This window comes from Sinocyclocheilus grahami, unplaced genomic scaffold (genome assembly GCF_001515645.1).
Source record: "Sinocyclocheilus grahami isolate Dianchi unplaced genomic scaffold, SAMN03320097.WGS_v1.1 scaffold741.1, whole genome shotgun sequence".
In the NCBI taxonomy this organism is placed as follows: domain Eukaryota; kingdom Metazoa; phylum Chordata; class Actinopteri; order Cypriniformes; family Cyprinidae; genus Sinocyclocheilus; species Sinocyclocheilus grahami.
In genome coordinates this window covers 471,384-541,504 of record NW_015505920.1, presented here as the reverse complement: position 1 = coordinate 541,504, position 70,121 = coordinate 471,384, and the positions used below count along the sequence as shown (strand labels likewise).

Genomic DNA, 70,121 nt, shown 5'->3' with positions numbered 1-70,121 from the left:
TACAGGTATTCAAGGGCAGGCTTTAAGATGGTTTAGATCCTACCTGTCCGATCGCTACCACCTTGTTCATTTAAATGGGGAGTCATCTCAATTATCACCAGTAAAATATGGAGTGCCACAAGGATCTGTCCTAGGTCCTCTGCTATTTTCGATATACATGTTGCCACTTGGTAATATTATTAGGAAATACGGGATTAGTTTCCACTGTTATGCTGATGATACTCAACTATATATCTCAACAAGACCAGATGAAACTTCTAAATGATCTAAGCTAACAGAGTGTGTTAAAAATTTAAAAGATTGGATGACCAATAATTTTCTCTTATTAAATTCGGATAAGACAGAGATATTACTTATTGGACCAAAAGTCAGTACACAGAATCTCTTGGATTACAATTTGCAACTAGATGGATGTACTGTTATTTCCTCTACAGTCAAAAATCTGGGTGTTATATTAGATAGCAACTTGTCTTTTGAAAATCATATTTCCCATGTTACAAAAACAGCATTCTTCCATCTTAGAAACATTGCCAAGTTATGAAATATGTTACCTGATTCTGATGCAGAAAAGCTAGTTCATGCATTCATGACCTCTAGACTGGACTATTGTAATGCACTGCTAGGTGGTTGTCCTGCATCTTCAATAAACTAGCTACAGGTAGTCCAAAATGCGGCGGCTAGAGTCCTTACCAGGTCAAGAAAATATGATCATATTACCCCAATTTTACAGTCTCTGCACTGGCTACCTATTAAGTTCCGTATCAGTTACAAAATATTATTACTTGCCTATAAGTCCCTTAATGGGTTAGATCCTACGTACCTAACTAGTCTTCTACCACGCTACAATCCATCACGCTCCCTAAGGTCGCAAAACTCTGGACCTTTGGTAGTGCCTAGGATAGCAAAGTCCACTAAAGGAGGTAGAGCTTTGTCGCATTTGGCTCCCAAACTCTGGAATAGCCCTCCTGATAACGTTCGGGTTCAGACACACTCACTCCATTTAAATCTAGATTAAAGACACATCTCTTTGGCCAAGCACTCAAATAATGCATCTCATAATCTTGTACTGCAGTTATATCTGATCAAATGCACATTATTATTCTTTAGTTTGGGTTAAACAAATAAATTTTGCTTGGTTGGAACAGCAGCTACACTAATTATGTCTCTATTTGTTTCTCTGTTTTTGCCACGGACTAGGATTTACACAAGCTTCAGTCTGGATCCAGAACACCCGAGAAGAGATGATGCCAACCCCTCAGAGGACCTCAGATGATGCCAACCCTGAAATAACGTACAGAACTTCCACATTTTGCTATAAGTTTGATTGCATCATATAATAATTGCTGTTAATAGGTGTTCATCGTCTGTTTGATTACGTCTTTAATTGATTTTTCTGTACATTTCTGCCATATGTACATTAACTGACATTCACCACTGATAAGCTACCACTAAATATTGTAGAAACTTAATTTGCTGTAAAGTTGCTTTGTAATGATTTGTATCGTGAAAAGCGCTATACAAATAAACTTGAATTTTATTGAATGGAATTGAATTACTCTGATCCAAACTGTTTGGTGGAGACGCGGAGAGCGTGCGAGCCGAAGCATTGCCAGTCGCGACTAACCGATTCATGATTTATTAGAGATTTAATTTTCGAATTGCAAATTCGGAAATAATGATTATGCTACTAGATACCCTGAAGCCTTTCCTCTTAAAAAGATTAAGACCAGGCAAATTGTAAATGCGCTTGTGCAGTTCTTTTCACGGGTAGGGATACCTACAGAAATCCTTACATATCAAGGCACAAATTTCCCTTCCAGACAGATCAGAGAAGTCTATTGACTGTTAGGCATACGGGCCATTAAGACCACTCCGTACCACCCCCAGACTGATGGCATGGTTGAACGGTTCAATCAAACCTGAATTTGTATCTGAAACAGGCTCAGACTGGGATCAGTGGTTGCCATACCTTCTCTTTGCCTGTCGAGAGGTTCCTCAAGCCTCAACAGGTTACTCTCCATTCGAAATGCTCTATGGTCGCCAGGTGCGTGGACCGCTGGACATTCTGAAAGAGGCCTGGGGGGTGGGGAGACAAACCAAGAGAACAGGCGAATGTTGTTTCATACGTCTTGAGAATGAGAGAAAAAAAATGGACTCTATGGCAGAACTGGTCCACACCAATATGGCCAAGTCCCAGCGACAACAGAAGTCATGGTATGACCAGTCGTCCAGGAAAAGAACTTTGACCCCTGGCCAAAAAGTGTTACTTCTACTTCCGACGTCAGACAGTGGACTGCTCGCCAAGTGGCAGGGCCCTTATGAGATACTGAGGAAGGTGGGTCCTGTCAATTATGAGCTATACCTACCTGAACGACGGAAAAATAATCAAGTTTTTCACATCAACTTGCTGAAACCCTGGCAGGATAGATCAGGAGATAGGGCCACTGTCAGACCAGCTGTTTGCACAGAAAATCGACAAGGAGGAAGAATCCAACGAGCAATACTTCCCGACAGCTATGAATTCTCCTGTCTTTCCTGAGTTGAGTCATCTGACATCAGAGCAGCAGGAAAACCTTCAATCACGGGTCCCAGAGGGCCTTTTCAGCGACAGACCAGGTAGAACAGAGGTAATGCAGCATGACATCCACCTTCTATCACCTGGTCTAGTTCGACAGACCTGCTGTAGGGTTCCTGCAAGGCTCATCCCAGAGTTAAAGAATGAAGTAAAGGTAATGCTGGAAATGGGGGTGATCGAGCCATCGAGGAGCGAGTGGTGCAGTCCAGTTGTCTTAGTGCAGAAAAAAGATGGCACATTAAGATTGTGTAGATTTCTCCAAGCTGAACGCTATTTCTGCCTTTGACCCTTACCCCATGCCAAGGGTTGACGAACTCGTAGAGCGTTTGGGAAAAGCCAAATATCTGAGCACACTGGACTTATGTAAGGGGTATTGGCAGATTCCTTTGACTGACACTTCCAAGGAGCTGACTGCTTTTAGGGTCCCAAGTGGGCTCTATCATATTACAGTAATGCCGTTTGGTCTTCATGGGGCCGCAACCACTTTTCAGAGGACCATGGACTGTGTACTGAGAGGTACTGAGGACTTTGCAGCGGCCTACATTGATGATGTGGCTGTTTACAGCTCGTCATGGGAAGACCATCTGGAGCACCTGTCAGCTGTATTCTCGAGAATTCATGAAGCTGGTCTTGTGGTTAACGCCACTAAATGTAATTTAGCAAAGCCTGAGGCTTATTTGGGGAATGTGCTGGGGTGTGGGGTAATTAAACCTCAAGTGGACAAAGTGGAGGCTGTGCAAAAAGCGAGTGAGGTCCTTTTTAGGTCTGGTAGACTGGTACAGATGTTTTATTCCCAATTTTTCCACCCGAACTGCAGTACTCACAGACCTCACTCAAAAGTGCAGCCCCCAAAAGTTTGTGTGGTCACCTGAGTGTGAGGCGGCCTTTCAAGATCTCAAGGACTGTTTGTGTCAGGGGCCAGTGTTGCAAAGCCCCAATTTTGACTTTTCTTTCACAGTGCAAATGGATGCATCAGGAGTAGGTCTAGGAGCTGTCCTGTTGCAAGGGGACAGCGAAATTGAAGGACGGTGCAGTATATTAGTCGTAAATTGTTCCGCCATGAGGTTAGGTATTCTACTGTGGAGAAAGAGGCACTGGCTATCAAGTGGGCGTTAGATACTTTGAAGTATTATCACATTGGTAAAGACTTTACTTTAGAGACTGATCATCATGCCTTACAATGACTCCACAGGATGAAAGACAGTAATGCCCGCAGGTTTGTTGATTGCAGATAGGTGCTTATATCAGTGGTCATCGCATCGTGTTATGTCTAAGTTGTAGTTATGTGCTATTTATTATTTCAAGTCTGTATTTCCTAAGCCTCAATGAAAGTAAAACTGACTTTATTTTGTTTGGCTCAAATGACCACTGTGTACATGATTTTGAATCTGAACTTTTTACTCCATATAGAACTACATGTGCAAGAAACTTAGGTGTTTGGTTCGATAATAATCTTAAATTTGATAAGCAGACAAGATCAACAAGTGTGTTTGCTTTGTCTATGTAGATTTTGCTGCCTGTAGCAATGTGTTTTCTTTTGTCGTTTATATGTCAAAGTGGGCACTGAGTTAAGTGTCTATTTTTTTTGTTTAGTTTCGTAATTTTGTTTGTATTTTTTTTTACACTTACTGTGAATATGTACACCCCTACTTCTCCACTGGCATTTAATAAAAGTCCTCTTTGGATGATATCTGAGTTCTGAGCCTATCTACCAACAAAATCATTCTAATTGTATACTGACTGCTAATAAGGTGAATGGGTTTTATTTCAATGAAGAAGAGGCTTCACTGCACTGAACAAACTGCTTTCGTGAGAAAATAGCTTATCATTTAATTTACAGCCATTTGGATAATCTTCAACATGTTTGCTATTAAATATTCTTTTTGGATTTATCTATTTTTAGAGTTTTAGAGAGTAAATGCTAGCAAAAACAAATAAGCAAAGCAAACAGTATTTCTTACAATACTGACAATATAACCAACTCTTCTATAAACTTTTCACTCCATGGCAAGCTTTAGTCTGGAAAGTTTAAAGTCGGCATGAAATGGAAAGTTGCCCTATCTATTTTTAAAATGCATATTATTAATCTTATTTTGAACGGTTTCATTTTTAATTAAAGTGTCATAACTAAATCTTCCAGTGAAACAACAGACTTAATTTGCCGGACTTCAACAGTCATTTAGTCCACTTAAACCCTGCCTCCTTTTCACAATCAGCTGCAGTTTTATATTCAGATCTTCCTCAGACCCCACCCTACACTTTTTTTTCTTCAGTAATCTTTTTCACTCAGATATACATCACAATATGGAAGAAACGATCTGTCGCTACTTCTGTTACTTTGCAACTTTGAGTTCAGTTTAGATATTTCAGCATCTTTTCCAAGTCAGTTTTCAAACACACTCCATAAACATACGTCCCTGCTTTCCACCACCAAGAGGACTGCAAACCAGCGCATAAAACATCTCCTTTTAGAATTTAAATCTGAATGATTAAAAATAAATAAAATGTTTATATGCCATGCAAGCACCAGTATGGTAAACGCAATCAGCACCCATTCAGGCATTTAAAACATGGATGCTAGTATAATCATTTAATCTGAATCATCCTCTTCATAGACTTTGAAACTCTTAAGGACTCCTGCTATATAGTCAACATAACACACAAAGCATTCATAGGAAATGAGCCGGGTCCAAACTCAGGGCTGATATGATCAGTGGGCAAAGGAAAACCACTTCCTCTGACTGTGCTCCAATCACTGTGGCCGCTCTTTATGGCTGGGAAATCATGGAATAATATCAGGGCTGGATCCTCTGAGCCACTTGATTGCAAACCCATTAGGAAGTGTGCCAGTATGAGGGTCTGGCATTACCTAAACTCAGCATTAAACAATGAAACGTCCAGATCCACCTGCAACACATTTAACCCATTATGCATTAATGCTGATTTTGTCGCCAAAGATCTGATGTCAGTTTACGAACATCGTTTAGCATATAGCATGCAGTATCATTTTTAGTTATTGCCCCACAGTAACATTGCAGCACTAGATGCACTACTAACATGCACACAGAAACTAGTCATCCAAACCTAATTTCATCCCTTAATCCTCTCTCTCTCTCTCTATCATTCGGTAGGGTTTTCATTTTCAGTCTAAACGTCCCAGAAAAGCTTTAATCCTCCACCTCTCAGTTGATTGAAAAGCAGCGGAGGCACACTGACGTTAAGAGTTTGTTGACAAGCAGTTGCTCTGGGTCACACTTAAAACTCTGGTCATAGGAGGTGGAGCAAGTTCCTTCATGCAACAAAAATACGAATGTAAACAAACAAATCTCAAGAAATTAGTGAAATTGGATTACATTGGGATTTAAAGTACTGAACCACTGAAAAAGTATTAAGATGTTATGATATATGTATAACAAGAAACAAACATAAACAAATAAAATTCTTACATTTTGGGGCCAGTAATTTTTTTTATTTCATTTTTTAGTTATTACTTTTATTTAACAAGCACGCATTAATTTGATCAAAAGTGATAGTAAAACATTTTGCTACATAAGATATCTATTTCAAATAAATGCTGTTCTTTTAAACTTTCTATTCACCAAAGAATCCTGAAGAAAAAAGCCATCAGTTTCCACAAAAAATATTAAGAATCATGTAACAATAAAAACTGTAGTGGCTTCTTAAAATTCAGCTTTGCCATCACAGGAATAAATAACATTTGAAAATACATTCAAATAGAAAAAGAAATATTTTAAATTATAACAATATTTCACAATATTACTGTTTTTACAGGATTACAAAATCGTAACTTATGTCCATGTTTTCTAACAATGTAAGGTTATTACAACAACACTCCTTGTACTTGACATTCATTTATACAATTTAGAGTCACATAAGTTATACGTTATATAAAAAAAAATACTTCATAACAGGCAAATGAGAGAAATGAGTTACAGACTGCACTCATTCCCAGTCCCCCTACATATCACCTTTTAGTTTTTCCTGGCTGAGAGGACACAGGTTTGAATATGGAAGCAGAACTTGGATTGCGTGGAGTTTTGTGGAGGTGTGGTGACCAGCGGGCAGTGTGGAGTAGAGGTGGGGTGGAAGTGGGCAGCTTTGAGCCAGAAGCCACTGAAGGAAACAGTGGGCTACTTGTTTAACATAAGAGTAGCCAGTTGAAATGCTCTGGCCTTTCAAAGCAACTCCTTCTTTCTGTTTCTGCTTTCTCTCGACAGCGGTTGAAAAACTGATCTTTTTCTCTATCCATTCATCTTGCCATCTATCTCTCCAAGACTCTGCACAACCCCAGCACACCTTCCTTCCCCCCGTGTCACTTGTTTCTCACTTCTTTCCTGTCCTTTCAATGGCTTACATCGACTAGTGAAGGTTACCTATGCCTACAGGGCAGTATGCGTAATGTGTCTGTGTGTGTGAGACAGAGAAAAAGCATGTGTGTGTGTGTCACTCCATTTGCAGCTACATAAATAGCCATTTCCCGCCAGAGCAAACCCACTTTCCCAACACCCACCTTATACACGAATCCCAGCAGGCGCGCATACACACACACACAAAATTAGAATGACTGCAGCAGACAAAAAAGTTATTATAATACATTATCACAAATTCCCCCAGTCTCTCTAAGGTGATCACTGAAGTACATGAACGACAGCCCTCTCAATCCATATATACACACTGTAAAATCAAATGTAATTTTTGTATATTGCAAAAATATTGATGAAAAATGTCATGCAAGATCTAATCTAGCTGCAGAACACTCAGTCTGGCTAATTAGAAGTGATATGTCTTTTACGGTGTATTTATTCTTAATTATTAAAATAGTTGTCTTTTAAATTATACACCACAATATATGAATAATGATGCTAAGAACTGTCAAATTAAACATATCCCATTGTTTGTACTTAGTTATTTATCAGTTAGCAAGCTTAGCCTACTTTAGCATAGTGCTATTTTGATTACCTAGAACAGGAAATCACAGTAACACCACATATTTTATCAGAAATTGAGGAAGGGGAACAGGATCCTGTGGGGGACAGGATTTTACACAACACTGACTCACCATCAATCACATGCAGAGCAAAGAAATGAATGACAGCATGAGGAAAGAGGGCAATGATATCTCACACTACTAGGTAGACATTGTACATCAGGTCGACAAAATCACTAATAATTGTGATATGGATTGTTTGTGCTTGATTATAAACATTTCAGTTTGATTGCAACTTACTTTTTGACTGTTTCTATATGGGTCATCATGCGGACTATAAAAGGACCTTACACTCCAATTCAAAGGTTTGGGGTCAGTACATCTCTTAAGCTGAATTTTCAACAGTCATTGCTCCAGTCTTCAGTGTAACATGATCCTTCAGAAATCATTCTAATTTCAGGCTGCAAAGCAACAAATTGATTATCTTAAAGGCGGGTGATTCTTTACTATACCCACTGTATGTATGTATGTGTGTATATATGTATATATATGTATATATACACACACACACACACACACACACACACACACACATACACATACATACAGGTGCATCTCAATAAATTAGAATGTCGTGGAAAAGTTCATTTATTTCAGTAATTCAACTCAAATTGTGAAACTCGTGTATTAAATAAATTCAATGCACACAGACTGAAGTAGTTTAAGTCTTTGGTTCTTTTAATTGTGATGATTTTGGCTCACATTTAACAAAAACCCACCAATTCACTATCTCAACAAATTAGAATATGGTGACATGCCAATCAGCTAATCAACTCAAAACACCTGCAAAGGTTTCCTGAGCCTTCAAAATGGTCTCTCAGTTTGGTTCACTAGGCTACACAATCATGGGGAAGACTGCTGATCTGACAGTTGTCCAGAAGACAATCATTGACACCCTTCACAAGGAGGGTGCATGTTCTTTGTCATCTTGTTGAAAAATGTTTCCAAAAATTATGGCATTCTGTTTGTGCCAAAATAATTTATTTCATCTTACTGACCCCAAACTTTTGAACGGTATATATTTTCTTAATGCACAATCTTGGTCCTGTTATGGACAATTTGTGAGTGCTTGTTAATCAAAAGCAAAATGTTTTTATTTTGCAATCATTCATCAAAACGTGCTCCACCACTGAAACAAATGTATTTTTTCATCACAAAATCTTACGTCATGTTTTCAACCACTGGGTTCAGTCGGGAACATAATGGCACCTTTTCACAATCCAAGCAACCCCCGATGCATATAATCAAGTCATGTCCTATATATTTGAGTTGCGAAAGACATTATGTTCAATGGGTATATCTTCAACCAAGATACAGAGTGAATGTGTTTGTGCAGTTTGGATTGCACGTGTTGTCCAAACATAAATGAAAGCACCGAGTGCTTTGTTTTCCAATATTACACATTGTCTCGCAATATCTCTCTCTCACACACACAGTCAGAAACACGCATGCTAACACACACCTGGCTGTTTGTGGAGAGCTGGCCTGCACAAAAGCCAGATAGAGGTTGATTGAACACAGCAGATGTGAAATTACCCATACCCCATTTGGGCCAATTTCCTTGTCTTTTACTGGCTGTTACTGGCTATCTGAAGAGAGTCAACATCCATTCAGTCTCTCTTTTGCGCACATTCGAATACACAGTCTACACTCTCCCTCTGGTCTCTCTTGTCTGACATTGTGAAAAAAAAAAAGCCCAGTCTACCTGATCATTAATGCACAGTCTCTTCGAAGAGAAAATAGGGTCCTATTAACTATAGAATAGGGAGAATAAAAGAAAATAAGATTGACAGGGTGCTTTTCATACAAGCCTGAGAGAGATGGACAAAAGGAGGAGGGGGGAGGGAGAGACAAAGAGAGCAGGACAGACAGAAAGACTGAAGGAAAGATGGATAGACAGTGTGACTGTGCCGATAATGACAGACACACACCGCATGTTGTAGACAGATAAATGACGGCTTGAGTTTCTTCTTTCCCTTGACATCTTAAAAGAATAGTCAGCTCAAATTGTTATGCCATTATTGACTCACCCTCATGCTGTTATTTATTCTGTAGAGCACAAAATGAGGAATTTCATGCTTCATAGTTCATTGAATCTACAAAAAGGACAAAACAGACTAACATTTAAATCATTACTCAGTGAAAATCTGTCAATCTGTTAAAAGCCAGGGAGTGAAACTTACAATATTATTTACTTAAAAATATTATTTTTGGGGGGGGGGGGGGGGGGTAGTTTGGGGGGACATTTCAATAATTAAACACTGCATCATCAGTGTTGGTGTATTAGATACTTGCACTTCACATTACATGAAAATCAAGCTCAAATTGAGTTTTTGGCCAGCGAAAAACTGCGTTTTGTCTGTCAGTAGAAGACGGCATCTGAGGCAGCATGTGCATCGCATAATACGCTTTCATCAACTTTTACAGGTTATATAACGTTTATTGTAGCTATAGGGGTGCTTAGTTTTTCTTGTTGTTTAATACACTTGGCCAAAATCTCATGATATAAACGATGAAGCACTATATGCACAGCACAGGATATTTAAAACATACAAAAGTATATTGGCTACAACTAGACGGCAAATAGTTTACTACTCCACTCTTCAAACACACAAAAAAATATTAGCCTTTACAGACATAGTGTTTGCAAAATAAAACGCTGTACTCATTCAAACATCAGTTATTTATTTACCCTTGCATTGCGAACAAGCGGAGATCTGTCTCCTCCAGGCTGTGCGTGGCGCGTCAATCTGAATGGAGGCGGGCTGAAGTTACGAGGTTTCAATTTATTTAAGTTCAATTCTCTTCAAAATAAAGGTTCTAAAACGATGCCATGGAAGAACCATTTTGGGTTCCCCAAAGAACCTTTCAGTTAATTTTTATTACAAGAATATTTTTTTTCCTCAGTGTGAAAAATTTTAATAATCTGATAAACCTTTTTCTACTATAATGAATCTTTCGGGCAATGGAAAGGTTCTATGGACATGAAATATTCTTCACGGAATCATAGGTGCCAATTTAGAACCTTCATTTTTAAGAGTGATGATCCAGTTGCAACGGTTCTTGAATTATCAGCTCATTAGAGGAGAAGAAAATTAGTGAATACAAACCTAAACTTCAGTTTGGCTTCAAAAGACTTAGCACATGAGTCTTAAACTACTTTATGTTGTTCTTTTAGGATCTTCAAAGATTACTATGGTCTGAAAAAGACATGTTAACATTCTTCAAAATTCCCTTTTTGAGCTCCATGAAATAAAAGCAGAATAAGGGTTTGGAAAAACATGAAAGTAAGTGACAATTTTCATTTTTGGGTGAGCTATTCCTTTAATCACTCATACAGTCTCTCACTGTCTTTTATATAGTAAACTATTTACAGGTTCAGCATGTTGTTAGTGTGGTCAGGCGTTTATATATAGACTGAAAAAAACTGAGTTTACAAGCTGGACACAAAAGGAAAGCACGTGTTTCTGAATTGGTCAGCTTTTGTATTTGAGCATGAGTATTTAAAAACCATGTTTAGCTACAACAGAATGAGGAAAGGAATTTTGGAAATATAGATTTACTTAACGAGACATGTCCGTATTTACGTTCAAAGCTGTTTTATAATCCTTTTGAAGTGACCATAACTATCTGTTGGGTAAGAGCTTTCATAACATTTGGTTTCGATTACAGAGTCTTTGTTGGACTAAGAGGAATGTCTCTCAGTCTCTATGTGTGCGGAGTCATTTTAAACTGACAGCAGGAGGAATATTTGGGTTTGCCTTCTTGGCGGAGTCTATTCATCCATCTCCATTCCTTCATCTCTTTTGCACCTGGGTCTCTATAAACACACACACACACACACACACACACACACACACAGAGGAAGAGGAAGCACTAGAGAGCGACTTACACAAACAGATTTAAACACACCTATGAACCCTGCTGACATGATTAATCCTGTCTGATAAAGCCAGTCCAGAGACAACACACCGACAACATCTGTGCCATGTGCACTTATGTACATGCTGTAGTGTTGCCTATATTTCTGACCCATAGCTGTTGCTAGACTCTATTTAGGGTCTTTCAATGTAACCCTCCATAAAATCTGTAGTTAAGCTATGTGATCTCTCCTCATGTTTGCTGAAAACGGTGTCTGCATTAAACTGTCTGACACGGCTCACTGAAATACTTGATTCTCATTGGTCAGAAGCAGCATTCAGTGGTCAAATATTATTGTACACTAAACTGTATATTGGACCGTTGCCACATCAACAATCCGTAGGCCTACACAGAGCTAGCTATATCACATCTCTTTCTTCTCACATAATAATGTCCATTTATTTGTTTAAGTGGGAACAGACAGATATTACAGACAGTAATGTCATGCACAGGTGATGTACTCACAGAAAGCAAAAAATATAGGCATGATCAGAAAATCAACATGCTACATAAAGGAAGACTGTGTTAGCAGAGAACTGAATTAAAGTTATGTCTGTACATCTGTGATTCAGCACTTCCTGTCTGTCTGACAGAATTTTAGCTTTGACTTTGAATGTCCTTGCTAAAGTCTGTGTAAATGAGCAGCATGTGTATGTGTGTGATTTGTTCTGCGGGCATTGTGTATGTGTGTTTAAATGTGTGCTCTGGGCGTTGCTGAGTCACTGATCTATGCAAAACCACACTGACACAACACTACCCTTTATGTCAACCCCTGGCCTATGGCTCTGGCTCTCTTTCGCTTTGATTACATTTAACATTACAATAACACATGCATATTTGTTCAAAGTTAATCCGCCATCTAATTTGCAGATACTTATTTACTAATTGCCCAGAGAGCCAGTTCCACTGATTCCGCTGATTGCACATTTGATTACATATATAGGCCTACAATACATATATAATAAATATATATATATTCTTGCCTTGATGCACACATGGAAAAACAAAGAACTGTTTTTTCATATAATATACACATCAGCATAATGTAGTTGTGCTCTAATTGTTCATAACATTACTAATGGTTGTCACCACGAGGTCTTAACTTAAAGGCTCTTTGTATTTAAAAGAAGAAGAAAAAAAAAACCCTGAGCACCTGACCTGACCTCCAGTTAGTTTTGAACCCATGTGCAGACTGAAAGAACACAATGGCTAAGGTAGATGAACTGTGAACATAAAAGACTAATTAATTTTATAATGACAAGCGTCACTTACTTCCTTCTCAACTTACAGGTTTGGCTAACAGCACAGGAACTAAAACCTAGAACAAACCAAAGAGTGTTTAAACAAGGCAAATCGAATGTGCAAATGAGAACTAATTAACTAGTGAAATCTGACAACAATTAACACGACCGGAAAGCAAGACTGCTTGGCGCCATCTAGTGGTTGACGCTAAATACTATCAAAAATCAATCAGAATCTCCACATTTTGAAATATATCTACGACTGTAGTCTTTCCTCACACACAGGTTCATAACAGTAAGTATCCACTTGAGTAGCAACTACAAGGACGAAAATACATCAAATACAGTGCATAATTGTTTTATTATACATTTCAGAAAAATCATATATTCTAGATGTGATATACAGGTAATGCAGTAATGTAAAAAGGTCAGACATATGGCAAGACATTCGTTATACATATTTTCTTATGTTTTGTGAGAAACATACTTAAGTGCTATAAACAAACCTGTAAGCAGTCTGTAAATGAAGGCTCGCAGATTTTTTTGAAACGTGTTCATGTTTCTCCTCATTTGAAAGTCACTTAGGATAAAAGCATCTGTTAAATGAATAAATGTAAATGTTCAAGCAATCTGAAAGCGACAGTCTGAGCAGACTAGAGCTCAATTAGGGCCATTAAGAGCTTCAGATAAATTTAGAGACATATTGCACATTAATGTCAACAATAACTAATAATCTGAGCAGCACAGTCCTGATCCCAGAGATGGACACCAGAATAATCAATGAGATTATTAAAAATAAAAAATACCATCAAAGCACACACACACACGCACACCCCTTTCTCAGACAAAAGCAAATAAAACTCTTACACGACAGAAACTACTAAGTAAACAATTTAAAACTATATTTTGAGTACAGACAGATATTATATGGAACAGAGATTCCCAACTGTCTTTTGACACTCACAACCAAGCACAAAATCATCTACTGCCCCCAACATCCATGAACAACAAGATGGATAATCAGCATGATCAGGATGGATCATTTCATATTTAAATGATGCTAAGTAGTTTGTAACTAACAGCAATCGATGGCCTCTTGCAGTACCTCCATGACCTACAAGTAGAAAACCACTGGTACACAAGTACTCACTGTAGACAGAAAACCTGACACAGTAAGTGTTTAAGAGTTTAAATGGTGTGTCAGTCATCTAAGTCTAGGTCAGGGAAACGGCTGCTCATGTCCTCAAGAAAGTCAAACTCTTTCACCTGGAACTCAACATCCTTCCACTGCTTGGGAGTGGATTTGCCTCCAGGAGTCTTCAAGGAAAAGCTTTTTATTTTTAAGCAGGGGAGTATTACCACATTCCTGAACCTAATCTCCATTCCCCAGTCCTGAGAAAGAGAGAAACGGAGGGATGAAGAAATGTAGGTCAGTATTCATAAGGACGTCTTCCTGTGTTTAGTTGGATACATTTATTATACAAATTGCGATCTATTCTTCTTCTTCTTCTTCTTTTTTTTTTTGAAGTGTAAACTAACACAATCTGTACCTTTCCACATTTGTTGCAGCTGATAACCCGTCCAGGCTCCCAATCTTCAAAGTTCCTCTCCAGAGAGACCTGCCCACCTGTTCTATAATGCCTCCTATAAAGTATAATTGTTTTTGATCATGGTAGGGACCATTGACTTCATTCATTTTCTGTCCCATAAGCTATCAATCAAACCCTTTTTGCAAGCATATTTTGATTTGATACATTATTAAGACATTAAGTATGTTTATTACAAATGGTTTTATCATAATTTTACAATTATGCACTCGAGTAATAAAATGTGCTTCTAAGAATATAACAAATGCCACTACCATTGAAAAGTTTGGGGGAATTAAGATGTTATTTATTTTTTTTATTTTATTTAATTTAATTTAATTTTTTATTTTTTTGAAAGAAATTATATTTTTAATACTTTTATTTAGCAAGGATGCGTTAAATTGATCCAAAGTGACAGTAAAGATTTTTATAATGTTACAAAAGTTTTCTATTTCAAATAAATGCTGTTCTTTTGAACTTTCAATTCAACAGTGAATCCTGAAAATAATGAATGTATCACAGTTTCCACGAAAATATTAAGCAGCACAACGGTTTTCAACATTGATAATAATCAGCATATTAGAATGTAGGGATGTAACGATTCACCGCGAGCCGGTTGAAAATCGATACAAATATGTGACGTTTCAAAACGATTCGTTGAGATGTTAAACGAATCCCGATACATTTGGGGGTTGGAGTTTATATGAAAGTATCTCTGAGGGGAACTGACTGTCTTTAGAAAAGTTTAGATAGTATTTTCTTTTCATGTAGTCTCTGTATAATTCATATTAAATCAGCGTTCATAAGCGCTGCTCTGCTTTGTTTACAGCGGTAACCAAGGAAACGCTGTATCGCTGCTGTTCCATCAGCGCCTCCTGCTGTCAGAGATTGAATCTGCGTCTCATTCAGAGCTTCTGCTCTATGTTTCAAGCAGATGTTTTATGTAGTATAGTTTCAAAAAACTTAAATCAGAGCATTCTGTTTTTGTTTTAAAATTATGCAATCGAATTTATATTTAAAAAACTGCTCATGCTGCATGTATTCAGCATCTTTGTTTGGATTGTGATTCAAATGCAGTGGTTGCCTCTAATTCTGAATGGAAAGAGCGCAGGTAGCCTTTGTTTACATTAAGAGATTTTTGGTCTTATTTGATTAGATTTAGGGTTTTTGTTTTAAAATTTCAATTTAGTTTTGTTATTAGACATATTTCTGTTTCACAAAGAAATGTGCAGCATTTTGTCCAAGCAATAATAAAAGGACACCATTTCATTTATAATTTGTCTTAAATCTAATTTTGACAATCATGAGAAAATCAAATCGTGAAATCAGTATCGTGAATCGAATCGAATCGTGAGTTAAGTGAATCGTTACATCCCTATTAGAATGATTTCTGAAGGATCATGTGACACGGAAGACTGAAGTAATGCTGCTAAAAATCTAACTTTGCCATCACGGGACTAAGTTAAATTTTAAAATAGAATCAAAGACAAGCTGTAATTTTAAATTATAATATTTCACAATATTATTGCTTTTACTGTATATTTGATATAATAAATACAGCCTTGGTGAGCATAAGAGACCTCTTTCAAAAACTTTAAAACGACTTAATGACCCCAAAATGTTGAATGGTAGTGTACTGTATTTCATTAAACACTCTCCTCAGTTGCACATTTTTCAGAATTATTTAACGTCTATTTGGTCTGTGATGCTGACTGTGATGTATTCAGGAATAACTCACACAAACTCAGGGTTGATGTTGACATGGTGTGTATTTTCTATTTTTCTTAAATCTTCTCCACTGCAGACAGGCAAGAAGCATTCTCTGCATTGAAACTGAGCCTGACCAGGACTATAGCGTTGCTTCCTCTCATCCTTTTTCCTCTCGGCCTGGATTCGAATCAGAACAGCGATTTGTTGGAGCTCGGATATCTGACATGAACAAAGAACCAGAAATAAGACCTTATGGTAAAATGTGAAGTTTTTCTATTATTTGACATGAATGTGAAAATGAATTGCAAACCTTGTGTCTAAACTCTCTGGGACTCATTTGCTGCACTTGGTCAATAGCTTTTGCAGTCAGACTTTCTAGATACTCATTGATAAGTTCCCTGCGTAGTTCACGCCCACCTTCTTCAGCCACCACTGAATAGATGCTGTTCATAGCTCGAGCCCGCCCACTGGCCTGCTGCTGAGCAATCTCATTGGTCAACAGCCCGTAACGTACAACTAAGTTGCATTCTGGAATATCAAGTCCTTCCTCAGCTACACTGGTGGAGATGAGGAGGTTGAGGATTCCATCTCTAAATTGTTGTATGGTTTCCTTCTGTCCATTCTAAGAACAAACACAAAAAAAGCAGACAGAAATAGGAAGTAGAGGAAGTTATAACTAAATTCAGAATTAGTCTGTTTTTAGTTTGTAAATACTGTATATTAGATGTTTGTCTTCAAGTAAACATGACTAACAAATGCTTTTTAGGGAAACCATTTGAGACGTTTTCTTGTGTGAAAGTACCTGGGTCATGTGATTTGCACCTGTACCCGCTCCAGTGAGAATGCCAGCTTTGATGCTGACCCTCAGCAGCTCAGAGTTGGAGTTCACCCAGTCATAAAGACAATGGGTGCCCCTGCGGGTCTTTGAGAAGAGGATACCACGAGAGTTTTTGTCACTAAACTCATCCAGCAATGTGCGTTGCAAACGGGCCAGTTTGGGGTTTTCGTAGCGGGCATTCGATGCCAGCAGTTTAAGCTCCATGCGGTTCTCTGAGCAGAAACAGAAGAGCAGGATTATTTGTCATCATTTGAGTGATTGGTTCAGATTTTATAAGCTGATTGCTAATAACAAAGATTTTGCTGTCAACATAGACCACCAATAAAGGGATAGTAATCTGAAAATGCACAAATATAACTGAGATTTAGAAGCAGAAAGCAAATTTATCAATGAATAATGACTTTAATTTCAGCCTGTTTTCCTCAAAAAGTTATCGTATGACTTCACAAGACTTGGAATATAGCGCACAAATCAAGTGGACTACATTTATGGTGTTTTTTGCACCGATTCTGGCCAATAATTATTTTCATATTATGGTAGATAACCAATGAATTCTATTAAAATTCTATACTATTTAGCCGAAATAAATGAAAAATGAAACAAAAAACTAAAATCAATGTTTTCAACATTTTAAATCCTACATGTGAATATAGACATCACAAAATTATAAATTACAGCATAAAAATTTTAATTAATTTTGAAATTAAATAAAGATTGCATTTAACAGTGTTAATAAATTATTACTATTTCTTAAATAATAACTTTGAGTGTTGGATGACAGAAAGGTAATCTAAATGTAATAGTAGGGTACGCGAGCAGGCACAAGTAAATATATTTATTAATGGTCACACTTTATTTTAATGTCTAAATATCGCTATTAATAAACCATTAACTACGACTTTTGACTCAAACTACTAATTTGCTGCTTATGAATAGTTAGTAAGGTAGTTAAGTTTAGGTGCTGGGTAGGATTAGGGATGTAGAATATGGCCATTCAGAATAAGACATTAATCTGTGCTTTATAAGTACTAATAAACAGCCAATATGTTAATAATAGACATGATAATAAGCAACTAGTTAATAGTGAGAATTGGTCCCTATATTAAAGTGTTTAAATATATAATATCAGCAGATATATCTAATACTGACTGATGAAATACAAAAAAAAAATGTAACATTGGCCCATAACCACTGTGGCCCACAACCACTGTGGCGCCAATATATTTTTGTCCTTTTTGAATATGTTAATAATAGACATGATAATAAGCAACTAGTTAATAGTGAGAATTGGTCCCTATATCCCTATATCAGCAGATATATCTAATACTGACTGATGAAATACAAAAAAAAATGTAACATTGGCCCATAACCACTGTGGCCCATAACCACTGTGGTGCCAATATATTTTTGTCCTTTTTCAAACTTAAAGGTTTTCAGCCGCAGCTTCAGCATCTATTTTATAGTGTAGGGGGCGGGTGCTTCAGATTCTTGAGAGCATTTGATTGGACAGAGTTTGATGAGACGTCAAAAAAAATCGTTGCGTCGTTTTGGCGGAAGTGACGAACTGCAAGCTTTGAATGCTTATATCTTCTAAATGCGAATTTTGTCACTGTTTTGGAGCACACTGCCTTATAGATAACCTTAAGACTAACATATTGATACTAACACCCAAAAAACTTTAATTTTGATTTCATGGGGACTTTAACAGCCCCTCAGCTTCCACTGTATGGAAAAATAGCATGCAAAATGTCTCCATCGGTGTTATTATTTGTGTGTGTGAATGAAAGTCATACAAGTTTGTAACAACATTGAGGTCAGTTTTGGGGGGTTATTGATTTCATGGGGACTTTAACAGCCCCTCAGCTTCCACTGTATGGAAAAATAGCATGCAAAATGTCTCCATCTGTGTTATTATTTGTGTGTGTGAATGAAAGTCATACAAGTTTGTAACAACATTGAGGTCAGTTTTGGGGGGTTAAATTTGAGTTGAATTACTGAAATAAATGAACTTTTCCACGACATTCTCATTTATTGAGATGCACTTGTACATTCAGATCATTACAGATTAACCAATGTAGTGCAATTATAAATAAACTGATCCAGTGTCAATCGGAAGATACAATAAGAAACAGGTTTAATAAGAATTGGGGAAACCAGCGAGAATGTTTTAGATCTTTTCTTAACTTTTATAACCTTCTCATAAGCATTTAAGGTGAAATGTTGGTAGTTTCACCAATAATCTCTGTTAAAGGGTGAGTTCACCCAAAAATGAACATTTTGTCATCATTTACTCACCCTCAAGTTGTTCCAAACCTGCGAGTTTCTCTCTTCTGTTGAACACAAAGGATGATATTTTGAAGAATGTTGACAACCACACAGTTGCTGGTAGCCATCAACTTACATAGTAGGGGAAAATACTATGGAATTCAATGGCTGCCAGCAAATGTTTGGTTACCAACACTCTTCAGAATATCTTCTTTTGTGTTCAACAGAACAAAGAAACTCACAGGTTTGGAACAACTTGACTGAGTAAATAGATGACAATTTTCATTTTTGGGTGAACTCTCCCTTTAACAACTGGTGGTCTAATCAGAAGTCTCATTATTTATAATCAATCTTCAAACGAATATTCCATGTTAAAAATGTCAAAGCTACTACTTTGCTTACAGTTTTAAATGGAAAGACTATAAAGGACTATAAACTAAGATCAAATAACTATATCTGAACAGATCAGTATTGTGTCAGTATGTTCACTCACCTGTGCTGCTATTACTGTAATGTTGAGGGGTCTATGAGCTACTTTGAGAGGCTGAACCTCCTCTGGTCTTTAAAACCGTCCCTTTTTAAGCCTGCTGAGCAGAAAACGAAACCAAAAACAGAGAAAGGGCCCGACAAGAGGAGATGAATGACATACAACAAAATAGGGGCCGAATTCAACGACAGCAGGCATCTGTGGACTGTTAGTAGAAGAAATAAAAGAAATTTTAATGAGTTGTTTCTGTCAATTGTTATCAGAGGCTTGTTTTTCTGTGATTGCCGCTTGGCACAGCAGTGATGTGTACTGAAACAGAATTTGATTCGTAAATGTAGCGAGCAGAAGCTGGAATGAGGGCAGAAGAAAGTAATAGAGAGATACCTAAATGGGGCCCCATTTGCCAGTCAGTGATGTTGGGAAATCAAAACTGAACGATTGGCCTGTCATCTGCCTGTTAGTCATGCTCTGATCAAAACACACACATTATGGAAACAGACAATATTCAATTAAATAAATAAATAAATACATTGTTAAATGTATTAAATACGTTGTCTATATCTTACTGACCTTAAATAAATTACCCTATTTATTTAATTAAAGATTAGAATTGTCAAAATAATAATAATGTATTAATTAGGGGTAGGCAGGCTATAAGGAGGGCTTTGTTGTCCCAATAAGGCAGCATCTATTTAAATAATTAATAAATAAAATCATTGTTATTAAAATCAATGTCATTACTGCATCCTGTTAATGTACAACAATACTGAGGTGCAAATAGTATCTGCCATTATTTATAAGCATAAATAGCATCTAATTAGCTACTATTTACACTTATTGCAAAGATCAGCTACTTTTACTGAACATAAATAGAATGGCTATTTTCTCTTAGAGTAAATAGCACATATCTAAAATGCTGCTGTTGTCACTTAGTGTAAATAGCATCTGGCAGGGGTGTCCAAAGTCCGGAAGAATTTCAGACGGCCCGCTGCTTGTCTATTGAAATGTAGGCTATTATATGTGGCCCGCCAATCATAATTTACAAATCATGCAGTTTCACAATGTCAACACAAGGTGACAGCACTAAATTTTAGGCCAGATGTATCAGTAAAATGTGAGTGATAACAATTTGATAACTCATATGCGCGGTCATTTCTTTAGCGCACCGGAAGCGGAAGAGCGCTACTCATGTGAAGCACGCTGCACGGATCATTATTAGCTCTGCCTAAAGACAGCGCAGCGCGAGCACTAAAACCTACCTAATTAATACATTATTATTAAACACTCGATAAGCAATTGATTTTCAATTTTCCGATGTGATATGTGATGAGAAAAGGAAGAAAAGCGAACCCAGTCGATCGTATCATCACTACTCCCCAGTGCCTTACTCTCCAACCTGCGCCACTGCAGACACCAAATACCACTGTCCAACGAGATGAAATGAACATGACACGAGTGTTTATTCTCAACCTTTTTCTCGCAATTCAATGACTTTTTTCTCGTCATTTAATGAGTTTATTCTCAACATTTTATTTAGACTGTTTTTCTCGAAATGTAACAAGTTTTTTTTTAAAACATAATTGTATAGGATTTTTTTCTCGAAAATTTAACGACTTTAATCTCGAGATGGTTTTAGTTTTTTATTATTGCTTGGCCCTAATCCTCTTTCGTAGACAATATTTGGCCGAGATACAACTATATGAAAATCTTTCATAAACATTTTTTTTTTTCACGAATCGGATAACTTTTCGAATCAGCCAAAAAAAAAATATTTGTGAAAGCTTACTTTAAGTACTTCTATACCACAGCAGAACTACTAGCTTTAATAAAGTTAGTAATAAAACAAGAACAATTACACAAATTACAAGCATAGATACAGACAACAAAACACAGTTACAAATTAAGTCAGTAACAGTAGCATTCAGGTGCAGAAATGTAATAATTAAGTGTAAAATAACACAATAGTGCTCACTGCATAAGTTAAATACAGATTAATCTTTGTTAGAGCTGTGGTGTTATTTGATTAGCAGACAGAAACAGGTATTTATTGGCTGCTGTCTCTTTAAGACCAAAAGCACGGACCTAATACTGACACACATCCGTTTTTTTTCCTCAGCTGTTTACGTTCACTTAAGACATAACCGACTGTGTTTACTAGAATGCTTGCCAAAACGGGTATTTTAACATAACTTTGTGTGTATGTGAAAGAGGAATCAATTCGCTTCTCACGCGGTGTCTCTCTCTCTGCGTTTGCACGCTTCGGGTGTGTGCAGCAGCGACTGAGCGCTCAGAAAACAGCGCGCGAGTTAAAATTGCTTGAATGTGTAAACTGGCAAGACAAAACACGTGCAAATGATCAACTTTAACTCTATGATGGTTAAACCTAACAGTTAATCCGCGAATCTCATTAGTGCCGAACCGCGCAACCTGATCTGTACGGATCACGGATCATCTACAATCCGTTGCACCCCTAATGATAATACATTTTAGATATATTTAAGGTAGGACATTTACAAAATATCTTGGAACCTGATCTTTACTTAATATCCTAATGATTTTTGGCATAAAAGAAAAATGTGTACCCCTACAATGTATTTTTGGCTATTGCTACAAATATACCCATGCTACTTATGATTTGTGGTCCTGGGTCACATATTACAAAAGTTTTTCTGTCAATTTAACATATTCTTGCTGAATAAAAGTATTAATTTCTTAAATATATGAGTGTCACAGCAAAGGGTCTGAATACTTAGGACCATGTGATATTTCAGTTTTTCTTTTTTAATAAATTTGCAAAAATGTCAACAATTCTGTGTTTTTCTGTCAATATGGGGTGCTGTGTGTACATTGAGGAAAAAAAATAACTTAAATGATTTTAGCATGATCTTACTGAGCCCAAACCTTTGAAAATCATCGGTAAGATGCAGTTCTTCTATGATCTAATACAGACACACAGATGGTCTAAGATTTCAGAATAAATATGCATAAATTCTCCTCTGACCTTTTCTCCTTGGCACTAGGTTTCCAACCAGTCTCTCCTCAAGAAAAAAGGAAGGGAGAGAGTGTGTGAGAATGGAAGAATTCTGTACTGTATGTATCATAGGCACTATTAAGACATGAGTGCACACTTACTGATGCCTGGTATACTCTCCACAGGAATCTGCCGCACACCCTCTTTAAAGCAGGTGAGACCAGGATACACTTTCCTGATCTGATTCTGTTTCCTCTCAATCAGTTTCTTGATGATCTACAGCAGACAACAACAAACCCATAGTCATATTACAAAGACTGGCTGCCTTTTTCTAAAAATTGTTGACAAATTGACAAAATGTAATGTGTGCAGCCAATTTTGGATATTTTGAAATATATTAAAAACAAAACAAACAAAAACAACCTATCATTTACACCAATACACAACGTAATACCACTGGATAAACCAACACAATGTAATTCCTCTTCAGCAGCAGGGTAAATCTGTGCACTCTCACCTCTTTCTGCCTCTTTATGATGTGTGAGAGTTCGGTGTAGGGTATTCTGGGATTGAGCTCGCACTCCATCAGCGTGGCTCCCTCATAGTCTTTGATGTAACCAAGGTATCGGCTCTTCGGCACTTTGATGTCTTTGGAGAAGCCCTACCGACAGAACGAGGGTTCAACAGGTGAAGCTGTGCAGTGGAAAAACAGAAAATGTAAAACGTCTGAACGAGAGTGGATGGAACTGTACCTGTTTTTTGAAGTAGCCGATGGCATATTCGTCAGCATAAGTGAGGAAGTACAGAATGCCGTGCTTGATGTGGTACTCCTTAAGATGATTCATCAGGTGTGTGCCATAGCCCTAAACATGGACGCACACACACACAAAATTCATTCATCAAAACATAAATTCAAACACGCCATGCCACAAAACAAAAGAGCTATTCATCTACATATTAATATGACAATTTCTGTGATTAATGTGGATGGATGGTTTAAATAAATTAATGCAGAATAATGTTTTTTTTTTTAGTCCATGTAAAATAAAATGAGCAAACCTACAGCAGTGCATTCTGGGATTGGCTTAAGAGTGAAGCATGCCTACCATGCTGCCTTATTTTTTTTTGGTAAATTTATATTGTGAGATACTTAGTTTATTAGGAAGCAGTTTTTAATTGCTCACTGCAGTTTAGAATAGTGGTTGGCAACTTTTTTGACCTGATGGCCCCCATGTTGCCCAAAACCTCCCCTAAACAATATTTTAAGAGCATTGATATACTGAATTAATTACCCATGATTAATTTTAATCACAATTCACTATGCAATTAATTCAGTTATAAAAACTATGTTCTTCAATAAAAACAAGACTTCCCTCTTGGAAGTTTGCTAAGACCCCCTGGTTGAGAACCACTGAGTGCATCTCCGTACCTTGACCTGCTCGTTTGAGGTGACCGCACAGAAGACATCGGCTCTTCGGCACTTTGATGTCTTTGGAGAAGCCCTACCGACAGAACGAGGGTTCAACAGGTGAAGCTGTGCAGTGGAAAAACAGAAAATGTAAAACGTCTGAACGAGAGTGGATGGAACTGTACCTGTTTTTTGAAGTAGCCGATGGCATATTCGTCAGCATAAGTGAGGAAGTACAGAATGCCGTGCTTGATGTGGTACTCCTTAAGATGATTCATCAGGTGTGTGCCATAGCCCTAAACATGGACGCACACACACACAAAATTCATTCATCAAAACATAAATTCAAACACGCCATGCCACAAAACAAAAGAGCTATTCATCTACATATTAATATGACAATTTCTGTGATTAATGTGGATGGATGGTTTAAATAAATTAATGCAGAATAATGTTTTTTTTTTTTAGTCCATGTAAAATAAAATGAGCAAACCTACAGCAGTGCATTCTGGGATTGGCTTAAGAGTGAAGCATGCCTACCATGCTGCCTTATTTTTTTTTTGGTAAATTTATATTGTGAGATACTTAGTTTATTAGGAAGCAGTTTTTAATTGCTCACTGCAGTTTAGAATAGTGGTTGGCAACTTTTTTGACCTGATGGCCCCCATGTTGCCCAAAACCTCCCCTAAACAATATTTTAAGAGCATTGATATACTGAATTAATTACCCATGATTAATTTTAATCACAATTCACTATGCAATTAATTCAGTTATAAAAACTATGTTCTTCAATAAAAACAAGACTTCCCTCTTGGAAGTTTGCTAAGACCCCCTGGTTGAGAACCACTGAGTGCATCTCCGTACCTTGACCTGCTCGTTTGAGGTGACCGCACAGAAGACGATCTCTGTGAATCCCTGAGTGGGGAACATCCTGAAGCAGATCCCTCCAATCACACGGCCATCTTTAATCAGAGACAAAGTCTTGTGCTTCCTGAGGTCACACAGAGGACACCGGGTCAAAAGAGGCTGAGGGGAGGCTAGCGAGACATAAAACCTGACAGGCAAAGGTTGAGGAGAGTAGCAGGCTCTCTGGAAAAAGGAAGGGGTCCCCTGTAGACTTACGGGTCAAACACAAGACGTGTGATGTACTCTCTGGGCATGCGGGGAAGTTGATGGGAGAAAACATTTTGCAGGCCCACGAGCCACATTAGAATCTTCTTATTGGACTTCTGAGAGAGAGAGTTACCAATCACATGGAACTCAATGATGCCTCTCCTCTCCTCCAAACGAGCCGTCTCGTCACGAGCTGCGTTTGCAGACAACAGACTAGTCTGGGAAACCAGCAAACAAATGACAAATCATTCATTTCACTCTTCAAAAGTATAATCACAAAACACAGGATGTTCTAGAAAAACCTCATGCTATATTCAAGGAATGGTTGACCCAAAAATGAAAATTTGCTCACCCTCAGGCCATTCAAGATGTTGAAGAGTTTGTTTCTTCATCGGGACACATTTGTAGAAATTTAGCAATTGATCCTCTGTAGTGAATGGGTGCCGTCAGAATGAAGGATCCATTGGTGAGCAAGTGATGTAATTCTTAATTTCTCCAAATGTGTTTCAATGAAGAAACAAACTCTTCTACATATTTGATAGCCTGAGTAAATTTTCATCAAATCTTCATTTTGGGGTGAACTATACTTTTAAAGCTATCATAAGGGTGTGATGAACTCTGACCTCTGGCCCCAGCATGGCAGCAGGGTCTGTAATGGTCTTCATGACTTCATTGACCAGTTCCATGGGGATGTCGCCCATAACTCGGATCCGCTTGGCATCCTCAAGTGTCAGTGCCTCGGGATGCTTTCGCTTCTCTCCTGAGAGACAATTTATCACACAATGATTTCCATGATCTTTGACAACATCATTCTTAAAGGGGTCAGGAACTGCATTTTTTATTATTATTTTATAATGTTCTCTGAGGTTCACTTACCAACCCTCAATGGACACCTTGGCAATTGAATCGCCATTGGCTAGTATATTTTTTTGTTTACTCGCTAGACTGAAATACTATTATTACTAGTAATTACTATTATGAAATACTACTATATATATATATATATACACACACATACATACATACATATAAAATTATGCCATTTTACAAACATATATAATGTTTGTAAAATGGTACAGCTTTTTAAATATCTGAAAGTACACTCTTAATATCAGTCGGTCAAGCAGTCAAGCATTATAGTATGATAATCAAGTATTATTTAATAATAGAAGTTTAGTAATTAGAATTAAAACTGGGTAACCATGAACTTAGGACTGGTGCTGGTGCTTTTTTTGGTCATTCAGTGTTCCTGTAAAAAAAAAAACGAACAATAATACTGATAAGATATTATTATTATTATTATACGAATTCTACTAATAAGAACAATATAAAAACACACTAAGGATTAATGAGCTACTGGATTCATGAATATTAATCAGGTTGTGTGCGTTCGCTTGAACTGATTTGCTGAAATCAAAACAGGGACAATAATAGGTGAGCACCAGCCAATGAGATTGTCGTTTGCGCATTAGTTCCGCCTACTACAGGAAAACCTGGCAGTTCTTAAAAGCTGAAGAATTCCAAAGGAACGACAAAGTATATCGTTTACATGTAGTGCATCAATTCTGCATGTTATGTAAGGCTCTCGCTCTTTGCGCATGTGAGAGAAAACGACGGCGAGTCGTGCGCCTTCACACTAGAGTTAACGTTACGCCAAATACACAAACACAGGTACGCTGCACATCCAAAGACTCGCAAGTAAACGCCCACTGCTGTGATTGGCTAACAGTTTCACATATTAAAATACCAGATGGACGCTGCTGTGACATACTCTGAAAACAACATGGGTAATTTGGGTTAAAAACGTATAAATACTCAGTATATATCAAACGGTCTGGAACAGACAATGCAATAGTGGTAAAAGCTCGTTTACTCTCACTTCTGTGTTGCGACATTACTGTTGGATCCGCTCTAGTCAGACTCAGCGCTGCATCATCGTTTACTTTCAGTCTTTCTGAAAAGCCTGCATCATACCGTCTTGTTTAAAAATGAATCAGTAGCAAAGTAAAGCAAACAAACAATCAGTGATTCAATGACGCAATCTGGAGCTCTTTGCTAATTTTACCCAGTGTGTTTACACCGGACACGACGCGGCACAACGCGACTATAGACAGCAGAACCCATTATAATCAGTGATTCTGTCTACACTGGATGCAGCACAGATTGACACAACAAATCCCAGACAGTAAACTGATGTCCCGCTCTATTTCTGACAGTCAAGCATTCACGCCGCTTCTGACCTGAAAGAGAAATTGATTCGCGACATGATACAACAGCGCTCGCATCCGATCTAGATATGTTAGGATCACAATGATGACAATTCAAAGAAAAATGTTCACATCTTACACTACACAGTGTCTTGTAATGTCATCTGTATGGTTCTGATGATGGAGTAATCCTGTGTTTGCGTCACTCTAGTATTTCCTCTCCTTCTACTACAGACGCGTATCAGTGGGCGGAGCTAAAGAGGCAGTGCTGTAGAAGCAGGCGTTGATCTTCTCCTGCGGAGGCGGTGCTTAGCGACACTATTACGTCATAAAGTGGCACATTCCAAAACGAGTCATTTTCTGAGCTTGGTTTCAATAAAAGCTGTTTTTAAACTAACGGGAAAGTTTTGAGTTTTGAAACTTACAGTATGTTTTTATAGTACATTGACCTGTTATGTGTCAAAAGATCAAGGGAACTTTGATTTCTCAGTTCATGACCCCTTTAAGTCTGATGCATATATGATTGTGTACTTCAATTACATGCTAAAGTACAGAGTTCACAGTGCACAATAAATAATTCTTCAACTAGATCTTCTTACCGGTTACTGGTTCAGAGGAAGCGACGTCCAAACCTGTAACACCCAGAGCAGAACCACTGCAGCCTTTACTGAGAGGAGAGCCAGACACCGAGACTGGACTCAGCACTAAGACAGAAAGAATAAAAAGTAGCATCACTTTTCGTTTTAAAACAGACCATTCCAAAGACACTAAGCTGGGACACGAATCTTGTCAGGATTACCGAATGTTTACAGTATCAAATGTGTATACCCACTTGTCAGGTGATGGATGCCACACTTTAAGATCATGTAAAATGATAAAAATGTGATTTACTGTAGCCTTTATTGACATAGAATTCATTATGGTAGCAGTCTACTTTAGGTTTTCTTTGTTATTTGCAACTCTTGATGTTTTTAGTAATGAATATAGCTCAATTTTTCCCCTTTAAAAAGCATAGGTTGTTGAATTTTTTATTTTGAAACCATTATAAGGATAATGTAGCCAAACATTTATGAATAAAAATGTCATGCTTGTCTTTTTTTTTTTTTTACATAGATTTGAATAAGTTGTCGTTACATTACAAAATTAATCTAAATGCTCATCCCTAATAACCAGCTCATCACATACCTGTTTGATGCCCCAGCTGTGTCCCCTCTGAGGCTGGCATGGTGAAGTCTGCCTCCCAAATGGGGGAGTTCTCTCCATAGATTTCTTCTTCCAACATGGAAAGAAACCTAGTACACACACACACACACACACACACACATGCTCAATTACACTATGTGAGAGTGATGGTGCTGGAGTGTGTATTATAAGACGGTATTGTGTCTTACTTGGGGAAGTGTGTGAGGATCAGAGTGCGTTTCTCTGGTGGGAGTTTGTCTTTCTCCACTCTGAACTTCTCCAGTAACTGTCTGCGGGTGACAGTGAAGATAGACTTCAGCAGACTGCGGCCGAACACCTGACAGGTCTCATACCGGGGCAAGCTGTCATTACTCTGAGGAACATGACAGTAACACAGCCACCTGAAACACACACACACACACACACACACAAACTAATTCACAAAACTGTTGATGTATTTATTCAAACACATCAAAATTACACTAATGAATCTATATACATTATAAGAAGAATCAGATGAAATGTTAGTGGAGAAAAATTATTGTAAGTAAAATAAAATAAAAACATATGATGTTATTTCTTTTATTACAAAATTCTCAATAAATGTCATTTTGACATTTGATGTATCATGCCTCATATTTCAAAAGAGTGAAATCAATCATCTTTTTTTCATCTATTTTTTTTCTGTTCATTTTGCCATTAATTGTAATAATCCAGTGAGATTTTTGTTTGCACAAGGAGTCTGATAACAGCCAGTGCTGCACACTGAGATCTGATCTCACCATCATCCAGTCTGTCTGGAATGACATGAAGACACAGAAAAAAAACTCAGACAGACTAAATCCAGAAGAACTGTGGCAACATCTCCAAGATGCTTCAAGAAACCTTCCTGCAAAGCCACAGTACTGTTAAAAGTTTTAGGCACTTGTGTAAAAATGTTGTAAAATGAGGATGCGGTTAAAAATAATGTCATAAATAGATTTTCTTTATCAATTAACTTCTATTAACTAAATTAAATCAACCATTTTTGTCACCATCCTTTGCGTTTAAAACAGCTTTTGTCAGAGGTCCATTTGCACATAGTTTTTCAGGTAGTTTTGCAAGTAGGTTTCTTGAAGCATCTTAGAGACATTGCCACAGTTCTTCTGGATTTAGTCTATCTGAGTTTTTTCTGTTTCTTTATGCAAGACAGACTGGATGATGGTGAGATCAGATCTCTGTGTGGAGCACTGGCTGTTATCGGACTCCTTGTGCAAACAAAAATCTCACCGGATTATTACAATTAATGGCAAAATGAATGTTTGGAAATGTAAACTGATATTTCCTACTGACACACTACAGAAAAAGATAGAAATAACTGACTTAAAAAAAATTTTGAGCTGGTAAAAATACTAGTGTTCTAATAATTTTGGCCACCACTGTAACACACAAACCTAGTATAATCGACTTTGTAGGCGGCCGCATCCTCTTTCTGCGCCCTCTGACGGAACTGTGATGGGGTCTCCAGCTTCCAGTAGTTCAGACAGAGCAGAAACATCTTACTGAGCTCATACATGGTCTGCCTCTCCTTAGAAGCCAAATGACTGAACTTATACTGGACAAAGTTCAGCACCCCCTGAGAGAGAGAGACAGACAGAGAGAGCATCTTGAGTGCAGAACAACTCACACAACAATAATGACCTAAATTAGAAGACAAATGTCCCACTCTTCTTCTCACCCATAAAGGCATTTTACATGGATTGTGACTGGCAGAAAACGTTTTGCCACCTTTCTTATACACAACACACACGTACTTGTTCTATGTTGGGTTTTTCAAAGGGAGGGCTACCGAGAGAGCCTTCCACCACTGGCTTCCCCATCTGCAGAATACACTTCCTCAGCAACTAAGAAAAGAAACAAACAGTCAAACACACAGGCAAAAATGTGAAATATTCAGCTGACAGATAAACAAAAACATCTTAGAGGCTTTTTAACATATTAGTAATTCATCTTGGGTGTGTTTGTACTTTTAAAAAAATGAATGAAGCAGATCACATCTGCCTGTTTACCTTGAAAAGATAAAAGTAGACTTGCTTGGTGTCCGTGTCTTCTTCTTTATGGACAGACATGAAGAGATTCTCCACGTCCACCACCATCCCCAACAACCGGTTAATCTCCTCCTCAGACACGTTTTCCAGGTGAGACACATGCTCCGCTATACAAAAACACACAAGATAATGTAAACAACAATAATGATGCATTATATGAAGCAAAATACACAGTTAACATATAGTAACCTGTATATCCACAAATGTTGTATTTACGCTGCTTATTTCTGGTTTGCAAAACATATTTTATAAATTGTCCATTTAGGGTGATAATTGCTACACTTGACTTTACTATTTTTGTGCTTTTGCATATTTATTAATTAGACCATGTCCATTGTTCACACTTCGCTGTGTTTAAAGTATTTTTAAATACTTTGCTTAAATCACAGTTTGTAATGTGTAAGTTCACCTCATAGCTGGATGGCTTGGTTCATGGTTTATAACTCTGAAACGAAAACTTTTCAAACCCCTATGGGAAAATATTCATCCAGAAGCAAGGCAACTGGAAAAAGTGGCTGGCCACTGTTGCACAATATCATGCTGGACCAGCTTATTTGGATGATGCCAAGTAGAGTCATGGGTCTGATATGGTGTGATGTAATAAAACCGACAAAGAGGCATTCATCTTACCCAAAGAGTGTCCACAGCTTCGGCAGGCCTCCGTCAGACTGGCTGCCTGCTGCTGGAGCTCCATACGAGCAGCTGTCGGAGGATTGGGGTTTTTCCATCCATTACATTTGCAAGTATCATTCGCCTGTAATATAAGAGAACACATCTGGGATTTAAAGAACTGTCAACGAGGACTGTAAACATCAGGGTCATCAGGTAAATACTGACAAAACATTTTGATTTATAATAATGCAGTGGTGATAACACGGCAATACAATGAGATATATTGAAAATGTCGCATGTATGGTGCATGTTTTAAAAACATACATAATAAATGCATTTAATTAACCACCATATGCTAATTTCACACTATATAAAAGCTGGTATAAAACATATTAAGCTACCCATTTTAAAAGCATTTTTTAGAAATGCGATTCAATTTTCATTCTTTAGTCCATATAGAAGTTTTCAGTCTTGTGTTTTTATTTTCCAACCTTAAATCACCTTTAAGGTTAAGGTTAGATTTGTATTGGTACTAGGACACATGCGTGACTAGTTTGCAGGCTGTTACTGAAGCAGTGACACATGACAGGCCCGGGCACTCGCTCTATTGTTATGAGCCGAGCTCTCGGTTACCTTGCAGGAGGAAAACACTCCGAGTTTCTCCAGTTTTTTAGCCCGCGGAAACGAGCGGACTTGGGCTTTCTTCTGGCTGGACCACTGCTGCTGACTCAGGCCTGGTCGGGCCGGGTCGCTGCTCCCGGATCCGGGGTGCGGGGTGGATCCTGCCGGGCCGCTGGACTGAGCTTGCTGAAGCCGGGGCTGCACGGAGGTCTGTGCCACCGGGTCCGCCATATCAGCAGCCTTCAATTCCTATCCTAGGATCGCCGCGCTCACTTCCATCCTGTGCCGCTTCAATAAAGTTTTGTGATGGTTTTCGATACGCGTTCTGACCACTGCACTGCGCCTGCGCACTATAGGAGGTTGCTGGGAAATGGAGTACTAGTGCTACAGAATTAAACGTTACAATACTTTCCACTGGGGGGCATGAAACACTTGAGCTACTTATTATTGCAATATATCACTTGAAAAGAGCAAATTAAGCATATTTATTCAAATTATATGTATCTAAACTTATTTATAGTTAGTAGCACAATGCATTTTGGTATTTTGCTAAAATGTCAGTCAGCTAACACATTAGCTGGACTGATTTTTTTTTTAAATAAATGTTTAAAAAAAAACCATAAGGCATTTTGCTACTAAATATAAATAGGTTTCTACACATTGATGATTAGGGATGGAAATCTTAAGAAACAATTCCGTTTCAGTTATTCTGCATTTACTAACCCCTTTCTATATGCAACAGAAAACACCTTTTTATGCTCGCTCTCGTTTTAATATTTTTAAATCTCTGAATCTTAAAAATTGGCCTCACATGGTGTATATATTTAACGAAATATAAACAAAATGTATTTAGATAAAATATCACTAACAACAAAACTAATTTGCATTTAGAACTACCAGTCAGAACTACATGGTCGAGCCTTAAAGGTGCACTCAGCAATGTTTCTCCTTGTTAAAAAGTTTTACTCCTAAATAAATGCATAGTAATTTTGAAACAGTAGTATAAAATCAAGAACACATCATAATAATAGTCCAATCAAATCTGTTACCTTATAAAAGCTGTTTTATTGAACATGGAGAGGGTCCCCTCAGGGGGGCTGCCATGTTAAGATCACATGACTAGCCAAATACTATTTGCCTAATCTGAGTAACCACCCTGTTATTGGACACTTTCACTCATGGATGAACTTAATCATGATTGACGATGAACAGTGATTTTATACAATAGCATCAGTAACTCAACATGACTGCCAGCACAACATAAACATAATAGTACTGAATACACCATTACTTACTATGCTCCCTCCACAGCAGCAAAAGATGCACATTCGAGAATCATTAACGAAAACGAGCGTCTTTTAAATCCATTTAGTAACTGTGAATAATTAAAAACCAGTTCTCCATTCCCAACCATATTTAGAACAGGAATAAAAAAAATTTATACAAAAAAACTCCAAATCACCACCTACTTTTAGAAATAACACCACAACAAACAGAATGTATACCTTCCCCTCCTTTATTGGTAAAATTACAAGTTTATTAGGTTTGTGTTTTTCCATTTATTTGTTTTTGTCCATTGCCTCCCTCATTCCTCAGACCTTGCTTGAGACATCTGGGTCACCGTTCACATTTGTTGTGCTAGGTTACAATTGATGCTGAAAATGTGGGTCAAAAGAGACATCCTGCGACATTAAACAGAAGGGAACAATATTGACAGAAAATGACATGTTGTCAGAGGACAAAGAAATACCCAGTGCACTCTAAGAGACCATAAGTAAAAAAACAAGTAAATTCTTACAAAGGTGCTGAATTGAAATGGTTAATGATTGGGGTCATATTCACAGGAAAAAAACAAAAAACAAGAGTACAAAAACAGCAACATTATCTTTTTTCCCCCTCGTATATATTTGTGATATTGGTCAGAGGTGGCTGATTTTGCCTCGTGTCATTTATATGTATTTTTTCCAAGTCTGATTTCAAAAACATTTCATTAATGCAAAGGGAAAAAAACTAAACCAAATTGGAGTTATACCACCTGTTAATGCATTTTCGATATACAAGTAAATATATGCAAACGATTAGAAAAGAAGTCTAGCCTATCAAATCATATACTGGTTTCATTTGTGCTGGAGTAGTGGACGTCTGAGAGACTAATAAAATAGAAATAATACAGGATCTACAGAACAGCCTGACATAGATGGAAAATAGCCTGTTTTCTCAATCTCCGATCTTTCCTCTCTCCGACAAAGGAGACATGTGATCAAGGAGAGCAGGAGAAAGATGAGGTGTAACTCAATACTGGCAGTATGCATCCACCAAAAGGGAGAGCGAGTCTGAATAGTGGCGTCGCCACTAAATTTTTCATTCAAACGAGCAAATGAGGATAAGGAAATACAAAGGAGAGACAACTTGTTTTTCCACCAGCAGCAGTCTGGAATTTCTTTTGACTTAAGCGTGATTGGTTAGATCTGATCACATGTTTGTCTCTTTTTGCTTTGTCAAACTCTACACAAGACAAATTGAATAACTTTGAAAACCATAGATGGCAGAGACATGTCGTAGCTTGTGTTTGTATATGAATGTGCATGTACTGTTTTTGGGAGGAATAACTGGTTGAAACATTAACGTGTTGATTTACAAGGGTATCAATGGCCAGTTTCCAGTTCTGAAGCTGTATGGTACAGTCTAACTGGCCATAGTTTAGAGCTGGGTCATAAGTGAATGGATCTCACACTATGGATTCATACTGTGTTTGTGTGTCTGTATCAGTCCTTGGGTGCATCTGCCAGCTGATTGGTCCGATGGTTAGTTGCCGCCTCCACAGCAGTGGCCGCTTCTGCCCTGAGGTGCTGTCTCCTGTAAGTCGACCCCTCCTCTGGCCCGTCCGCCACTCCCTGCTCCACCCTGCGGTTCGTTCTTCGGAAGCTTCTTGGCTAAAGAAAGAGATTGAGAAGGAAAATTTCTTCATAAACGTGCTAGGTTGATTTGATCTGAATAAAATCGCTATCAGTATTTGAACGACTAGGCGTGGTGTCTGGTTGAGCGTTTTTGCGGCAGGTGAAACTGGTGTCATATTGCTGTGTTTTGCTCCAGGCTTGAAGAGAGTCAGTAAGAGAAATGAGATCGTACCGATAGCCATGAAGATCTCGTTCACGTTCATGGCGGTCTTTGCAGACGTCTCCATGAAGAGTAGGCTGTTGTCGTCTGCGTATGCCTGCGCCTCCTAAAGAAAGTATGTGGATGTGTTAAAACCATATCAGAAGTAGATTCACACAGATTGTTTTGCGTTCATATAAACATACCTCAAAGTCAACAGCTCTCTTGTTGGCCAGGTCTGCCTTGTTGGCGGCCAGAGCAATAACGATATTTGGACTCGCCTGACGCTGCAACTCCTTCACCCAGTTCTTTGCTCTAGTGAATGTGTCCTAAGAGTGCAAAGAAAAACAGCAGAGAAGTAACTGTTAAACAAAGGAAAAAAACGAATGAATGAAAAGATAAGGACTAGAACTTGTTTAAATCATGAGTAAAGGGCTGTCAATTTAATGTGTTGATTTAGTACAACTCATTTTTTGAAGAAATTAACACATATATATATATATATATATATATATATATATATATTATAGCATATAAAGCATTAATTTCTTAAAAATGTTACATACATACATACATATATATATATATATATATATGTATGTATATATGTATGTATGTATGTAACATTTTTAAGAAATTAATGCTTTTATTCAGTAAGGTTGCATTAAATTGATCAAAGGTGACAGCAAATGCATTTATAACATTACAAGAGATTCAAATATATGCTATTCTTTTTAATCCTGGAAAAAAAAAGCTATCATGGTTTTCACAAAAATATTAAGAAGCACAACTGTTTTCAACATAATAATAACTTTAAAATAATAATATTAACTTTAAAAAAAATAAGAGGAAATGTTTCTTGAGCAGCAAATAAGTATATTAGAGTGATTTCTGAAGAATCATGTGACACTGAAGACTGGAGTAATGATGCTGAAAATACAGCTTTGGCATCATATATTTTTAATTAACTGATATTGCAATTTATTTACATACATAAGCATGTTTTTTTTTTTATAAAAGGCTTTAAAATATTTTACATATTTACAAATAAAACACTGTATTTTAAAATAATTACACATTCATATAAATTAGCTTAAGGTTGCCAACAGGAGTTGCATTGCCACTGTGACTTGCTTGACTTTGAGCAAAGGTCTGACTGTATCCTATAGAATAATAATTAACCCCAGCAGTCAGTCAGGTGAAACCTTATTATTCAGACCTTACCCTTCTGCTGAGCACAACGGCGTGATGTCAGCCTTTATTAGAGCCCATGCATGACTGGCAAAGTCACATTGCAGCTGAGGTGCCACGTAACCCTCAGCTGGTGAATGATTGGCTGTACAAGACTGATCCAACTTAGACTTAAAGGTTTTGATTTCACAATCACAGGCACTTACTGTGTTAGTAATGTCATAGACGACAATGGCTGCCTGGGCTCCTCTGTAGTACATAGGGGCCAGGCTATGATATCGCTCCTGTCCGGCTGTGTCCCAAATCTCAAACTTTACTGTTGTATCATCCAGGCAGACTGTCTGTGTGAGGAAAGCAGCTAGAAAGGAAAGAGAAACAGAAAGGTTTTTGACATGACGCCAAAGTGCATCTACAGAAGTCCTAAGAGCCCATGGATTATGAATATTTTTCTTTCTTGTTTTCTCGTGATCACGACTTAATATTTTCTTGTGATCTCGACATAACGAAAGTTGTTTTCTAGTGATCTCGACATGACGAAAGTTTTTTTTTTTTTTTTACAATGATTGTTTGATCTACTGTTGCTATAGTAATGAACAACTTTAACTGCGCATCTGATCGACAGATAAACACTCTTGCTCTTGCTGTATGTTGTGGATATTTCAGCTAATTTTGCTTTGCTTTGTAATAACATCTACAATACATAAATAAAGGCTAATCAATCACTGTTGATTTTTTCCCCCACAATTTTGAGCACACCAGGGTGATTATGAACATGAAATTATCCAGCCATGGCTTTTTGTTTCACAGAAATATAAATAGGAGTGAAAACAAAGGCCAAATGTGCAGCAAAAGATAATTGAGCTTCACAAATTAGAAAGTGGCTTTAAGAAAAGAGCTAGAGCAGTGAAAATTCCCATTTCCACCATCAGGGCAATCATTAAGAAGTTTCAATCAACAGAAAATATTATGAATCTGCCTGGAAGAGGACATGTGTCTATATCGTCCTAATGCACGGTGAGAAGGAGAGTTTGAGTGGCCAAAGACTCTCCAAGGACCACAGCTGGAGAATTGCAGAAAAAGGTTGAGTTTCGGGGTCAGAAAACCTTTAAAAAATTATCTCCAGCATATTCAGTTGCCAGACATGACTGGCTTCTATGGTCAGATGTAACTAAAAAAAATAGCTTTTTAGCAGCAAACCCTCAAGAAATATACTGTTGTACTTTTAATGTTGTGGGCCAATATTTCTGCTGGAGGTCCTGGACATCTTGTTTAGACACATGGCATCATTGATTCTATCAAATACCAACAGATAAAAAATCAAAAAGTGACCGACTCTGTTAGAAATCTTATAATGGATCTGAAGAGATTCTGGATGAAGGAATGGTCTCTGATCTCTTGTCAGGTGTTCTCTAACCTCCTCAGGCATTATAGGAGAAAACCTCTACACTATTTTGGCAAATGGAGGTTTCAAAAAGTATTGAATAAAAGGGTACGGTTAATTGTGTCCAATGTGTATTAGAGAAAAATATTTATTTCATAATGATATTTCCCCCCCATTTGACGAAGCGGATATCGTCCTCTTTTGGAAGGCCAAACAAAGTAGTTTCCCTTTCACAATGAAACACACGTTTGGGCGGCGTTATGCAAATCTTCCCACATCGTGACGTAGACATGTGGGGGCGTGTTAGAACGAGCCATTTTAGGTAGGCGTGGTTGACTCTTAACTTTTATAAAGAATATCTCTTTGGATTTGAGACTTTAGTCTTTGCAACTTTACAGATCTTCTTTATGCACTGTGGTGGGACGACCAAACGACAGACACAGTGGGTGTGGCGTCAGGCCTCGGAGAGGCTTTTATTAACAAAATATAAACAAAGTGTCCAGGAAAAAGGGGAATGAAGTGTCCAAAATAAAACAGGGGTTCTGGTGTCCTCGTCGTGCAGGGAAGGGCAGTGGTCAGGAAGGAGGGGTCCAGGTAAGGGGCAGAGTCCGGCGGCCACACGCGCTCCCCTCTCTGATCCGGGGCGCGAGGGGCGGCGGCTTCTTTCAGCGGCTTCGTCCTTCTCTCTGCCCACGGAGCTTGAAGGGACTAGACGGCCCGGCATCCTAGCCCGACGGCCATGTAACGGGTGCGGTTCCCATCCGGACCGCAGGTCCGGTAGCTCACAACTCTGGCGGCACGGGAATCCCTCTACGCACCCTTCCTGGACCCACGAGGACACCAGTGTGCATGCACGGGGAAGAGACCGGTCCCCCGAGGAGAGGCCCGCTCGGCATTTAAACAGCGGCGGTGATGAGGCTCCATTCGGTTCAGGTGTGCCCCATCACACGCCCCCAGCCCTGGCCCTGGCACCCACTCATGTCAGGAGCCTGGCGAAGGGCGGCAATTAAGGGACGGGGTGATGCTGATAATTAGGGGGAGGCAGCCAACTCGTCACAGCACCAAGAGCTTGTAACACTCCAAAGAGAAAGGAAAAATCTAACTTAATGATAAACAAATTAATCATATTGATTCAAGCATTTAAGCATTTATGAATTAATTAAGTATCAGTAATGAAAAATACTGCACAAATTATAGCGATCACGAAGAAGGTCCTTATTCTGTCCCAAACGCGTACAGTAAAGTGGATATACAGTATACAACACCATCAGTTACATTCAGGTGTATACTGCCAACTGTTGGCGCAGTTGTGTAACTTGGAGAACAACTTTCGTTATGTCGAGATCACAATAAAATATTAAGACGTGATAACGATTAACCAACTTTCGTTATGTCGAGATCACCAGAAAATAAAGTCGTAATCACGAGAAAACAAATTTTGTTATGTCGAGATCACGAGAAACAAGAAAGAAAAAATATAAATTATCCACGGCCTCTTAGGACTTCTGTATGTATCAGTTCATATGATCAAAATCTTACATTGCGTTACCATGGAAATGGCACTTTAAAATCTTTTGGCGGTCTCCTCCCCCTTAGCGGGCAGTGTCAATTGTCATATTACAAAATTTATTACGGTCTTTTAGAATCAAACCTTTTTATAATCTTGACAAAAAACATATCATTGGAAAGGTTTGAGTCTCAGGATTCCATATTTTGAGATAGAAGTAATATTGACAGAGAAATCTAGACATTTGTGACAGAAAAATGCATTAAAAAAATTCAATGGAGTTGGGATGGCACCCGGTGGCTGTTTGTGGTATAACGCCCTAAATAAAATCTCACAGGAACCTACATTTTTTTCATATCAACTTCAAATTTGGAACATAACTTATTTAGACACATAAGGCTTTAATTTTATACCAATTTTAGAGTAAAACCTGTTATGTAAAATATTTATTATATATAAAATTAATATAATGCATTTTCTTTACAGTAAATTTAAACTACTATAACTTTTTGATACTTTAATTTTTTGAAAACATTCCACTTTGGCGATAATCTGCTGATTTTCTTCTTTAAAAAAGAGACCAACCTTATGTCTGGGGGGGGGGGGGGGGGGGTGACAGGTAAGGGGTTAATGACTTTAAGGAACCTCATTGCCAATTAAATGCCTTAAAAATATATATGAAATAACTATCACCAGCAAAAGCACCTGGAATATATCACTCATGCAACTGCCTAAATCAGACTAGAGAATAATTCTCACAATAAGGCCAATGAAGGATCAAACTATAGAAATAATTGCACCAGAGAAGGAGTGGGTAAACAGAGAGCATGTTTATGAAATACTGATGTGATTTTCATATGTTCTGCTTTACAGCTTTTTAACAGGACTTTTAACAAAGAACCGAAGTATCTTATAATTAGATGGACATACTTCAAAATGAACCTTGCAGCAATACTTAAGTAATAAGTTCCACAGAACGCTGTAATTTCCCGGCATCGTATTTTAATCGGCTACTATCAGAACTAGAACCACCTGATTCACTTCCCGTCATCTTTTCAGTAAGACCGCCTAACCGAAAGATATACACAGGTTGTGGCACCTGTGCGTACATGTGTCGACCTGAAAAGCTGTCACCAGCATTCCAATGAATATGGCTCACTTCCTTTTCATGTGAAATCCCATCATACCTGCTGAATTTACAGTGCTGTGGTAAACCCAACAAGGACTGCAATGATACCATCCTTCCCCCATCAAACAGTTCACTGACCCTCTCAGATCGCAACAGTGTGGAAATAGGAACTGCTTTCCATGAAACTGACCAGCTGGAAGGAAATCAAATGCAGCACCAACATAGGACCACAAGCAGCCTGATCATTAAGCACATGTCTGATAGGGTGTGTTAGAGAGGACAGTCTATATCTACTGTAAGAAGTGCAGAGCAAACACACAGATAACAACACACCCACACCCTGCCCAACGATTGTCTGGAAGGGCAAACTGCTTCACTCAACAGCTTCATTCATTAATAATAAAACTTAACAGATGCTATTATATGCATCTTACAATAAAAATGCTGAACACTCCATCAGACAATGGCTTTTTCCATCTCTCAGTAGGGCTGGGTATCGAGTTCGATACTTTTTAGGCACCGACCGAATTGCCTCGATACCATCGAGTATCGAAAAACGTCTTGTCTTTCGGTACCAAATTTCGATACCTAAGGGGTTAATCTCATCAACGTCAGTGAGGCGCAGATCGATCAGTGTTTGACATCCACGAGAGCAATGCGAAAACGTACGGAGCAGTCTGCTCGTGGTACTATAGCCTAATACACCGATAGGTCTGCACAGTCGGTCCGCGTCACATGCCACACGCAGAGATGTGGCTCACACGTGAGTATTTAGTGTGAATGCGTCCCAGCCCCCGTAGCTGTAAGGCTACATTTACACTGGTGCGTTTTTGTTTTAAAATGAAAACGATCCTCGTCTTACTGGCGTTTACACTGCGTTTCAAGCCAGCTTTCCACTATCTCAGACAAATGAAAGACTGAAAGTCATTCATTTCCAGTGGAGAGTAGTGCGCGAGCTGCGTGGCGTTCCAATCATATGCAGATGTCCGTTCATACTTCAAGACCGAAAGCGTGTGTTATGTGACCATTCATGCACACTGTAGCATCATGCGACATAAGACCAGGGTTTAAATTGGGCCGGGCCATCTGGGGCTGAGCCCCGGCACTTATAGACTCCAGGGCTTGACATTAACTCTTCATTAACGCCAGACAAGTAACATGATTAAAACATCAGAAACCAAAAATAACAATGTAAACACCAAAACGCAATATTATTCTGATTTTATTACATTTAGCGTAAGTGGCGAATAGTGGGTATCTAATGTATATAATGTATCTGTTAACAGTATAAGGTTGCGCTGCTGAGGTGAGGCTCCCGCCGCCTCTCCAGGAGAAATCAAAACGGTTAGTTAGGCAACATCACGCAACGTTTTCACCATTAAGACTGTTTAATAGTTCTATAAACAGTTCAATAAGCAAATACAATAATATTAGGTCACTTACATTTTAGGCGGAACCACAGCGCATCTCACAGCAACCAGCCGATTAATTGCTGATTGATTCAGTGTTTTGAACGAATCAGTTGAGTCAAAGTTTCATTAGCCCATGCATAAACATCTGATGAATCTGTCCTTTGAACAAATCGTTTGAATGAATGACTCAATGACTCACTCTCACTACTGGCACCTACTGGCGTTTTAATTTAGTTGAAAAGTATCATTTCCACCATAATTTCTTGTTTGTATATTAAAAAATATTTAAAATAATCTCATAATTATTTAATGCCGGGGCATTTTAACGAGTACGAGTACAGGAGCTCAGTATCGGTATCAGTGCATCCCTAATTCAAACATTCCTCTATGTGTCCGGTCTTCACCAAGACCTAAAGACTAAAAGCTGATTTGGCCACTGGCAAGCAGACAAGTATTATTTTAGTATTATTGATATATTATGACAGTAATTATTAATATTTTAAAATTAACTTATTATTTTATATTTTAATTTTAGTTTAAGTAGGAGTAATATTTTGTACTTGTCATTTTTTTTTTTATTATTTTTAAATATTTCTGTTTAATTTCATTTCAGTTTTAGTTTAAATAATTTTTGTATTTCAACTTATTAGGGGTCGACCGATACGTGTTTTTCAGGGCCGATGCGATACCGATTATTACAGATAGAGTAGACAGATAACCAATATTTTGAGCCGATATATATATGTCTTGTGTAAAAATGAAAATTAATGTCAAAATTAAGAATAACAAGGGCTCTGACAAAAACGGCCTTCCCTGGTGTTGGTTGTGTAGTACTCCCACACTGCACTTACTCTTGTCTTCCTCTGTGCATTCATCTGCAATAAGGGTAATATAAAGTGAGAGTTAAAAGTGGGCCCACTGTATGCTTCATGGTTAAGCCTATGAATACTGTACTACAGCTAAACAGCTTGAGGAAATCATAAGTATTTGGCTTCAATAATTTACATGTTAGAAATGTATGTGTAATAGCATAACCATTCATAATTCCTCATTAGTTCTTTTCTGATGGCTAAAACATAACCTACAATAGTAGAGGTGACTATTCAATTCATCATCTAATGCACATCAATGGATTAACATAAAAAAATTTATATACGTGTAAATAATTTAATTGTCTTCATAGCTACTGTATATTGTAGAAGTTGTTAAGAAGACTGCAACTATTTTCATGAAACTATAACACTAATAGCCTTTTACAGGCACACTTAGTCCAATAGCCTATTGAAATGTCTTGGCCTATGTGACACTAGAGTGAAACTCTTTATTTTTTGGCAAACAAAGGGTTTACTATTAAAATTAAAACATGGAAGAAATAGCGTATTGTGTGATTATTCTTTTAAACAAAAGTTGTAATAATTGAAGTAGTAGTATTATGTAGGCTATATCATACTGCACCACAGTAATATATTTCTGATAATTGCTTTAAGCTAACTCAAACTTATATTTTGACGGGTTGCCATGAGGAACTTTTAAGTTTCTGTAGCCTATGTAAGTGTTTCCCATACATTGATTTATTTGTGGCGCCCGCCACAATATCAAAACTGACCGCCACAAACAGATTTTCCAAAAGGCTTTGACTTTGTTGAATAAACATGAGCACTACACGTTTCAAAATTGAAAACTGGTGCGGGTGTTTTTATATCACTGTATTTCTGAAGGAAACCGACTGTCTTCAGAACATTTTGGATGTCATTTTCATTTCATCTTGCATGTAATGTCTGATAAAGCAGCGTTTGTGAGCGGAGCGCTGCTTTGTGTACAGCGTTACCAGGGAAATCTTGATCTCTACCACTCAAGAATTTGCATATATATGCCACCACAAATAGAGTGCAAGTCTGTGGGAAACACTGCAATAGTTTTACTCAAATGAAACGGTCAAATGATCATGAAGTGACTCTCAGAGGGAGGCAGAGCACTTCCGGAGATGTTGTTCATGTATTTATGTCCTCATGTAGTGAGACGAAGCTGAAATCACCGCGAGCGTCGCACACTTTGTATATGTAGAAAACAAAACTGCGTGTCTGTTCCATTTACATACACTATTTAATACACGAGTTTCACAATTTGAGCTGAATTACTGAAATAAATGAACTTTTCCACGACATTCTAATTTATTGAGATGCACCTGTATATGACTGGATTCCGTGATTCCGTCCACATTTTCTGCATCGCGTAAATCATAGATAATATTGAGGTGTTTTGCAACTTCAGTGTAACATTAGTGGATTGTGATTTATTGCAACTCAAGCAAAGTCTGCTGCTGCCTTACCTTTGAGAGACAACTGATGCGTGATCACTGAAGCAGCTCCAGTTAGCAAAGGAGTGAGAGTGAATTCCACATTGATTGGTCGGACTCGTGACTACCAAGAAATCAGATGGGCGGTGGGCGGAGGAGATTGCTTTTTTTTTTTAAAGATTAATATATATTTTTTTATCTAATATTTATATTATATTTCTGTTTTATTTCAATTAAGATTATTTTAATAGTTTTCTTCTTAGTTTTAGCTAACAATAACAACAACACCGAAGTTGACACAAAACAGAAGTTCTCCCATCTCTTGACTAATTGAATACTGGCATACCGATTTTTCTTTTTTTAATTCGTTCTTTAAACATTTTTTTTATCAAGCATGATTTCCACTTGGCAAAATAATTTAGCTAAAGATAACAAATACAAAAATGATTATTACAAAAACTATGACTATTCCTGTAAATCACAATTGCAATATTCACTTTGTGAACCTTGTATTTGCATGTTAGTGATTTAACAACATGACAGCTTCCGGTATAGTATAACTGACACAGTCATAATCATAAATTGAGAGAAAGAGAAAACACTCAATAACAAAAAAGAACCTTGATCACTCCCTGGTTTCTCATAAAACCCACAATTATCAACATATATGAGTCATCTGTAACAGCCACAATGGCAATGGCCATTTCAATCCGATGAGCAAAGACATTTTAATTTGATTGCTTTAATTGAAGAAATACAAAAACAGCCTTCTTGATGATCTAAAATGCCTCAAGCAGTCACAAAGCATGCTGGGAAAAGCCACTTTGCTCTCCGGAGCAGAACTAGGAGATGAAAGTAATATTCTGTTCCTGTTTGCTCATCTGCAGTGTCAGGCAAAACAAGAAAGTGTCGCACATTAACATCGGAATGAAGTCTCTTTCTACATTCATTCACACCACATTCTACTTATGTTAAGCAATAGGTATACCCTCACACATGAAAACTAACCAAACCACAAATAATACGCAACACAATATTGTATCTCTCAAAGAAAATGGAATTATGAGACTGTAAAACAGTACTGAAGCAAGGTTTCTGCAGTCATGTGTGCATCAAGTGCCTCTGCTGAACAAAAGTTAACTATGCGCAACAGGACAGTGAATAGGCGTTATACAAGATTTCAAATCCTCACCGTATCAAAGGTGAACATTCATTACTGCCAATAAAAGCATGAAAAAAGTATGAGTATGAACAGAAATATCTACTTATATTGTAAATATATATTACAGAAATATATATATATAAATCAAATACTAATTATAAACTTGTAAGACATGATAAACAGTTTTTAAAAAAGCACTGTTCATTAACAAGAACAGAAAAATTATTCTGCTTAGCTCAAAATACAGAATTGTTATTAAAATACAGTTAATAGTTATTATTACATATACAGAATTGACACACAGTTTTAAATATGACGTTTTATTAAATAATGCATTGATAATAATTAATAAACATGGATGCTCAGCTTCCAGATTTCCCATATTTGATGTGCTCTTTATATGTGCAATGATCACTGTTTATATGTGAATAAAAGCATAAATTAAATCTGCCTAAACTTTCATTTTTGGGTGAATTGTTGTCACTACACACAGTACATATTTCAGCATTTTTGTGCGATATAGTCCAGTGTTTCCAGGTTTTACTCGTGCTATTTCTCCATGTTGAGAGTTTGTTGTCGCACATATTGCTAAGCATTCTTATCCTTTTCTCCGATAAACTGAAAATACAGGAGTGAGTCCATCTCACAAATGTAGAATCCGTCTCTGCAGTCATCTCAACCATCTTCAGCAACAGAAGATAGATTAACTATTTTACCCGCGGATTTTTTTCTCTGGTGCTGGTTTGCGGTGTTAGTAATATGTTGTTGTAACTTGCGTTACTGAGATTGTAACGAGTAATAATATTACCCAAATTTTATTAGTAATGCGTTATATTACTGCGTTACAGCTAAACGTAATATACTACTGTAATATTATTACTTTTGTAATGCGTTACTCCCAACACTGTATATAACACAATATATTGTGTTATATAAACCTCTAATATATTATATATGGCTGACATCTGACATAAATGAGAATTGTATATATGTATATGATTTCCTTTGTGTGTGTGCTGCTATCATGGGGTCTTGAGAAGCTTAAAAACATATTGTCTTATAGCTTTAGGCTCATATCAATGCATGTGGTCTTAAGTGATGACTCATCTAGCTGACCTGCCAATCGAGCCTCCTCAGGCCACATTACTGACTTCCTCATGAAGTCCTACATCTTTCACTTCTGATCTGCGCCTCCCACGAGCTCTGACCACAAGCTCTTAACTGAACGCTGGTGAACCTGCTTCACTGATAAAAACGGCCTTCAGAAAAGTTTTTAAAGGAGATGAAAAGACATGTAGATGTACGTTTGGAGAAGTATCACCTTACTAATCGCAATACAATCTGCGTTTTGCGACAGCACGCAGATGCTGCATCATAACGGTCAAATGATAAGCCGTGAAAACAAGGAAGCCCTGCTGTAAATGGTCAAACTTCAGAGCTGCTGCTGATCAAACACACATATGTCTGTGCGCACACACCCATTCAAGCCTTCTGCATTAAACGGAACTTTTGCCGTAAGATTCATATTTGGAATATGACAGATAGACAGAGAAGCCCGAGTTATTCCTTTATTGTGTCGCTCATGGAAAGATCCAGAGGAGCGGCTCAGGAGCGACATGAGCATCGGCTAACAGTCTTGACAGTTCCGCTGTATCAGTAAACCACGACCAGCTAACAATAGCCTATCAATAATCATATCAGTACCCAAACCAGACAGCGGTTACCTTGAGATATGAGTGCGGCGCTTTTCTCTTTCTGTCAAATCCCTGGCTGTCAGGCTGAGATAAAATTCCCCTCCTGCTGCCTGAAGCGTCTCTAGTCAACGGGCCTTGGCCTTCACTTCCGCTTTGAGGGACGAACTTCCGTAATCCGCCTTCTTCCGAGGAGGAGGGGCTTGTTTTTGATATACGTGGAGGTGGCCAATAGAATCGCGCTTATATATTTCTCAATCACGACAAGATTATAATAAATGTCAACTTTTTTTTAGCCTTTAATTACTTTTTCTTATTTTAAGTATTGAAAGATACTTAAAATACTTTTTTTTCTTTTCTTTTTTCTTTGACTTCTAACTTGCTGTGTTAGGCAGTGATGTTATTAACTAAACCTAAAACTATTTAAAAATCGTTTATGTTCATTGAAATAAAGCAGAAATCAAATATAAATATAAATGTTAGATGAAAAACAAAATGAAAATGTGCAACGCTGCCTGGCAACTAGCTAAAAATGAGTTTATGTTGATGTACTAAAAGAAATGAAATAAAAGCAAATGAATGCTAAAGAGAAATATATTTTATTATATAAAAATCTTTTTTTAAAGCAAAATTACTAAAACTTAAAAATTGGAATAAAATCTATAAAAATAAAAAAATAAAAGCTAAATAATAATAATAATAATAACAACAACAACAAGCCCAAGGCATATTTGACCATTACCATTGCATGACAGTGTTGATTAAGATTTATTTTATGTTATTGTTTCTTTTCTTTCCTTTCTTTCTTTCTTTCTTTCTTTTTCTTGCCCTTTTAGTGTCTATTGAAAGCAGATTAGTTTCAATTCTATTTTACTTTGATAACATAAACAAAATTGTTTAAATTAAAAATGACTTTATTAACCATATAAGTCAATTAAGATAGGGTTATTTGGGCATACAGTCATTTATCATATTTAATAATAATAATAATAAGGTAATAAGATGCCACAGCAATTTACATCTGCTCTGTAGACTGGAAAACGAACCCATGCTTTGTGTTATAACAAGCTCTACCTGAAAACAAGATCAGCTGTGCATGTGCTCAAGGTCATGTACTAACCAATAATCACCAAGCTGGGGCGCTACAGGCTAATTACATTTACATTTACATTTAGTCATTTTGCAGACGCTTTTATCCAAAGCGACTTACAGTTGGGGAATACATTTTTTATGGATTATTATTATTTTTATTTTTTTTTTTATTATTATTATTATTTCGTCAAACGCTGGATGATTTCTGTCAGGTAAATTACACCTGTGATTCTTAACCTTTTTTGCTCTAAGGCCCCTAGTTGTCCAAGACAATATTCGAAAAACAAAACTAAACTAAGATATTTCCAGTATTTCTAATATTTATGCTACAATTGCGACAAAGCTGCTTGTTTTAAAAAAAAAATTAATCAAAAGAAGCAGGGAGTATTGGTATATTACATTTAATTGAACACACAATTTATTTTGTGATTCCATAAGTTTTAAGAACTGTTTGTTCTTCAATTAAAGCCATAGCCATTGAGGGTCAATCATAAGGTCCCACTAGTTAACATCAGTTAATGCAATAACTAACATTAACTAACATTAACAATAGCAATACATTTGTCACAGTATTTATTAATCTTTGTTAATGTTACTTGATAAAAATGTCAGCTCATGTCCGTTAAAAATATTAATAGATATTAACTTTTTTCATGGCTAGTTCATGTTAACTAATGTAGTTAACCAATGTATTTTAAAGGGGTCCTATAATGTTGCTAAAAAGAACATTATTTTGTGTAGTTAGTGTAATTAAATGTGTTTATGTGGTTTAAGGTTCAAAAAACACATTATTTTCCACATACTGTACATTATTGTTTCTCCTCTATGCCCCGCCTTTCTGTAACGCGTCGATTTTTACAAAGCTCATCAGTCTGAAAAGCGAGGTGTGCTGTGATTGGTCAGCTATCCAGTGCGTTGTGATTGGCTGAATACCTCAAGCGTGTGGCGGAAATGTTACGCCCCTTACCGTACTGTGATGATGCCCTGTCTGGCCGGAGCGAAGAGACAAAAACATTAAAACCCATTATAAACGAGGCGTTTGTTGCATCCAGTGGGGACATAATTACTGATTATAATGACTTATACTGTCTTTTTACGCGTTCTCTCGCACCGCGTAAACATAAAACCCTGTCTGCATTTGTGATCAGAGAAATGACAAACAACAAGCACTACTCTACACCGCTCAAAACTCGCGTTTGAATCATCAGTGGCAAATCCACAGCACTAAGTTGATGTATTTCCTCAGCGACCAGCACGGATCAGCTCTAGGCATGACGAAGCAGATATCGTCCTCTTTTGGAAGACCAAACAAAGTAGTTTCGCTTTCACAACGAAACACACAGCGTCTCGACATGGCGGTGGCAACAATACTACAGCGAGAATAAAAGTTAATCCTTCTTTCTTTGCATGAGCATTTGTGCGGCGTTATGCAAATCTTCCCACATCGTGATGTAGATATGTGGGGGGGTGTTAGAACAAGCCGTTTTAGGTAGGTGTGGTTGACTCTTAACTTTTATAAAGAATATCTCTTTGGATTTGAGACTTTAGTCTTTGCAACTTTACAGATCTTCTTTATGCACCAAGAGCTTGTAACACTCCAAAGAGAAAGGAAACATTTAAATCTCATTATATGACCCCTCTAAAAATAAAACATTATTGTAAAGTATTACTTTTGGATTTTACATGTTGTTTTAAGATAATTTTAAATGATTAATAATTTATTAATTTAAAAATGTACACAGAAAAAAAGGTACAAAATCTTGGGGTGGTACCTTTCCAAAAGGAGTGCATTTTAATACATTGAAGGTACATATTAGTACCTAAAGTATACATATTAGTACCTTTTTAAAGATTACCACGCCAGTGACAGCTTTTGTTCTGAGTGTACCTTATAAAGTTTGATGAAGCCCCCGGGGTTGAGAAACTCTGAAGTAAGGATGCCCTAGAACAGTTTTATTACGCATATCTGATATGTTTCAATAGGCTACAACCTTCCTTTATTTAGTTCCCAATCACATATTGCTGTCAAATTAAATCAGATCTTTTCTACACAGCGTTAGATGCAACAAAACCTGCTAATTACTGCCCAGCAGTATATGTAGCACAATCAGTGAGCAGTGTGTCATTAAAGTTATGCATAGGTGGCAAGTACACATATGCTGCCATATTCTCAACGACTGCTTTATGCCATTAATAACCATGCTCAATTTTACTCAGACACACAGCAACTGTTTCTACTCATTATCCGATAAATATTACGCATTCAATATATGAATACAATAATAATAATAAAAAAATAATTTCCCTATGACCAAAAGATTGGCACTCTGATGACAAAATAGGCTTATTTGACCACATACTGGCCTAACTCTAGCACCATCAGTCAATGTTCCAGCTACATTTCAAATAAAAACAGTAGAAAAAGATGCATATAGATATAGAAATAGATATCCCTTATGAAATGTTGACATGAGGCATATATCAGCCTGGGGAGGAGCTGAGAGATAACAGGTTGTTAGTCAGATTATCCCACAACCTAGCAGCATGTGTGGGTAGCCTCCTGCGGCTAATGATGTGTCTGGAGCCCTGATGTAGACAGAAAGAGCGAGATGGTGGGCGTCTAAAGAAACATCTCTTCGGAGAAGATCAGTGCAGCATAGCTGCCTCAGTATGTGTGGTTTAAACTAGATTTGTGTCTATGTGTGACTATGTGTCTTTACTTCGATGTGAGGTTAAGCATATTCTGATGTTGCAGTCACATCAGCTGAATAATAAAACAAGTTACCATGTTGATTTTCGATAGTTTCACATGATAGTCATTTTACATAATACCAATACAATGTTTTAGTTTTTTTAATTTAAGGAAGGACAACATGGTTTCGCATGTAATCAAATATACTGTACTCCATTAAATGAGCAATGACTGGCAAACAGATTTGTGGTTTATTCTCTGAAGAGGGTATTTTCAACAGGCAAATGCCCCCGTGTCATTTAATTTAGTCAGGCACAGTCGAGAGATAAGGAAATGGAAGATTTATTTAACAATACAGGTATGAAAGAGGCCCAGAAAAGATATATGAAGAGAAAGAATAAATCAAGTTCTTTTAATATTCTGTGAAAAAAGAAAAAAAGAAAAGAGGCTCAGCAACAAAAATAAATGTATATTGCTCTGCACATACTTTTATAAACATTCTGTGTGAGACCATAATTAAATTTTTTTATAAAGAAACTTAAAAAATGAAAGTTCTGGCATTATTTTAATAATTTATACAAAATGCATTATGTTAAAAATGTTGGTAGCAACTTACTTCCACTGTAAGGGCAAAAAAAAACAAAAAAACAAAAACAGACATTTCTTAAAATATCTTATTTTATGGTCCACAGAAGATGATGACAGATTTTAGATTTTTGTGTGAACTATCCCTTTAACACTCGAAAATGTCAGGGAAATAAAATGCAATTAATCTTTTGTTATTAAATCATGAAATTAGGTACAAGTGTTTTAAAATGAGGCTTTGAAAAAGATGCAGTGTGATAACAGCCTGTAAATTCTGGCTCTTCATTATCTATGACTCAGTCCTAAGGGACACCGTCTTATACAAAACCTACACGGTGAAACTGCCAATGTAAAATCAAGCCATATGGAGCAAAATAAAATTAACCAGTGGAAACAGATTTAACCTAAATACAATTAAGTATGACTCACAGATCTTAAAGTCCTACTTGATTCGAAAAAGAGGCAATTTTGAAACAATAGGCACAGTTTTGCACATTATTGTGCATGTCTAGCATAACCCACATACACGGCTCCCACAATGCATTGCATTTGGTTAAAATGGAGGCATTATCCATGCAGTAGACAAAGAGTGTGTTAGAATACTTTTAAAATGTCCATCACTCCTGCTCAGCGACGACTCAATCATTGTGTCGCTCATCAGCAGGTCCTGGTTTCCCCTGTTTTTCGCCATTGGATGATACGATGGGCTCAAGTGTGTGAACAGGACTCGATCCCACCATGTCATTCTGTCTCGGACCTGTGGGGAAATGCAGCAAGCTGGAACTACAAATCCCAGAATGCAAAAGTGAACTGACTGCTATAAGGGGCTTTGATGGGCCGGTTGGTGTAACTGATAAATGGATGGGTGTGGGCACCCTGTTGTGCAGGTCAGAGGTCATCTGTACATTTAAAGATGGATGCGACTGACTCTGGATGTTATGGGTGCACAGAGACAATGTGTTGCCAGGACTCCCACTCCTAACCTGAGGAACCAAACCACTGGACGGAAATGCTGCCAAGCCTAGGAGTGACCCGCCATTGCAGGGAACATGGTGTCCTAGATAAGGAGAGTTGGGTGTGGTTTTAGAAGTCTGACATGAGTTTGGCTGACTCTCTACACCTAAGGTGGCGACCCTTTCCTGGTCGGGGCAGCATGGAAAATAGGTTGAGTGAGAACTGTGAGCTTGATGGAGGAGCTCTATGTCCCCTTCCTGCCCCAAGACGGAGCCTCTTTCCTGGGCATGGCTGCCGCTGCAAATGCACGTGTGCCTGGATCCTAAAGAATCTCTCCGAGACGCCTCCGGCTGCAGGCAAGGACCGGCAGACATGTTAAAGGCCAGTCTAGATGGCCAGTCTGTGGTGGAGGAGGCCACGCTAGTACAGTTGGATGATGTATGACAATTGAATGAGCTGAAGGGGGTGAAAGAGGACGTGAAGTGAGGTGGGGTCACGTGCATATGCAGGAATTGCATCATTTCGTAGAGCTCCTTGGTCAGTGAGGACACTTCCTGGTTCAGGTGGTTCATCTGAAACAGAATCAAATCAAAAGTTTATGTCAGAATATTAGTGAATGACAAATAATGGTGATGAACGTCACAAATACTATTTAATATAAAGAAAAACTGTTTTTTAAAACTTATTTCTTTTGATAAACAGCAGGATTATCTTGATACCTCTGTATTGAGTTGACGGAGACTCTGTCTGACCTCCTCTGTCTCAAGGAGAAGGTTTGCGCCAACCTGAAATGGGTCTAAAAGAACCAAAAGAAGTAAGAAACAGACCCTTTTTATGCTAAATGTATCATAATATCAGATATATCATTTCCACCAGGATCTTAATTTTTTTTTTCGAATTATTGGAACCTAAAATGACTTTGCAGCACGTTTTCTCAGTTATTTTAAAGTGGAAGTGAACCAATAACAATTATGTATTTGTGTTTGTCAGTGACAGAAGGAATACAATTAATGGTGACCTGAATGTGCATAATGAGTGTGTTTACTGTACATGTACATCAAAACACCAGTAACTATTGAAAATAATGTGCATACTGAATAAGCTGCCAGAATGCCAATAAAGGTGTTTACATCACAAGGGAAATTGGGGTAATGGCCAAACCATTTTTGACCTTTTTCCAATAATAGAACACCGTTTAAAGTGTGTGCATGACCTTACAAGCTGTCAGGTTATTAAGGTGTAATATGGATAATAGGTGTAAGATTGTGCATGCAATTGCCTTAATAATGTAATAGTACACTGAAGACATGTGAACAGCACATTGACATATTTAGCGAAAGAGTCAGTTTGATTGGCCTGGGATTTAAAGATTTTGACTGGCTAATATTGCATTATTTTTACCTTATTTGCAATTTCAAGATTGCAAAATCCTGGAGGTACTGATATTTAAGATGCATTTGTCTAAAACCTATAATTTCATTAAAACAATTTAATAAAAAAAATATACCAAAATATCATTAGTCTAAAAACCTTTTTAGTCTAAAAACCTTTTTACAGTAAATCAAAACCAATAGTTCTTAACCAGGGGGCCTCAACAAGTTTGGATAAAAATAAATTTTTCTAGTAATGTCAAACTCTAAAATATTTTTTGAGGTAGAAATATCCATAATAAGAGGGATTTTGAAAAATGTTTTGCACAGAGGTTTGAGACAGAGATTGAGAACCACTGAACATAACCATAAGGCACTAGTCTAATATTAAGGGAGAGTCCACCTCACCTTTGACCTCTGTGTTAGGAGATGGCTCACTGTGCTCAACATTGAAGTGAAAAGCATGTTCGTTGTCCTCAATGCCATCAACAACCCTACAGGACAGACAAAAGGATATTAGTGCATCAATAATCAATATTATCTGCTCTCAATATCAATAATATTTGTATATGGATGTTTCCATTTTCTAGAGGTAATGCCATTGTAAATATAGTTAAAGCAAAGACTATAAAAAAAATAATAATGAATTCTAGTTTATTCTCACCGGGGGCTCAAGTCCAGCGGGCTGACACAATTCAGAGTGGGAATGAGCAGTTTGGCTGGTCTGTGGCAGGAGCTCTTGTCTATTCTTGGAGCGGGAACTGCAGCTGGAGACAGATCATCATGGGGTGGCATCTGAGGAGAGGGGCTTTGAACCCGGGAGCTTTGAATGGGCGATCTGCAGAGACGAAGCATGCTAAGGTGCCGAAACTCCTCCCCTAACATGGTGCTCAGATTAGGCTGAGATGAAGGACCGCTCAAGCCAGAGAGCAAGGGCTTCCTGCCCAGGTCCTGTCCAGCATCCTCCTCTTGCTCTGTCTCCACGATAAACGGCAGCTTGGAATCATCAAAGCACTCCTAGAAGTAATAGAAAGCGGTAGAGAAAAGAGCATAAATGTAGTGTAGGTAGTTGCTATGTTATTACCTCTTTATTACCAGTCCAGAATATATTTGAATGCGATTAGTCATAATCACAGCCTTTAAAGGTGATTGTTTTTAGTTCATTTGTAGAGCACAGGAAATGCATGAATTTGTGTGCAAAAAACAAACACTGCTTCTTGGATACTGCACTGTAGAAATATTATTCAAGTATTAAATACTTATTTAAGTATTAATTAAAAAAATGCTGTCATGTTTTAAAACATGTTGTCTTGTGAAATCAGTTTGACTTGTGAGTTTATTCCTCCATTAAATTGATTGCTTAGATTTTTTTAATAAAACAAAAAAGTTATCTCATATGGCTATTAATGTGCTGAATATTTATGTAATGTTGTCAGTAGTTTAATCACTCTGCTCTTTTTGCATGACATGTACACTACTTGTGAACTTTCTATTCATCAAAAAATATAAGATAATAAAATGTATCACAGTTTCGACAAAAATATTAAGAAGCCCAACTATTTTCAGCATTGATAAAAATAAGAGATGCTTTTTGAACAAATCAGTATATTAGAATGATTTCTGAAGGATCATGTGACACTTGAGACTGGAGTGATGATGCTGAAAATTCAGCTTTGACATCACAGGAATCAATTATATTTTAAGAAACATTAAAATAGAAAACAGTTATTTTACATTATAACAATATTTCAATTACTGTTTGTATTGTATTTTTTTATCAAATGAGTGCAGCCAGCATTAGAGACTTCAAAATAATAATAATAATTTAAAAAACTGGAGAATATTACACTGAACAATTTGCACAGAACTCTGTCATTAGAGCTATCTAATCTAAGTAGATCATTGTTACAGCGATGGCAAATTGTAAGTCATGGCAACATGACATCTAAAATGTACTCAGAGGATTTACTTAAAATAATTAAATAGCTCAACTGAATGCAAAAAAGCCATGAAAACACTTGCCTTTTTTATTTCTATGAACCACTCGCTTTTTACAGTGTGGGGTTTCATGCTCTCTGCTTTTGCAACAGAACACTCAAAATTATTTATGAGTCACTGTTCTGTGTGTGCCATCATGTTCTTATGAGCTTTTGAGTCTGTGACTCTGTGCGTGTGTAGCTGTTCTGATCATTAAAACAGCTGGCACAGCAATGAGACAGAGGGTCAGATTGCTAATTCATCTGATTCAGGCACATCCAGATGAGGTGCTGTCTGCCAACTCTGATGCCGTGCGCACACACACGTCTGCAGTTCAGAGTGACACTAATAATCACGAGCTTATGTAAGGTGGCCTTTTGATAAGTATGGGTATGGAAGTGCATGTGTGCAAGCATGAGTGTGAATGGAAAGGTTAAAAAGAATGAATAAAAGTCAACATTTTGAACAACACTCTAAAAGTGTATGATAAATCTGCTTGTTACCTGTGGGAGTCGAGTTGAATGAGAGAATCTGGATTGGCCCTGTTGAGATAAAAGAAAATCCTGAGTACCATAATCTTTCTGCTTATTAAATTAATGGGCATGACATAATAATTGAGATTTAATTATCATGTCAGAGGGACTTTCTATTTTACCTTTCTATTTATAAAAAAAATCCAAACAAAACGAATCATACTTTTCACACAAATATTAAGCAGCACAATGGTTTTCAGCATTTATAATAATGTGAAAAGTTTGTTGAGCCCCAAATCAGTGTAATGGTAATAGCTAAAACTTCAACACTGAATGGCTGCTGAAAATTCAGCCATCACAGGAATAAATTACATTTTAAAATATATTTAAATTGAAAACATTTCAATGTTTCTATTTTAAATAGCATTGATATTTCACAATATTACAGTTTTTACTGTATTTTTGATCACATTAATGCAGCCTTGGTGAGCAGAAGATACTTTTTTCAGCAGTATTAAAAATCTTACTGTCCCCAAACCTTTATATGATAAAATATATAGAAAAATTAAATATATAGACAGAATATGTTTGAAAAAACTATTGAAATTAATTAAGTGATTATTGCAACAATATGTCCCAAAACAAACAGATAAAAGGACATGAAATAATAATTTAATTTAAGATTGAATTATTCATTATATGAAAAGAAAGGGACAGCTGAATTACACAAGAGACTAGCAGAGCAATGTAAGAAATTCAACTGAAAAGACAATTATATGGTCCATTTCTATTGTGTGTGTACTGTATGTAAGGCACTTTACCTCTCTGAGGTTGTAGGTGAGGTTGTGGTGTATGTCCTCATTAAAGCGGCTGACATATTCTGGGTAGAGCTCCAGAACCTCCTGCAGCGCTCTGACGCTGATGTACTGTAGATCACAGTAGGTCAGAGCCTTTACATCTGCGTTAGCTTTGATCACCTGATCCTTCCCAGGCAGGTCAGCACCAATCAGGTCTCCCTTACCTGTACACCAGGCAAACACGTTATGTTGCATTCACGCCATGTCGTAATTACCATAGGCTCGAGATGACAACACATGACTTCCTATTTGGAGCTGTTCATGTCCTCAGACTGGGAATTATGCATTTCTATAGCACCACTAACCACTATCAATGCCTAAACGAATCAGCAGTGGTCAAGTGGTACAGCGGTCATGAAGGAGCTCTCAGAAAGTCCCATCTTACAAGCTGTAATTGAGAGTTGTACGAGGACACGAATGCTTTTTACATTTTGAAATCTTGAAATGACAGTAACTTCAACATGGCGTGAACGCACCTTTAGTACACGCAAGTCAAGCTGTTGTTTGAGTAAATTGCACAAAGATAAATAGAACACTTGCAGAACTGAGCTTATCAGTTTAATTAATTATCTATCAATCTATCAGTCTGACTGCCAGGTGCTTATTTATTTGGTTTGAGCTGAAAACAGCTGCATCAACCACAACAGCTGGTACTAACATTTAACTGTCAGAGCTACATAACTTGAAAATTGTAGTCCGTTACTGATTCCAAATGACATGACTTTAGGTAATATAATCAGACTACTTACTCTTAACCTAACCTGTTTATCACATTGATTTAAATAGGATAATCCTGTACCATAGTGATATAAAAATGCAAAGAAAAAGAAAATATATTCCATTGAAGTGCATTAAACATTACATTACATCAAGGTTTCCCAAACTGTGGTTTGTGAAGGAACTGCAGGGGGTCCGTGAATTTAATAAAAAGCTAATATATAATCAAATCATAAAAATGTCAAATTAAAATAAATCATTTTAAAATAACAACAATCAAAATAAAACACTTGCTAAAAATGAAATATTTAATTTGTTTACCTGCATGTCATGTGACCATTAACCAACGTCAGAGAACCGTGAACATGCAAATGTGATACTTAATTATTAACCTATTACTTTATATATAATTATATTAGGTGAAATAGGTTCAGATGACAAATACCGTTTGGGAATCCCTGCATTACATGTAAATAATAAATAACGTGAATTTGTGCATTTTAATGCGTTTGAAAAACAAAAGCCTTCCAAAGACATAGTAATACATGGTTAAATAACCTACTGAGTGATAATTCAAATACATATTTATGTGTTCATCAGTAGTAGATGCTATGTTGAGTTTTGTTTTTCTGTGTAATTACAGCCACCTATCTAGTGACTGGTCTTTATGTGAATGTCCACAAAACTGGAAAACTTTCCAAATGTATATTCAGAATGTGTAATAGTGGTAGGGTATTTTAGAAAGGAACATTTAAAAGAAGAAAAATAGGAATTAGGGAGAATCAATAAATTATGAATAATTTATTGCTGTTGTGTGAAGAATATGTAACCATGTATTCAGTAAAAAAGTAACTGTTGTCTGATTACGAGTATTTTAAAGGGGTCCTATTATGCTCTTTTACAAAGTCTTGATTTTGTTTTGGGGGTGTACTAGAACAGGCTCTCATACTAGGTTGTTTGAAAAACATTATTTTTCACATATTTTACATTATTACAACACCTTTCTCCCCAGTTTGGCATGAACGGCTCGAATAGTTCCTGTATCAAATTAAGGCCCGCCTTCTGAAATACGAAATGTGCTGTGATTGGTTAGCTGGGCCAGTGTGTGTTGTGATTGGTCAGCTGGGCCAGTGTGTGTTGTGATTGGCAGCACTCGGCGCCTGGTCCGGAAATGTCATCCCCCTTACCATAGCCGCCTGCTGCGAGCTTCAGAGTAAATATTGTGTCAAAATCAAATCAATTTGAGCGTGATTTAAAGGGATGCTGCTAAAAAGAACATTATTTTGTATATCACTTTCACAACGAAAAACACGGCGGCCTAGCGTGAGCTGAGGCCAGGCTAGAGTGATCAGAGGTGGCGGGGTCGAGAACGGCGGGCCCGGCGAATTCGACGAAGGAGCGGCATATGTGACGACCACAGTGCTTTCAGTCCATTTAGATTCAGCAGGCTAGATCTCGCCAAATCAATATTTTAAAAGAGTTAACAGAGCTGGGTAGTAACTGATTACATTCAATCTGGATTACGTAATTAGATTCCAAAAATTAAGTACTTGTAATTAGATTAAATTACATTTTAAAGGGGCCCCTTTAAAATGTAATTTAATCTAATTACAAGTACTTAATTTTTGGAATCTAATTACGTAATCCAGATTGAATGTAATCAGTTACTACCCAGCTCTGTTAACTCTTTTAAAATATTGATTTGGCGAGATCTAGCCTGCTGAATCTAAATGGACTGAAAGCACTGCCTGCAGGAAATTGGTTGGATTTGTGTTACATGATGTGATCCTTTAAGGCAAGTCGGCTCACTTGTTGACTGTTGTGGTAACACCCCTTAACCGCCTTTTCTATATAAGCATTTGTCTATACTGTTTATGGAACATACCCAGTATGGCAAGCACCATGCCGTCCTTGAGGACCTCTAAAGACCCCGAGCAGACGAAGTGCTGAGCATGCAGGGCATCCCCATGCCGAATGAGGTACTCTCCAGGTGCACAGAACGAAGTCTTAATGTGCAAAGATAGTGAACGCAGGCAACCCCTACTGGCGGAGGAGAAGAGCGGCAGCTGCAGAATGTCTTTGTTCAGGTGCATGGCGATGTCCGCCCGCAGCTCGTCTGGGAAGTCATGTAAAAGCTAGCAGACAGGGAGAAAGATGGACATTACCCACAATGCCATGGGATTATGTAAAGATCATGGCTGCATCTTAAGATAACAAAAACAAAGATGACATCTAAAAGCTGTGGTTGGTTGTCAGTTGGAATGTAGGCTTAGGCTACATATACAGTACATTTTGGACCATCTACTTTTAATGTCATTTCTAGCAAGACATTTGTATTGTAATTTAATATTCACTTATCAAGTTCTCTCTGTTTTGTTGTGCGTCATTAAATTATTATGCTGACCTAGATGTCTGTCCGAAATCAGTTTTGGGAGGTACCTTCGTGTGCAAACACTGCCTGCAAAGTCACTGCCTGATAGGGCAGGGAGGCAACAAGTCAGCTAAGCTTTCGGACGCAGCCTGTGCTTAGGCTGTAAAAACCATAACCATCATAATCATTATGCGATTAGTCATACTCTTTCACTCACGTATAAGATGAATTAATCTCTGTTAGAGATCAGAATCCATCTTTCAATATGATCTCAACAGGATGCAATATCAGCAGAGTACAGTAGGTGTTTAAAGGGTGCTCCTGTGAACCATTTGCAGTGTTGTTGTTGTTGTTTTTCAATCATTGCATAAATTAGTAGCATGTCAGATCAGAGTGTAAATGAGTTAGGCCACACTTCAGTTTTTTCTTCCCACACATACACAGTGCAGGGGAGTAACTAACTAAAAGTAGCAGTGCTACTAACTAAACTTCATTTTTAGTGGTGTGACTGTAGCTGATAATGTAGCTTTTACAGCAACATGCTACTTTTGCCCTAATATTGGTTTACGCACAAAGCTTTACAGCTGAGCAAGCTGAAGAAATAATTAAACACTCTTCTCAATGGTCCTCCCTCATGTTTTGCACTGGAAATGTCAGGTTCATTTTTAGTCAATCAGCTCAGATGGTTCATTTAAATCAATTCGAAAAAACTATTCACAGATTCTTTTAAATCCCTGTGGGTATTTTCTGTACTTTTTTATACAAAATGCAGCTGTTTACGATCTGTTAGGGCTGTAGTACTCGAGTCCGGTCTTTTTTATTAATGTTAACAAAGACAAAAATAAATAGTGTAATAAAGATATTGTTAATTGTTTGTTCATGTTAGTTAATACATTAACTAATGTTAACAAATGACACCTTATTGTAAAGTGTTACCGACTCTTTTTATGAGGTTAGAAATAGGGCTGAAAGATGAATCGTATTTTCATTGTCATTGCAGTATGAACATGTTATTTAGCAATGGGCACCGAAACGTGCTATGAAATAGCAGAGTTGGTGGATTTAGGCGCCAGAGTGCAGAATTCAGCACTCAACAAAACTCTGGTGTTTCAGCGATGACTCATCTGAACGCCTTTGATTGGCCATTGCATTAATAAACTCAATGGAATCGTATGTTATTGGTTGTAATGCTCACCGCTGCAAAAACAAAAAAAACAAAAAAAAAAATATTTAGTTTTATTTGTTGGCCCTAATATGCAGAGTTAATTATTCATTTATTTATCACAAGTAATCATCATTGCAAAAAAAAAAAAAAAACTCCACTGTTATCACACAGCAGAATTTCCTCATATCGTGCAGGACTATTAGAACGGCAAAATCAATGCAAATCAGTGGATATGTCTGCTATAATAGGATAGGTGTGTTAAGGCCAGTTGGAGCTAAACTCTGTAGGGCATTGGCCCTCCAGGATCTAGTTAGGAGACCCCAGTCCTACAGAGTTGTTACTTTGCACATGCTTTTTGATCATTACAAATAATACTGTAAAATGATTTTCTTAGAATAGGAGATAGGCTGTCTCTCGCATCACATACATTATCAATAGTTAAGTATGTGGTCTTGAAGAGGATCCTTTTTTTTTCTCTCATTTGGACTCGGTCTTGACTTGGACTTGAAACTTTTGGACTTGGACTTGGACTCGAACCTCTTTGGACTCGGTCTCGACTAGTCCTGGTCTTGTACTTGTCTTGGACTCGACAAAGCTGGACTTGACTACAGCTCTACGATCTGTCAACTTGAAAATAGAAATCAGATTGTTTTTCTGTTTTTATTAGTTATATTTAATTTATATTAATCTCAATCTCATTATTTTTTATCATCTATTTATATAGTACTGTTTAAAAGTATAGGGTCAGTATGATTTTTGTTTTATGTTAAAGTCTCTTATGCTCACCAAGGCTGCTCAAAATACAGTAAAACCAGTAATTTTGTGAAATATTATTACAATTTAAAATAACTGTTTTCTATTTAAATATATTTTAAAATGTAATTTCAATGTACTACAGTCTTTAATGTCACATGTTCCTTCAGAAATCATTCTAATATGATGATGCTCAAGAAAAATTTCTTATTATTATCAATGTTGAAAATGGTTGTACTGCTTAACAGTTTTGTTGAAACTATTTCTTCAGAATATTTTGATGAATATAAAGTTCAACATCTATCTATCTATCTAGATAGATATCACCTCCTTAAAAAACGGAGTTTAACTACTTTTAAAATAGTAGCTTATAACTTTTTACAGTTTTAAAGTAGTTCCCCCAACACTGCACCCAAGATCTTCCTGTTTCGGTTTTAATTAGATATAGGTCTTTTCATTGTGGGCAATACAATTACCACTGCTATAACAATGACAGTATTCAGCATTAGTGTAAGCCTCAGAAAGCTATAATTAGCCCATTGAAAGTAGATGTGACCCAGATCTATGCTCATGAATTGTTCTCGATCTGATGATACTAGTATGTTATCAAACTCTGATGGGGGCTTTTACACGCTTAGAAAAAAAATACTTAATTGGGGCTATATATAACCCTTTATATTGTTCTGTACTGAACTCTGTAGAACACTTTATTCCAAAAACATTCCAAAAATAAAAACAGAACTGACCTGAGCTTCCACTTGATTAAATGTTTAAGATAAAGCAAGTGAATTAAACTGTCATGGCACCATGTAAACATTGCAGTCATATGCTCCACATGGCATGGTTTGTAGGGTCTCACCTCGTTGGCGTTGATGCCATTGTTGACAGACCAAGTGGTCTGGAAGTACTCCAGCATGCGCTGCTTCAGTTGCTGGGGCAGGCGATGCACACGGATAAAGTCCTTTAGATCCTTCATGCGTGTGTGGTAGAGCGAACGACGGGAGTACATGCGCTGGATGATGGCTGTCACATTTCCAAACACCACGGCGTGCATCAGGGCTGTGAGAAGAATGCGAGATAGTGAGAGAGTCTTGAATAATTGGCTGTCTGAATCATCTCAGTGAACAATATGTTCTACATCTTAAATTAGATACCGAACTTTCTGGAATTAAACTATATGGATACCAAAATGAGGCTCTCTTGACCTACAAACAAGCTAATTATACATCAGGCCTGAAACACGCTGGTGAACACACCCCCGATAAGCATGGTACAGATGGAGAAGATCTTCTCAGCGTCTGTGTTGGCACAGACGTTTCCGAACCCAACGCTAGTCAGACTGCTCAATGTGAAGTAGAGCGAAGCGATGTAGGCACTGCGCAAAGATGGGCCACCAACTGTACCATTCGTGTAAGGGGTCTCCAGCCGCTTGCCCAACTCCTGTAGCCAACCTATAAAGGACAGGAACAGTGGAATTAGAAGGAAAAAATAGGGGATTGAAACATCAAATTCATATTGACTTAAAAAATCTAAAAGAGAAGCTATCAATTGATATACACTACCATCCAAAAGTTTCTTGAGCATCAAATCAGCATATTAGAATGATTTCTGAAGGATCATTTGACTAAGACACTGAAGACTGGAGTAATGATGCTGAAAATTCAGCTTTACCTTCAGGAATACATTTTAAAATATCTTCAAATAGAAAGCAGTTATTTTAAATTGTCATAATATTTTACAATATTACAGTTTTATGGAATTATTTTTTTAATCAAATAAAAGCATAGAGAACATAAGACTCTTCTTTCAATAAAATAAAAATCTTACTGAGCCCTGAACTTTTGAATGGTAGTGTATTTAACTGGCATCTTAATACACAGAGAAACCATTCAGTCCCTCACCGATGTCCCAGGTCAGGGGGTCATTGCTGGCAAGCTCTTTGCGTCCAATGACGTACCAAACACAGGCCAACCAGTGTGCCAGCAGGGCAAATACAGACATTAGTAGTGTCAGGACCACAGCACTGTACTGAGAATAACCATCCAGCTTCTGCAGCAAGCGCAGGAGACGCAGCAAACGCACGGTCTTCAACAAGTGCACCAGGGAAGTCTATCAAAAAACACACTCACATTTAGCACAGCTTTACACTATGAAAATGATGATAAATATTAAAACACCAATAAATAGAATGGAAGTCATCAACTCTCAGTCAAGGTTTAAATTTGTATTTATCTGTATGTATAACTTTGGTTTACCCTGTATGAACCCACTACTGCAATATACAATAAATGAGATTAATAAATAGGATGAGACACAAAATTACATAACATAGCATAGAACAACCATATTCTATAGTATTTTAAGGTTTAATATGTATTCTCACCACTGAGATGTTGAATAAATAGAGCAGGTCAAAGGGCAGAGCAGCGATGAGGTCCAGGATGAACCAGGTAGTACAGTAGTGCAAACAGATCAAGCGAGCATCATAAACCACCTGACCCGCAGGCCCAACGTAGGTGGTTCGGAAATTCAGAATGATATCTAGGGAAACAAATTAACACAAAAGCAAGCGAATTTAGAAATATAATTTGTTTACAGCATTCAAACATCGAATACTATTTCTCACCAGAACAGTCATGAGTTCATAAACAGTGCCCCTTCAATTGAACACAAATATTGACGGTGAATGCATAAATATTAAAAACATGCTAATTAGAGTGATGAACCCTCGTACATGCTGGACTGAATAAATATTCATGAATACTGTTCTGTGCAGATCCTTATTCCGTGGTACATTTAGTCTCATCAACCAATTATTTTACCACATCTGTGTACATGAGGTTTATCAAATTACCACTGGCTTCAGGTCACAGCGGGGCTTCCGTATTATTATTATTTTTTTTAAATGAAAAGAGATTTTGTTTTATGCTTTGTGCAAAAACTCGATTATATCGGGAGTGTGGATTTGAAAGATGGTCTCAGTTGGGAATGAGGGTGTGATTGTCACTTTGTTAACATGTTTAAGGTGAAAGCAGCTCTGAGCTCTGCAGATGTCGGACGTTAACACTGTTTAAAAATGTAGGATACAATTTTCCACAAAATCCCACCACACACCGAGGATGAAGAGCATCTCCACAACTATGTCGCTGACAAGGGTGGTTCTGGAGGTGGAGTCACAGTCCGGGTTGTCAGGTTCGCTGTCGTCAGGGGCGGAGAAGCAGACGTTGTATGGGACGGTGACAGCCACATAAAATGTCGCAAGGAGGATCAACCAGTCCCACAATGCTTTGCACACGCTGTAATGAAGCAAAATGAAGCGGGATTTCTGCACCGATGCCACCTTGTATTCCGGGAGAGTTGGCTGTGAAAAAACATGCTGTGAAAAACATGAAAAAACATTTTTTTTATTTCTATTTCTACACCGACAAACGTGCTTCAAAATGTATTTGAATTATAAAACTTCCACACTTCAATAAACAAGGATATTATCTTAAGATGTCATTTTTACTAAAAGCCTCTTAAGTGGAAGCATTTATTTTTATGTGCAAGCAAATTATTTCTCAGCAGCTGGTGATTTGACTGCTGTTATAAATCATAAAAGCCGCATTCAATTTCTTCTCCGTAATTCAGCCTTTTAGACTATAATATTCTGACTTTAATCATGGACGATCTAAATATTCTTCACTACGTCTTTTGTGTGAATGTGGGCCACGCCGTGCCCGTGTTATTGGAGTTTTTAAATTAACTGGCGACCCAGCATGCCCAAATGTGCAATGTGCATGTGCTGTCACCTCATTAAAAAGAAAAAGAATAGTAACCTAATAGAAATGGTTTCTTGCTACATTAAGCATGAACCAGTAACCTTTCAAAACGTTTGGTTACCAATGGTCAGTGGTCTACCTTGCTACAGATTGACCTTCTGCTAAAAACCTGAACTTCTGCTTTTAAACTGCTAAATTTTAAACCATCTGCACTAGATAGTTCACTTTATCTAAAAAGTTATTTAAAAATTAAAAATTAAGATATTCACAGAAGGACTAAAAAACAAAGTCTCCAAAATAAATCTCACAGTTTCTCATTAAATAGTAATTTGTGCCTTAAAAAGCATGGTGATATCAAACACTGCTTGCCCTTGATGTTTCATGTCAGTGAGTGCAAAAAAGCTAAAGATGGATTCAGTCATTTGCCATGAAGATATGGAAAGGCAAATGCAACAAATCAAAAGGTCTAACTTTTGCTATTGCTTTCTGAATGCACCAGAAATAAGTGTTCATTGATTCTCCACACCTGCTGCATTCAGAAAGAATATTTGAATAGCTTAAAGACATTCAGAAAAGTAGCAGGTATGGCTCATAATGACACACAGCAGGAACATTTAACATTTGCTGTGAAATGCCAGGGCAACTCTTAATTGTACCTCAACACAAGAGAGAAGGTCCTCAATTCCCTGTTTCTGATTCACAAGCTCTCGATTAATCTGAGTATATTTCACTTATATTCCTCTGCTAAAACTATAAGTTATACGTGGCAGTATTTCATGTTGATTCAAATCATATTTTTGAATTATATTCAATAAAAGAATCGGCTTGTAAGAATCGTTCTTTTTTGGGAATATGGCTGCACTGTTCGTGCCATATGTTTGTTTTTGCTTGCAGTTCACAAGGACACTCAAATAAAGATCTTTCTTGCCATTATTCTTTTTATTGTGTCACATTCAATACAGACTGCAACCTCACAGACAGCACCTTATAACTTATTACTATGTTGAGTGAGCACAAGTACAAGAACAAGAAGCACAGATACATTCACACAGCCATTGAAATAGGCATAGAGTATCTTTGGATCTTATCTTTGGATTTTAACAATCAATTGCTCAAAGATTGGATATAATTTTTTTATTTTTACATTATATTCAGATTTCAAATATTTTGGTCTATAAAAATTTGTCATTTGAGACACATTAGACTTTATGTTCAATATTTTGTACCATATTAAGACCTAGTTAACATCTATTTACGGTCCAAACTTTTCTTGCCTACCGGAAAGACATTTTCAAGATGTGCTTGGAATTGTTTTCACTTCTAGCTTCTTATTCTTCCATGGGACATTATATTCAGATTTCAAATATTTTGGTCTATAAAAATTTGTCATTTGAGACACATTAGACTTTATGTTCAATATTTTGTACCATATTAAGACCTAGTTAACATCTATTTACGGTCCAAACTTTTCTTGCCTACCGGAAAGACATATTTTCAAGATGTGCTTGGAATTGTTTTCACTTCTAGCTTCTTATTCTTCCATGGGTATGTTTGAATTTTTGTAGCTTTCATGCAGCTGCGAGTCATCTATTCATCACTGAACGTTCAATAGACGTGATTTCTTATGCAAAGCCAGTTGTTCACATATAATTAATTAAAAAGGCATTTACATCACAATGTAGGTGTTCAGTGAGTTGTAAGGATTTTGGGAACGGTGTGTTCTTTTCCAAGCGTGAGGACTGATTGTCCTGTACAAAGGGCTGGTGTCTGGTATATTTATTTATGAAAGTAAGTATCGTCAGCTGGACGTAAATATAGAATATTCTGCTAGATATCAACACACGAGGCTGACCTTTTCATTTTAGCTACAGTAGACTTCTGTTTCATCTTGTTAGCTGGAAGCACGAGGACATTTACTCTTTAAAAGTGTCAACAGTTTGTAAGGTCAGTCATTACAGAACATAATGTCAGAGAACAAGAATATCATCTTTATATGCTGCACTAAAAAATAATAATGCATTTTCTTTACCAGTATTCTCATCCATTTTCCAGGAAAAAATACTTAAAATACAAGATAAATTTACTTGCATTAGAATGAGAAGCAAAATTGTGTATGATAAAGATTTTTTATTTCCCAGAGTTCCAAGTTTAATTTCTTTGTTTTTAGTATAAGTTTGTCATCATATTAAATACAATTTTGGACGGTTTATGGTTAAAACTATTGATGACAGGGTAAGCTATTTTTTTTAAATACATATTCTCTGAAGTGTGTTTTTTCTACAATTTTGCTAATCAAACATATTTGAGAGGTGTACTCAGTAATTTTTCATTAATTTATTAACTGGATACCAGATTACTTGTAAGTGCAACATATTCAGTCAACTCAATATATCAGAATATTGATTCTGATTTACTACACTCCACAAAGGTGAGTGAGAATGATTGTGGTTTTCATATCTACTTACATTTGGCAGCTTCCTTTTGCTCCTATTGGTGAACTGACAGGTCAGGTGGTACAGGACGCTGCGGCCACGCTCACGAGCTTGACTCAGATGAGTTCGACTGGACTTCCTGTTGTGAGTACCATCCTCTGACACAACAGAAAAACACACAGAGAGTAAATAAGATCAACTATTATTTGGATCAAACAGGCTCACTGCCAGTCAGTTACCTTCTGTGGTGGAGCCAGGATGTGATTTGCCATACGAGTCAGTGATGTTTTTGAAGGATAAGAGAAAAAGAACCACTTCTCCTTTCTCATTTTTAATAGGGACAATGTCCAGCTGACACCAGAATACGGTACCTGGGTTCACAGAAGAAAAACTATGAAAGCTCCAGATATGCGTCTACAAAGTACAAATATACACTACTGGTCTGAAGTTTGGAATAATTAAGATTTTTTTCTTATGCTCACCAAGACTGCATTTATTTAATCAAAAATACAGTAAAAACAGCAATACTGTAAAATATATAACTACAATTTAAAAGAACAGTTTTCTATTCAAATATATTTTCAAATGTAATTTATTCCTTCTTCAGTGTCACATGATCCTTTAGAAATCAAGAAACATTTACTTTTATTATCAGTGTTGAAACAATGTTGAAAACTGTGATAAGACTCTCATTCAAAAGTTTAGGGTAAGAAACAAAAAACAAACTAAACTTTTATTCAGCAAGGATGCATTAAATTGATCAGAAAATGACAGTAAACAGTCATTCTTGAGACGTGGGACAAAACAGGTCCAGCAAGGGTAACTGCTATTAGCTTTAAAAAATAAAAATATTTTCAATTTGAAATGTCACGAGGGATTAATAATAGAATGTATTTAATACAATTTTCACCTTCAATTTAATTTTCTCATTATTATACCAAATCTGTGTTTCTTAATGTCCTCTCACTATATCTAAAACTGTGTGTCCACAGAGAAGGGTTCAAGCATTCATATGCAATAAAATGGATAAAAATGTTTTTTTTTAATGATGAAAAAGAGCTTGTTTTATCAAAAAGAAACACTTAATAATATCTCCTATCAAAGCAAGGTTGTTTTTTAATGACACATGCATGTTTCATAAGATTTTAAAGTTGCGTCCCCACTTTTTGTCAACACCGTCAGACATTCAATAAAATGTAATAAAATCAGGGAATATCAGGGGCAGCTGTCACTCTAAAGGACCCCCTTGCCACAGTTCACCTCTGCAGTGTACATCAGTGTCAGACAGGCTCTGCTATGTTTTAGTTTTAGAATATTTTAAATCCTAATGTTAATATTTCCTGTGTCACAGCCATGATATGTCAACACCATCTTCCAATTTCTAAGGAAATTATTTGAAATATTTAGATAATTGTATTCTCCTGAAGCAGGTTCCATTAGCATCTAGCATCAACAGAAACAAATAAAATGGCTACTACATGAACTCCACACTCTAAAAAATGCTGGGTTAAATACAACCCAATTGCTGGGTTTGTCCCTATTTTACCCAGCACTGCTTTGTATTTAACCCAGCATTTTTTAGAGTGCATTGGTTTTGTGAAAGAAATGCCAAATTTGTCAACACCGTCAGATGTCCCCACCATAAGATTTTGTGTTCCAATGATATATCAAAATACTTAAACATGACTCTTGAATAAAAGCTTTATAACCTATAACATACTCACTGTTTGTTGTGTTTGTTTTAATACAGTAATTGACTGATTCAATGTATTTGATAGTTAAAATTACTACAAATTCAGGTTTTCGTCACCACCGTCAGATGGGTCAACTCCGTCAGTTCGGTCACCTCCGTCAGTTGAATATTTTGATAATATTTAATTATGATATTTTATATTTGTTGTGGAATTGTTGGTCACATGTGAAAGTGTAATCTGTCTGCTAACACGAGAATGTGTTTTGAAATGTTAAAAACATCTTGAATGCTGTTAAAGATAAAGTTGAAATTATATTACACAGTCCAAGGTAAAAAAGCACATTTTGTTAAAAAACAGAAAAGTTGGGAGGTTGTATCAAAGCATAGCTCAGTAGCCTAGTACATCTAAGATACATAAATGTAGTTTAATTTGTCTGAGTACAAGTTTTTTTTTTAAAATTTTGCACCGTTTTGTCCCACTTTTCAAGAATGACTGTATACATTTATAATGTTACAAAAATATTTCTATTTC

General features: G+C 37.1%; 4 protein-coding genes across 4 annotated transcripts in view; all 4 read right to left on the bottom strand.

The window, feature by feature from the left end:
- Positions 1-13,105: 13,105 nt before the first annotated feature.
- On the bottom strand, positions 13,106-17,098 carry LOC107560750 (probable ATP-dependent RNA helicase DHX58; the record flags this gene model as incomplete). The annotated part of the gene is made up of 5 exons (XM_016245008.1): positions 13,106-14,137; positions 14,296-14,389; positions 16,070-16,260; positions 16,352-16,663; positions 16,844-17,098. Coding segments are annotated over 5 exons (1,044 nt in total), but the record flags the coding sequence as incomplete, so codon positions are not given.
- Positions 17,099-22,592: 5,494 nt separating this feature from the next.
- Positions 22,593-32,176, bottom strand: LOC107560749 (histone acetyltransferase KAT2A-like). Its single transcript, XM_016245007.1, has 15 exons — positions 31,845-32,176; positions 31,230-31,353; positions 30,561-30,706; positions 30,306-30,395; positions 29,946-30,127; positions 28,722-28,913; positions 28,516-28,622; positions 27,930-28,034; positions 25,747-25,883; positions 25,133-25,341; positions 24,875-25,001; positions 24,196-24,306; positions 23,120-23,263; positions 22,764-22,878; positions 22,593-22,669 (listed from the first exon to the last, which is right to left on the bottom strand). The coding sequence occupies exons 1-15, from the start codon at positions 32,061-32,063 to the stop codon at positions 22,593-22,595; spliced, it is 2,085 nt and encodes a 694-aa protein (XP_016100493.1). The 5' UTR covers positions 32,064-32,176.
- A 1,336-nt stretch (positions 32,177-33,512) lies between these two features.
- LOC107560748 (ras-related protein Rab-5C-like) lies at positions 33,513-40,247 on the bottom strand. The gene is made up of 5 exons (XM_016245005.1): positions 40,195-40,247; positions 36,326-36,572; positions 35,135-35,257; positions 34,962-35,055; positions 33,513-34,765 (listed from the first exon to the last, which is right to left on the bottom strand). The coding sequence occupies exons 1-5, from the start codon at positions 40,245-40,247 to the stop codon at positions 34,638-34,640; spliced, it is 645 nt and encodes a 214-aa protein (XP_016100491.1). The 3' UTR covers positions 33,513-34,637.
- Positions 40,248-51,171: 10,924 nt separating this feature from the next.
- The window catches only part of LOC107560761 (potassium voltage-gated channel subfamily H member 4-like), a 29,466-nt gene continuing 10,516 nt past the window's right edge, over positions 51,172-70,121 (bottom strand). The window contains exons 3-16 of the mRNA XM_016245021.1: positions 68,136-68,267; positions 67,930-68,054; positions 64,818-65,064; positions 64,087-64,244; positions 63,605-63,812; positions 62,960-63,154; positions 62,563-62,762; positions 59,300-59,549; positions 56,662-56,861; positions 55,871-55,909; positions 54,055-54,407; positions 53,799-53,884; positions 52,740-52,816; positions 51,172-52,592 (exon numbers count right to left, since the gene is read on the bottom strand). Of these exons, the coding sequence (XP_016100507.1) occupies positions 51,705-52,592; positions 52,740-52,816; positions 53,799-53,884; positions 54,055-54,407; positions 55,871-55,909; positions 56,662-56,861; positions 59,300-59,549; positions 62,563-62,762; positions 62,960-63,154; positions 63,605-63,812; positions 64,087-64,244; positions 64,818-65,064; positions 67,930-68,054; positions 68,136-68,267 (3,158 nt within the window). The 3' untranslated portion in view covers positions 51,172-51,704. The remainder of the gene's footprint in view (positions 52,593-52,739; positions 52,817-53,798; positions 53,885-54,054; positions 54,408-55,870; positions 55,910-56,661; positions 56,862-59,299; positions 59,550-62,562; positions 62,763-62,959; positions 63,155-63,604; positions 63,813-64,086; positions 64,245-64,817; positions 65,065-67,929; positions 68,055-68,135; positions 68,268-70,121) is intronic.

Bases quoted from the DNA above. Each gene is read 5' to 3' on its own strand.
- LOC107560749 (XM_016245007.1), bottom strand. From the start codon at position 32,063: ATGGCGGACCCGGTGGCACAGACCTCCGTGCAGCCCCGGCTTCAGCAA. The intron at 30,396-30,560 runs GTAAACAGGCAG...TTCTTTTCTTAG, and splicing joins TCTACTTTTATCTTTTCAAG to TTGCTGAGGAAGTGTATTCT. The intron at 25,002-25,132 runs GTAAGTCTACAG...GTGTGACCTCAG, and splicing joins ACACGTCTTGTGTTTGACCC to GAAGCACAAGACTTTGTCTC.
- LOC107560748 (XM_016245005.1), bottom strand. From the start codon at position 40,247: ATGGTATCATTGCAGTCCTTGTTGGGTTTACCACAGCACTGTAAATTC. The intron at 36,573-40,194 runs GTATGATGGGAT...CGAGAAAACAAG, and splicing joins CAGCACTGTAAATTCAGCAG to AAAGAAAAATATTCATAATC. The intron at 35,056-35,134 runs GTATGTTTATAT...TACTTTCTTTAG, and splicing joins AGAGAGCTGTTGACTTTGAG to GAGGCGCAGGCATACGCAGA.